The 70,723-nt window shown below is 35.8% G+C and overlaps 6 protein-coding genes, 4 long non-coding RNA genes and 1 pseudogene across 11 annotated transcripts; 5 read left to right on the top strand and 6 right to left on the bottom strand.

The window, feature by feature from the left end:
• Positions 1–7,952: 7,952 nt before the first annotated feature.
• LOC107880677 (uncharacterized) lies at positions 7,953–9,833 on the top strand. Its single transcript, XR_016122842.1, has 2 exons — positions 7,953–8,158; positions 8,763–9,833. It is a non-coding gene; the product is annotated as an uncharacterized LOC107880677 (long non-coding RNA).
• Positions 9,834–9,873: 40 nt separating this feature from the next.
• LOC103328376 (beta-glucosidase 12-like) lies at positions 9,874–12,549 on the bottom strand. Its single transcript, XM_008230770.2, has 10 exons — positions 12,474–12,549; positions 12,155–12,232; positions 11,978–12,065; positions 11,630–11,885; positions 11,399–11,514; positions 11,076–11,293; positions 10,964–10,995; positions 10,751–10,853; positions 10,535–10,643; positions 9,874–10,410 (listed from the first exon to the last, which is right to left on the bottom strand). The coding sequence occupies exons 1-10, from the start codon at positions 12,532–12,534 to the stop codon at positions 10,239–10,241; spliced, it is 1,233 nt and encodes a 410-aa protein (XP_008228992.2). The 5' UTR covers positions 12,535–12,549; the 3' UTR covers positions 9,874–10,238.
• Positions 12,550–22,668: 10,119 nt separating this feature from the next.
• Positions 22,669–22,910, top strand: LOC148921602 (uncharacterized). Its single transcript, XR_016123557.1, has 2 exons — positions 22,669–22,772; positions 22,848–22,910. It is a non-coding gene; the product is annotated as an uncharacterized LOC148921602 (long non-coding RNA).
• A 250-nt stretch (positions 22,911–23,160) lies between these two features.
• Positions 23,161–24,493, top strand: LOC148921603 (uncharacterized). The gene is made up of 2 exons (XM_089044064.1): positions 23,161–24,069; positions 24,236–24,493. Exons 1-2 carry the CDS (start codon positions 23,161–23,163, stop codon positions 24,470–24,472), a joined length of 1,146 nt encoding a protein of 381 aa, XP_088900190.1. The 3' UTR covers positions 24,473–24,493.
• Positions 24,494–24,774: 281 nt separating this feature from the next.
• LOC148921604 (uncharacterized) lies at positions 24,775–25,359 on the top strand. Its single transcript, XR_016123155.1, has 3 exons — positions 24,775–24,822; positions 24,920–25,150; positions 25,298–25,359. It is a non-coding gene; the product is annotated as an uncharacterized LOC148921604 (long non-coding RNA).
• A 1,320-nt stretch (positions 25,360–26,679) lies between these two features.
• LOC103336093 (uncharacterized) lies at positions 26,680–29,090 on the bottom strand. The gene is made up of 2 exons (XM_008239132.2): positions 28,200–29,090; positions 26,680–27,915 (listed from the first exon to the last, which is right to left on the bottom strand). The coding sequence occupies exons 1-2, from the start codon at positions 28,612–28,614 to the stop codon at positions 26,864–26,866; spliced, it is 1,467 nt and encodes a 488-aa protein (XP_008237354.2). The 5' UTR covers positions 28,615–29,090; the 3' UTR covers positions 26,680–26,863.
• A 1,494-nt stretch (positions 29,091–30,584) lies between these two features.
• Positions 30,585–38,347, bottom strand: LOC148921605 (uncharacterized). Its single transcript, XM_089049385.1, has 7 exons — positions 38,021–38,347; positions 37,248–37,922; positions 36,719–37,141; positions 32,670–32,804; positions 31,900–32,571; positions 31,476–31,587; positions 30,585–30,718 (listed from the first exon to the last, which is right to left on the bottom strand). The coding sequence occupies exons 1-7, from the start codon at positions 38,330–38,332 to the stop codon at positions 30,585–30,587; spliced, it is 2,463 nt and encodes an 820-aa protein (XP_088905511.1). The 5' UTR covers positions 38,333–38,347.
• A 60-nt stretch (positions 38,348–38,407) lies between these two features.
• Positions 38,408–46,681, bottom strand: LOC148921606 (disease resistance protein At4g27190-like; annotated as a pseudogene). The gene is made up of 4 exons (XR_016125654.1): positions 46,597–46,681; positions 44,805–46,499; positions 38,926–39,885; positions 38,408–38,425 (listed from the first exon to the last, which is right to left on the bottom strand). The product of XR_016125654.1 is annotated as a disease resistance protein At4g27190-like (transcript).
• A 1,803-nt stretch (positions 46,682–48,484) lies between these two features.
• On the top strand, positions 48,485–49,375 carry LOC148921607 (uncharacterized). The gene has a single exon (XM_089049393.1). It carries the CDS (start codon positions 48,485–48,487, stop codon positions 49,373–49,375), a length of 891 nt encoding a protein of 296 aa, XP_088905519.1.
• A 5,448-nt stretch (positions 49,376–54,823) lies between these two features.
• LOC148921608 (uncharacterized) lies at positions 54,824–56,276 on the bottom strand. The gene is made up of 2 exons (XR_016123372.1): positions 55,739–56,276; positions 54,824–55,147 (listed from the first exon to the last, which is right to left on the bottom strand). It is a non-coding gene; the product is annotated as an uncharacterized LOC148921608 (long non-coding RNA).
• Positions 56,277–63,660: 7,384 nt separating this feature from the next.
• LOC148921609 (beta-glucosidase 12-like) lies at positions 63,661–67,070 on the bottom strand. The gene is made up of 13 exons (XM_089043828.1): positions 66,822–67,070; positions 66,617–66,686; positions 66,457–66,515; positions 66,259–66,334; positions 65,882–65,959; positions 65,664–65,751; positions 65,318–65,573; positions 65,086–65,201; positions 64,760–64,977; positions 64,646–64,677; positions 64,436–64,538; positions 64,216–64,324; positions 63,661–64,095 (listed from the first exon to the last, which is right to left on the bottom strand). The coding sequence occupies exons 1-13, from the start codon at positions 67,053–67,055 to the stop codon at positions 63,924–63,926; spliced, it is 1,611 nt and encodes a 536-aa protein (XP_088899954.1). The 5' UTR covers positions 67,056–67,070; the 3' UTR covers positions 63,661–63,923.
• Positions 67,071–70,723: the final 3,653 nt, after the last annotated feature.

The following is a 70,723-nucleotide window of genomic DNA, read 5'->3' on the forward strand; positions in this document are numbered from 1 at the left end:
CTAAGCACATGACTGAGCATTGCACAAAAGAAGCAACTATTGGAAGTTCCGGGTTCTTTGTTGAGTTATTTTCATTTCGAATAAAGCGATGTAATCTCATGAACATCAATAAAAGTTTAGTTTCTCATTCTAGAATGTCAAAAAAACGAAAAAAGAGTTTCCCATAAGCAGCGTCTTTCGGTAGAAGTAGCTAGTAAAGAAGCATCCTCAAAGAGACGCAGGATACGCTAGGAATTTTCTTAAAATAAGGTCTTCCATGCTTCATGAGGGAGGTATCCAAGTTTCTATCCGTTTCTTAAGGGAGGTTGGATAGTCATACAGTTGGCCATAAAAAGCGTCCCAAGGAGACGCAGCATGCAAAGAAGTATCCTCGGGAGACCTGGGTGGGCAAAAGTTTCCCAAAAAGATGTCTTCATGCTTCATAAGGGAGATATCCAAGTTTCTATACGTTTTCTAAGAGAGGCCAGGATAGTCATACAATTACCTATAAGGAGCATCCTAAGGGAGAGTCAAGGCGACGACAAGAAGCGTCCCTGAAGAAGCAACCCTCAAAGAAGCGTCCTCAGGGAAACGCAGGATGCGCCATGAATTTTCTAAAAGGAGGTCTCCATGCTTCTTGAGGGAGGTATCTAGATTTCTATCTATTTCCTAAGGGGGCAGGATAGCCATATAGTTTCCCATAAGGAGTATCCTAAGAAAGACATAAGACGACGACCAAAGCATCCTTCAGGAGATGTAGAATAGGCCCGGAGTCTCTCAAAGGGGACCCTAGCTTTTATCAATATCCTAAGGGAAAGGCACAGCCAAGACACTAACCGGTTACTCAAGCAGTTTCACAAGGCAATATGCAAATTGAAGTTAAAAAAAATAACTCAAATTTCCATAGTAAAGTGACCAACTGGTCAAGTTCAATAACAAAAAGAAGATGATCAACCAAGACCAATTATTCTAAATAGACAAAAAGCATATTACGAAAGTTGAAAAGAAATAAAGGAGTCTGCATATACTCTGAGAACGTCGATAGGAGATCCTTGATTTGCAACCTCTTCGACATCCACCTGATCAGTCATGCTCTTAGCAACTCCACCTGCTTGATCTGTAACGTTTGCCACCACCTCATCAGCTGCATCATTCCTCTGCTCCATCCTCTTCAGTCAGGATAGAGCATCTGGATGTCTTCATCTCCAATGGTATAGAAGGGATCATTTCCATTTGTGGAGTCCAAGTAGCCCAGCTTGTACGCATCCATGGTAGCTTCGAACTTGGATTCTTCAGAAACTTATGATAAGCGCAAAATTTAGCCAAAAACTTGTCATAATTGAGAGAGATGTCGACATTCTTGTGCTTAAGATGAAAGTAAGCATCTTTTCGACTAGCCAAGTCAAAGCTGAAAAGCTAAGCTTAGAATCTTTCTTAGCAAGGGAACTATTCAGCTCAGATATCATCACCCGTATGTCAGAAGTCTTCTTCTCATAACGAGTCTACTCGACAGAAAGCTTGCTAATTAGTCCGGCATTCTTCTTCTCTAACTCACTGAATTGAACAAAAGAGAGGGCAACAACAGACGAGTTCCAAGACTACCTTTCAATTTAGACATGCAAAATAAATCATCATCCAACCCTAACAATACTATCCCGCGAAGGGAAAATGAAGGCAACACATCATCCACCACAACATGAAGCGAACCAACACTTACCCTTACCTAGCTGCACAAACCCTAGCAAATGCAAATTATTAGAGGTCCATCAAAAGATCCATGTCTTTGGCCTTCATCCTTGCTGCATGCGCGAGGCTATGATGAGTCATTCCCTCTCCACCCATATTCAGCACCTACCATACACCAGCTACATCAATTTCGATCCATGTCTGGTGAGATGACCGAAGCATAATCTCATAACATCTCGAAGCCGTTGTTGAAACATTCAACCATTTCATGGGTATATTCTTCAGATTTTGTGAATTGTTGGACATCATATTTCTTTGTCTCTTCCAATTTTAACTTGAGGGACTCAAAGTCCAGCATATGCTTTATTCAACTTGTTGGCCAAGTTTCCCATCACTTGGCCACTTGGCCATGAATATTATATTTGCTCTTCCACCAATCTGTTGCCTTAGACAAATATTGGAGATCGTGCTTCACATCAAAGATTTTGTCAAACGGATCATTGCTCTCAACCTTACTTCCAGATGAAATGGGATCATGATTGGGAGTCAAAGGTGGAGATGGGAATGGACACATGCCACGCACCGTATCCCGTAATCGACATGGTCGCTTGGAGGGCGTCGTCCGACATCTTTAAGTATTAGTGGGGATAATTCACAGCTCCAGTCTGCAAAAAATAAAACGTTAGATTCAGTATGCAGTTTTTACTTCTGAAAACTAGTAAACAACAATATGGTCAACTTTATTGGAGAATGTTTACCTTTGAGTAAGTTAAGAATAATTACATTTCCCAAACCTAATGTTAAGAAGGTGCCTATGCTTTTGATTATATATAGCAACTTGTCTAATTTATATTCTATTGAAGCAGTTAGTTACATCTCTATATCTTGACGAAATTGGGTATGTAGTTAGTGCATTAATTTGATGGGATTGCACTGTACATCATTTACTCATTGGCTGTAATTTAGACCATTAGAATAATAACAATAAAATTGGATTAGAAATAAAAAAACAAAACCTTACTGGCGAATTGGAAATTGTGGATTTTATGCAAAAAAATGGAGTATGTAACTAAGCAATTTTTGGAAATTTGAAAAAAAAAATACAAAACGAAATTGCAAAATTGGAAAATCGGAAAAATACCATACTAGGAAATTGCCAAATTCTGAATTTACTCAAATTAGACAAAGATTGAAAATGACAAAATCGGAAGAACAACGAAAAAACGGAAACGTTATATGCCAGAAAAACACATACAAATCACTGCAAATAAAATTGGAAATTTGAGAAAATATGAAAATTGCCACATAGGAAAATTGGAAAATTGGAAACCAATTGAAATGGCAAAAATGGGAAATAGGAAAATTACCGTACTTGGCAAATTGAATTAGTTGGTACATTTGTCAAATTAGGCTAATTCTTTAAATACAAAAATGGGAAAACTAGGAAATTGGGAAATTCCAAAATTACAAATATAGGAAAATATGAAAATTTGGGAAAATATGAAAATTGCCACATAGGAAATTGGAACATAGGAAAAAGGAAATTAGGCAAATATGAAATTGGAAAATTGGAAACGAGTTGACATTGTGGAAATGGGAAATAGGAAAATTACCGTACCGGACAATTTGAATAAGTTGGTTAATTTGGCAAATAGGCAAATTCTTTAAATACAAAAATGGGAAAAGTAGGAAATTAAGAAATTCCAATTACAAATATAGGAAAATAGTCATACATGCAATTGGATAGTAACTCCCGCCCAATAACTCTTGCCATATACTCCCACCAGTGAATCCCTGCAAATTACTCACTCATTTACTCCAGCTCATTAATATCTTCCTATATTAAACTTCAACCCAGCTGTATGAAGAGAAAACTTTCAATTAACTCCTGCTTGCAACCATTACCTTCCCCACTCATTTCACTCACATCGCATTAAGTCCCAGTTTTCCCCAATTAAGTCATACACCAACCCCCAATAAATACCCAAAATTATGGACCCTAACCTCACACCAAACCCAATGCTTTCAATTACTGAAAGGAGGGGAGACTGAAACACCAGCCAAGTCAGCAAATTCACTGACTGCAGACTTAGTCCATGGATTGTAGCAATGTCGAGACAATACCATGTTTTGGAAAAATATCCATGCAAACATAGTTTCAAATTTTTTGGAGGGCCAAGCTAGGTGGGGTGTCATAAAAAAGCGCACAATTCGCTCTTGTTATCATGCCCACATGCATCTCCTACATATAAAGGGTATGAAAGCAAAATTGAAAGCGCCTCTGCCACTGCAGTTATGGTATTCAAGGAATCTAACGAAATGGCCTAGTTGAAGCAAAAACAAGTGGAAATCGGATTCGAACTATTTTGCAAGTTTGCAAAAATAATGGATCCATAAGGAAACTAGGACAACATCATTGTGGGCGGGGTCCAAATGTGTCAACAGTAAGAAACTTTTGACACATTAATATGACTTTGGAGACTGTGAAATGTAGTGGAAATAGCCTGTAAAATGGAACTATGAGGTGGCCTCTTTTGTATTAGGTAACTATGGGGCGGGCACTTGTTGTATTATGTAAGTTTCGAAATTGGATTTGATGGAATTATGATGCCTCTTTTTGTATTTGTGCGTATACAGTTTCCTTTATCTCTGTCCAGTTCAAACGATTATAGTGTCAATAACTCCACAATAACCATGCGTATAATGGCAATATGATATCAATAAGAGCACAATACAGTTACAATAGGATCCTATTGCAGTAGGTACTGCATCAGACTCTACCATTTGATTGACTTATACATCCCTTAAAAGACATATGGCCTACATTACACACCTTCAATATGGACTCTATATATACAATTCATGCCTTGCACCACCATCATATCCCCCCTATATTACAATCAATGACACCGACAATATGAAACAACACCGGCAGATTTGAAACACCGGTCTAAAATGTTTTTCAAGATATCCAGGACATTGAAGGCTTTAGCAAATAAGTATGGGCTGGCGATGGTTGTCACCAACCAAGTAGTGGATTTTATTGGGCCAAATCATGGAATCAATGAGGTGAGGTTGGGAAACTTGGAGTGCTTGCATACATCAGGCAGACGGGTGAGTCCAACTTTGGGACTAGCTTGGGCATATTGCATCAATTCAAGGGTGTTTTTGGCAAGACATGAGGAATTTGTTGGGCTTAACTGTTGTAATGCTCCTTCAACAACTATATACAGTCAAACACATAGGACATTTCACTTGTATTTGCCCCACATTTGCCCCATGCATCGTCTGAATATGTAATCACAAAAGACGGTGTAGTAGGAGTATCACGGTAACTGCGTCATAATTGCATTGTAAGGACTTTAATGTTGTGGAACCATTTTGAGTTACATTCCAGGCCCTTTAATTTTCATACTTACAGAGTTTACATTGCAATAGCAATACTAGTATATTAAAAGTACAATATAATAACAATCTTAAGACAATAAAATTACAATACGATAGCGATACTGTCAATATAAATAGGGAACACAGCATGTTGTATAGCAATGCAACCCAAATTATGCAAATTTAACAGAATTCACATTCCACATAACACCAAACTCACCACAAATAAAATTAAAATTGACAGTACCTAACAAACCAACATAAATCATATTGTCTAAGATACATTACGTAATGGAATATTGTTTTTATAAGGTGATTTTATTGTGGCCTGTGGAACCGCACCTTGAGCACTTTCTTGTAATTGTGCTCTCTCCTCGCAAGGGAATTCTTTGCTTCTTCCTATCTGCCTGGCATGACCTTTGTCATTGAAGAAACATTATTTGAGACAAATGGGTGAATAGAACCAGTACAATGTGGTGTAAATGATGGAGAAGTATATTTGGATAAATGGTATTTGCAAAATGATTTTGGAATATGAAAATTACAGTTGGGCAAATTTTCTCCAGTAAGGGAGCCTTATTGACTAAGTTACGGTTGACAGCATTGAGAGGCCACTTTAAATTTAAGGTGCAATTCTCTTGCACTAAGAGGTTGCTTGTTTGAGCATCGAGAATTAGAGAATACAACTTCATGATTGTGAGGCGTACAGATATCCATAAATGTGGTTTGTGGTTGGTAAATGATAACCATCGTCAAGCAACCGCAACACTTGTAGCTATTTCATTGAAAAGAAAGTTGAATGATTCTCGGATAATATACACACCGAGTGACATAATGAGAGATGTGAAACACAACTTTGGTTTGATCATTAATTATTCCAAAGCTTGGAAAGCGAGGGAGTTAGCTCTAATGTCCATTAGAGGATTAGCCGAGGAGGCATATTATATCATTCTAGTCTATTGCTATGAATTGGAGCATATGAATCCCGGACACAAAGACACACATTCATACTAATGAGAACAACCCTTTTGTGTATTTTTTTTATGGCAGTTGGCACACGTATTAGAGGGTTTCATTCTTCCATGTATCCAGTGATAGCCGTGGATGCCACTCATTTAAAATCTAAGTACAAGGGTGTTATGTTTGTAGCAAATGCATTTGATGGTAATCAAAATATATATCATCTTGCTTTTGGGATTGGGAATTTGGAGACGGATGCATCATGACATTGGTTTTTCTCTAAACTTCATGAAGTCATTGGTGAGTGTCCCAATCTTATTATCATTTCTGACTGCAATGTTAGCATAGATAATGTGTTGCTCAATATCTTGAACAGGCAGGGTAGCACAAGTGGTCTAGAGCTCACATAGATGGATGCCGCTATAATGTAATAACAACAAATATTGTAGAGTCAATAAACTCAGTCCTTAGGTTTGCAAGGATGTTGCCAGTGGTTCATTTGACAAGGGGAAATTATTAATCTCCTTGTGAAATGGTTCACCGAACGTCGTGAGTTGGCTTTGAAATGCACAATAACATTATGCCCCAATTTTGGTGAGAAGAAGTTGAGGAATAGGTTTGATGATGCTGTAAGGATGAATGTCGTTAACTAAATAACGTACAGTATAATGTTGTGAACGGTGATATGGATGGCCTCGTACATTTGACGACCAACAGTTGTAGTTGTAGGAAGTTTCAGCTTGAGTAGCTACCTTGCAAGCATGTAGTTGCACTTTGCCGCTTCTTGAAACTAAATGTATACTCCAAAGCTTCTCGGTATTATACTTGAAATACCTGGTTGGATGCTTATTCAGATAGCATCTACCAGGTACAGCCTCGGGGAATGTGGGTTATTCCTTAAGATGTCCAAAGTCGAGTTAGTGGATTCAGATTCTCCTCCTAAACGTATTATTGGCAATTGGGTTGATGTGTCCAAGTAGCCCAAAATAGGAGGGGCAGAGTGAACTGACACTTCATTTGTTTCAGTACCATCATCACCACCATACATCTCCTCCACCTTGCTAAAATATATTATGTCCCAACATCACCTCCCACATCAGCGACATTTGTATTATTCCGAGTTACTTCATTGCTTTCAACAATGACAACTAAAGAACGATCCATCCGACTACTATCTCTCGTAATGTGTATACTATTAACTACATCATTTGTCAGTGTTTTATCTTCTATACTCACGAGTAAGGGAGTTAGTTTTGAAGGTGTTACTTCACAATTGTACTTCATAAAAAAATTGACATCATCATTTCCTCAATCTTTATGCGCTTCCACTCATTTGAGGCCACCAAAACTGAGAACTTTAAGCAAACCTAGTTTTCCCTATTGTTTGTATTACCAATCTGATGCACATGATCCAACAGTTCAGCAAATGTGATGATCCGTGGTACTATTAAGCCTTTTGAGTCACCCCCTTCGTATTTGCACATCTTCTTTGATGTTACCCATTTTTCATTGTAGCAAACCAGAATAACAATTGTCTCTAATTCTGACCATGACAAAACAACATTTTATTAACACATTTGAAGCCACGACTAAATTACTGCAATACAACCACAATAACCAGGCAATACTAAATTGCATTACTGATACTAAATAATTAGATAACTTCCAATTTGATTTATTTTATTTTATTTTTGTTATGATGATCTTTTATAAAATTCTAATAAATAGGCAGTTTGGGTCATTATTTAAATTCGTTTGTGCTTCAGCGCTCGTGAACTCAAGCTCTAAATCATGGGCCGAAGAAAAATTATGCCACTAGCCTCTAAACACGTGTACTACTACATTTCAAATTTCCGTCATGACAGCATAATGATCAAAGTACGCTACAATTTACGCGAATAAGTGAAAATTCCACTACTACAAAAATGGAAAATTATTGAGATTGTGTTGAGGTGTTTGGGTGTGGGGGAACAATGTCCAACAAGAATGAGAACCATCAGACGGCTCGCTCTCGGTGCTGCTGAAGCGTAAATTGGCCAATGATAAGATTGAGATACCTGAGAATGTGCACGGTCGGGCGAGTCAGAGCAAGAAGGGGGAGGATTGAGTTGTGGGAGATGGAGTTTCTACGTTTTCAAAATTTGGGGTATTTTCTCTCTCCCTCTCTGTTTCTTCAGTTTTTTAATCTTTTTTACCTGGTCTGCCGTTTATATCGAAGAATGTGTAGAATTGGCTAAGAAGTTTATATTTGATGTTAATCAAAAAAGGGAAAATACTGTCACCCAATAGTTTGCTTAAGTTTGTTGATCAGAATGGCAGAGCGTGCTTATGAGTTTATTACAAAGATGCCAATTCGTCCAACAATTCCCATTTGGGGGGTACTTCAAGGGCTTGCAAAATGTATAGGAAGACAGAATTGGGGAGGGTGGTAGCTGATAAGTTATTTGAACTTGATCCTAAAGACTCTGGCAACCACGTAGTTCTTTCCAATATGTTTGCAGCTGCTGGCAGGTATGAAAAATGCTTACCAAATGCATACTTTTTTTATGGTAGATTCATCATTTTCAATTCCATTAGCATCTGTATGTTGCATAAGCAATTTATACCCAGAATCATAAGAGGCTAGAAGCTATGGTTTTGAAGCTATGATGTAGGAGCCATAGAGGCATTGTTTTGCTTTCATATCGGGGTCCTTTGCCCCCCATATATTTGAACAAACTGATTTATGTTTGACAATGAATGTATTGCAGGTGGGAAGAGGCCACTCTTGTGAGAAAGGAGATGAAAGATGTCGGGACATATGTAGCAAATTTATGATGCTTAATCACTTAGCATAAGTTCTATTTCATCTTTCCAATCAAGTTTTTGGCAGCAACCATTGATTCAGGAGTAGCTTTCTCTTTGTCAAAGTGATTTTTGATGTTCATCCTTTGATTTCCTTTTATTTATCAGAGAAGGGTCTTTCTTTATTCATTGATCTTCTTGTTTTGTGCAGTTCTTCCACTACCCAGGTAATTATTCTAGGCTTTGTTTGTTATAGGTTTTTTTTATTTTTTCTTCAGTTTCTTTCTAAACTTATATGGTTTAATTTGTTTTTTCGTTTTCGATGGGCATCTGCAGTGCTTGGTTTATAAGCTTTTTTTTAAAATGTTAATAACTAATTGTAATATTATATGCTTTGAGCATTTTTGGGTTGTATGGAGGAAGGCAACGTTTGTGGCTTTGGCTAAAGTGAAGCTTTAGTCACTCCTTGTCTGCTGCTGTGTTGAAGTTGTAAGAAAGACCATGGCAGGGACACGATCTTCAGTTTGTAAGAGAACAAGACTATAGAGGTCTTAAGTGCACTACTGTGTAGGAAGAAAAGCTAAGGAGAATAATAGTCTCCTCCTATATTGAGTGAAGGAACAAAACAGAGAGTTCAAGAAATGGCTCCAGTGTTTTTTTTTTTTCCCCTTAAGCTTTCTCCTTCTTTATTATGCTTTGAGTGCTCTAGTTAGATAAAAAAACTCTTAACACTTTTGCTATGGTTATTTTTTTTATATATTTTTTCCTGAATTAATTGTTTATTGTCATGTAAATGGTGAACTGTAGGATTGGTAGAGCTGTACTATAATGGCATCCATGGTGTGGACATTGAAGGTCCAGCAGAAGTTCGCATCGAATGGGCAACATTTATGAGCCATATGTAGTTCCTTTATTTATAAGTATAGGTTAATGCTATGGATATGGTATTTTGTATGGACACAGTAGGAATCAAGATTGGTAAACTATGTAATTACTGTTGAATATTCAAGTTTTATGAAAGAAACAATTTTTGAGTATATATGTATGATGTGGGTAATAGCAGATTTGGACTTGAATTTATTGCTTACAAACTATATTGTGGTTGTTTTTCTAGTTAAAATCTAAAATGCAAAATCACTACGTTAGTTTTACGGATTATGTATGACGGTTTTTTCACAACAACTAATAGGTGACGGTTCTTTAAACAACCGCCGTCTTTATCCATAAATGACGATAGTTTTTTATAAACCTTCGTCTTACCTATAAATAACGACGGTTTTAAAAAAAACTGTCATCTTTACATCAGAACAACGACGGTTTTATTAAACACGGTCATCTTTACAGATAAACAACGACGGTGAAAAGCTGTCGTAGTTTGATACTCCAAAAGATGACGGTCGATTTAACGATGATTTTCAAAGCATCACAACGACGGTAAATTCTCAATACTTCTTAAGGAAACTTTTGAACCATTGTGCCGAGAGTTTTGGGTGCCTTTTCAACTTGTCATTGTAATCTATATAAGTGATACCAAATCGAACATTGTATCCAGAACTCCATTCAAAGTTGTCTAGCAATGACCACGGAAAATATCCCTTCACTTTGACACCATTTCTAAAAAGAAATAAGAAAACAAGAAAAAGTTAAACGTTTTGATTTTAATCAAATGAATCAATAACTCAAATATAGGAAGGCTAGACTGTATATGTACTTAATTAATTTGTTAATGAACACTTACTCAATTGCACTTTGAACATAATAGAGATGATGATTGTAGTAGTCAACTCTTTGGGTATCATTAAGGGCTTCCACAAGTGATAATTTGGGATCATTGGACTCATCCACACCTACAATATAATGTATTATTATGTAGTCTTTTTTGCACGTACGCATGTTTTACACCAAATATATGTGAAACATGATTATGCAATTATTTAAGGCTAGAAATAATTACCATTCTCAGTAACATAAATGAGTGGATCATGATACTTATTCTTTGTGTACAGTAAAAGATCTTGAATTCCTCTTGGATAAATATTTAGCCAGTCCGAAGCACCCTGCACCCCCATTTGAAGATATTGATGAGATTGTTAGGATTTACATTTGTATGTGGAAAACAATCAGTCGTCCAAATTATAAGCAATTAATTTAGTGCTTTGATGTGTACCTTTGGACCAATAGGGACCCCGTGACGCTCAGCTGCCACAACACATGAATTTCAAAATCTAATTAGTATATGAAATTTAATTGCTTGAAGTAAGTTCTTAATTTATACTCACATGAAAGATTAACTCGAGCATCTGTTACGTAGCTTGCATGTACAGAGTTATTTTGAGGTGCATCACTTGCATAGTAACCAGCATAATAATTTAGTCCAAGAAAATCAAATGACCCAATCAACAACTTGGATTGTTGTTTTGTGAATTTTGCTAATCGACTTCCAACAAATGATCGCATGCTTTGTGGATAGTCACCACTTGTCAATGGCTCCGCAAACCTACAAGAACGTGAAAATTTCAAATATTAACTTGATAGTTTCTAATGTACTATTGGCTAGTAAGTAGTAAATATTATATTTGTAAGTAAATTAATATGCACTTGCCATCCAAGCATAAAATCCAAAGCTCGTAATGCAGCATTTTTATTTTTTACTTCTTCAGACAGGGGTACAAACCAATGTGACACTAGTGTTATCCCTATCACTCCTTTTTGAGATGCCTACACAAGAACATTAAGTTTGGTTGATTTAGAATCACAAAAATTTAAAGTAGTCGCTCTAGTGTTGCCAATTAGAATCCAATATTATGACAAAACAATAACTAATTAATTGTACCTGATATTTATTCTTGTACAATTTTACCGCAGTTACATGCGCAAGGAGTAGGTGGTGTGTTACCAAGTATGGTTCAGTAGATGAATCTCCGCCGGTGCAGTTTAGTTGCTGCCAAGCGGAGCATCGTCCAGGTGCAAATGACCCGATTCCATAACCATAGTTACTAAAGGTATATGGTTCATTCAACGTGGTCCAATGCTTTACTCTATCACCGAATTCCTTGTAACAAAGTTCTACATAGTCTTGAAAATGATGGCTGTACATACACAATTGAAAATGTATATGTTATAATTCTATTTATTTACTAAATTATCAATATTATTCAAAGGATAAAATTTATTCACTTACATAATACGAGGGCTTAAAAAACCACCGTATTCTTCTTCTAAAGTTTGGGGAAGATCCCAATGGAAGAGTGTCGCAAATGGCATCAAACCTATAAATAGCGCATTAAAATGTTCCGATTATGAGTGCATGTAATTGTTATTGTATTGATGATTGATCATGGAAGGTGGGATGACTCACCATTGCGTAGGAGCTCATTGATGAGATTGTTGTAGTAGTTGATTCCTTCCTTATTCACGCCTCCACTTAACTTTCCATCTAATAATTAAAACAAAATCAGAAAATACAAAAAAGAAGTGAATCTTTATACATAAATTAAAGTTAAAAAAAAGTTGGAATATATGTTTCAATTATTTCAATTAAATCTTTTAATTGAAAACAAAATTTTTGTTTATATTGTACAATAGACAACAGGAACACATTATTTAAGTTAAAACAATGAAGGCAGAAATATTGAAGATTGGTCACAAATCAAATGTGAGGATGCAGGTGAACTTACTTGGTAACAATCTGGACCATGAAATAGAGAACCTATACGCATCCCACCCCATATTCTTCATAATCCCCACATCTTCCTACAATACGTAACAATAAATAAAACAAGTCATAAGGAAAGAAAGAAAAAGGCTAAAAATTAAGGATGTCATATTCAATGTCATGTGTTTTTTTCGAGCTTCAAAATTTCGTATGTCCACATTGGGCTCTTCTTAAAAAAAAGGTCTTGAGAATAAAATTATGTGATTGGTGTACCTTATAACGGTGATATTGATCCACAGCGATATCTCCATTGCTTCTATTAGTAATCTTTTCTGCAATTAATCACAAAAAATCTCATTTAGAGCATAAAGTTCACTGAAATCATAGAATTTGATCTAAAATTGATGATTTGATTGGACAAACCAGGATACTTGTGGGTGTAGATATCCCATATGCTTGGTCCTCTACCATACTCTTTTGCAGCACCTTCATACTGAAATATACACACACAAGAGAACACAATGAAGATGTAAATATTCTTGCATTGATCCACGGTCTGAATTTGAAAGAAAACCAAAACACAAATCATGCATTGAAGGGTAAATTAAGGGCCAGAAGGACTTACTTGGTAAGATGCAGAACCTACACCAAATATGAACCCCTCTGGAAAACTGCTCCTATTGAGAGAAGCAGTGTCATAATTAGTGGGTGTAGCTCCGATATCAGCTTTGCTATTTGTCAATGCAAAGCCAGTTAGTAGCAGAACGCATAAGAGAAAAGATCCTAATTGCGTAGCCATAACTGCAGGTTTGTTTTGTTGGCAATCTTGATAAGTATAAGGTTGCTCTGGCCGGCATTTTGCATGGCCCTTATATAGAAGAGGAAGTACGTTCTGCGCATGAGAAATGGTAAGCAATTCTGCCCTTGAGAAATAGTCAGCAATTAAATTAATGTTTTGTAAACACAAGTGGGATTAAGAGGTTGCAAAGGGAAGTTTCATATTTCATGAAGTATGAAACACGCAATGGTGTAAGTAGCCGCTAAGTCTGATCAGTTCTCCTGACCAAATGGGTCAAATTATGAAAAGAATTTGACAGACACTTGATTTGTTGACAATGTTAATTTATAGATTGTTAAATTTTTTGTGCATAATATGTGATTCTTAATTCTACCTCCGAATGCCATCTAGAATGGTGGGGTTTTCGAACATTGAAACACTATGTACTGAAGCTTTAGGCACTTACTTTGGGTTGATTCATTGTTTCACTTCCTCTAGCTCAATTGTACCTAAAAAACGGACATATACCACCAAAAAAAAATTAGTGACAATATTATACATAAACCATATGTATCTCTAACATATCAAAGGGATTATATTAACCAACTACGACAAAGCGTTTGTTAACACACCACTGCAGGCATGTTAATACAGGCAAAAATTCCATTTGGTAAAAAATTTATTAAAAAAACTCTTATATGTATATATAAAGCAAAGGAAAATACTTGCGACCTTCCCTGGAGTAAGAACTCCTACTTTCTTGTCAATCACAATTTGATATGTGTGTAGAGATTTTTCTTTTTGTGGTTTTCATGAATTATTTTAGCATATGTATCAAATTATGATTTGCATGAAGTAGGAATGAAGGAGGGAATCAGTGTCCTAAAGCAAAATGCCTTGGTGGTTAAATTTTCAAATAACACAAAATTATTGTTATTTAAAAAATTCAGAAAGGAAAAATAGATAAAACAATAGTCAATATTAAAATTAAAATAATGTTTTTGAAAAAAAAAAATTATAGGAGTCGAAGTCCAACAGAAATTTTCTCTAGATAGTGATAAAATTAAAAAAAAAAAAAAAAGAAGAAACAGCAGCCCAGATCCAACATAAATTTTCTATAGATATAAATAAAGAGCTCTAATAGGAGCCCAAGTCGTACATGCGTACACAGAGTAACCTTCCTGGAAGGATCCCCTGCTTGCGTACACGAGGGCAAATCGTAAACTATTATATTAAAACGTCTAATTATGAGGAAATCAATAGACGAACACAGTTTTGTCAAACAGACAGTTCGATAGTTCAAGAAATTTAATTGGTACAATGCATGCAGAGTGAGATCTACAGTCGAATTAAAACATGAAAATTTGACAGTCGAATAATTGGTACAATGCAGAGTGAGATCTACAGGAATCTCCCTCAAATAAGCTTATTTGAGAGACTCATCTAAACAAACACTACAGGCTTGATCATATACAAACCTTCAGCTTCTTGGAGGAAGTCGTTGGCCTTCAAGAAATCTACACTCGATCCTATTCAAACAAGAACCTTTTCCTTGGCTTGTAATTCGTGTCCAGCACGAAGAAGTTTTCAAAAGAAAGTTCAAACACCAACCTTTCAATTCCTATCTTTCTCAAAGATTAATTTTCAAATTTTCTTTCCCAATAAGGGTTTCCATTTTTCTTTTCCATGTATTTAAGGAGAAGATCATTATCACGTAACGGATGGTAAAAAAAGGAAAAGAGAAAGAAGAAAAAACGTCAGCGAAAAAACGGAAAAGGACAAAAACGCCTTGATGGAACTGAAAGAAAAGGTAAGCAAGATATTTATCTTATTTGAAACGATCTTGAGGTAATCTTGAAAGAAAAGAAAATTGCTCTGAGAATTGTATGTGGAATTCATAAATTTGACGATAAATATGAGGATAAATTAAATTACATTCGCTCTAAAGACGATTGTTTTAGTTCATTTGAGGAGCCCCTTCATGTTATTCAGGATGCCCTGTTTTGTGATTCCATAAATTGGTCCTGTAATTTTCCAGTTCACTAATAAAGTTTTCCTCGTACTGTATGTACGTCGAGGTTCCCTTAAAAAAAAAAAAAAAAAACCCTTTACTCTATTGCCTTGTGATGGAAACAACAAACATTAATTTTCCGGTTCATTAATAAAGTTTTCCTCGTACTGTATGTACGTCGAGGTTCCCTTAAAAGGAAAAAAAAAACCCTTTACTCTATTGCTTTGTGATGGAAACAACAAACATTAATTTTCCGGTTCATTAATAAAGTTTTCCTCATACTGTATGTACGTCGAGGTTCCCTTAAAAGAAAAAAAAAGGAAAAAAAAACCCTTTACTCTATTGCCTTGTGATGGAAACAACAAACATTACTTTTTGTTTTTGTTTTTTTGTTTTTGGTTTGGAGAGAAGACGATATAGTATTTTATTGGAAAATCAGTAATCGGGCTATTTCGTCGGAGATTTAGCGAGTTTCTCTACACCGATGGGCTCGGTTGTTGGTCGTTATATTTGGATTGGGAACGATCTTGAGGTCCTTATAATTTTTCACGTGATAATTGCTGATTCAGTGTACAAGAATTCTCAAAAAAGAATGTACATTGCAAATTATCTGTTGAAAACGTCAAAAGAGTAGCAAAAAAAAAAAAAAAAGGCCATGAATGAAATGCTACTTCTTTATGTAAAGATGAGTTTTCCATGTACGCTAGCTAGCTATATAGACTCGTTCAAGCACTGGCATCTGAAAATTATCATCAATTCTTCACGCTAGCTCTTCTTTCCTCCAAATTTCAAGAACTTACTTTTTGAATTCAATTTTTTGTTGTTGTTGTTATCTCCTGGAAGTTTATATTTTTAGTTGTATAGTTTATTTGAACTGCTTATTGAAGAAGATAGTTCGGACAAAAAAATAATAATATAAAAGGCTAGGTGTGCACGTCTCTATGCAGGCTTCTACCTACATATTACCATTCTAATTAATAACCTTTGCTCGTTCAACAAAGGTCACAAGTACCTGCTACGTCGTTAGATGTGCTTCTAATTACGAGCTACGCTAGATGATACATAAAAACAGAAAAAAAAAACAAGAAAAGAACGGTTAACTATGTATTAGTACCCAAATTTAGGGGTCGTTAAGTGATGACTTGACAGCTTCGACGTGATTTTTTTTTTTAAAAATGTCATGGATAATTCTATTTTTCAATCCCATTCTTGGGACAAGTGTTGAAATATGGTGTACTACGAAAAGGAACAAAATTCAAAATCAGAAAATTGGGGTTCAAATACAGAAAATCAAGTTTGAGCATCAATATGACGTTAGAAAAAGAAGGAAGGCATATCGTTGAGATTTTCTGATTGATTGAGAAAGTTTGAAGCAATTATAGATTCGCTATATTTAATTTAATGTTTTATTTTATATTTTTAGAATAATTTATCTACAAGGATATTATTTTCCTAATATGATTTTACTTAGGAATATTTTTGGAAACTTTTGTTATTTACTTTTTGTTTTCCAATTAACTTTCCTAGTAAAATCTAGGCTTTTCTCTTGTATAAAAGGAATGCGTTGGGGCATCTTGAAAAATTCAGTTTATTACCAATCAAATACTTTTGAGTTTTACTCAATTTTCTGGTGGATTCCAATTTGTTGGTGGATTTCGACATTCTGACTTTAGGGTTATCGTTCGATCTCCCTATCCCTTTATATCTCGATGCAGTTGGTCAGTTGGTATCAGGTGTCTCCAATGGCTCTAGGTTTTGCATGACTCGAGGTGTCTCCAATGGCTCGTATAGAGGAAGAAGATAGGACCTATGAAGACGGGGAACCAATCACTCTCAATGAATTTGATGTTGCAGTTGTTCCATACTTCATGGGGATTGACTGCACTGAAGGCTTTCTCCAATGGGTTGCAGATGTAGAGGAAATATTTAATTCAATAATGATCCCAGAAGAGTAGATAGTGAAAATTGTTGTGTCCAATTTAGAAGACAATATCGCTTCTTGGTGGGATCAGATGCGAAAACCGAGAAAAAAAAAAGGTAATCCTATCAGTTCTTGGCATTGGATGAAGAGACTTTTTGTGAAAAAATTCTTTCATTTTGAGTATGATATATATTTGTTAAGGAATGGTTACAAGATTGCTCTACCCAATATCATGGTGAGTCAAGAAAAGATGGAGGAAGATGTCAAAGAAAAAAAAACTTTGATGGATGTTGAATTAATTGATGACATAGTAACCCACAAGATGGATGAAAAGATTAAAGAAAAACAAGAGATTATGCCAATTGAAACTCCTATTGTTGTTGAAGATTTCCCAAAAGATGAAGAACAACAATTGGATTCCTCTGATATTAAAGGTATGGATAAATATGAAGTTGGAGAGGAAAATAATTCATACAAGGATTTGATTCTCAACTCGCATATTCTAATCTTGTTTATGGAATTAATTATATGATTATTGTTGGAATTTTAAAAGGTTTTAAAAATTTAACCGTTTTATTTATTTAATTATTTAGGCTTTTTTATTTTATTAATTGTTGGGGTTATAAATATTTAATATTCAGGCTTTATTTCTAGTTGGTGAATGCCTTAATTTTTTGGTTGGTGAACTTTTATGGTTGGTGAAGGTTACATGTTTCGGATGCCTATAAATGGCCACTCCTCCTTCACATTTGATACACACACAAGACACACAATACACCATCAGAATATCACATACACATTCTAATTCTTTCGTTTTCTACTTTTATATATATATATTAACTACTTTATATTATTATTTTGGGCAATGGTTATGTGACTTGGATACCTATATCCGTCTATGAACGTGCTCATAGTGGATTTTGAGTTTGTGTACAAGGGATTGTATCTTGGAGTCTTGTACACCGTCCCTACCTGCACATAGGGAGGCTACAAAGGCTTTAGGACAGCGTCTTTAACGTGCTTCACCGTACCAAACTCACTTTCTTACTTTCTATTTATTTTCCTTTTACTTACCTATTATTTTGTTTTCTTCAATTTCATTATATCTTCAAAACTTTCCAATTTGTTTATATGTTATTTATAATATAAATTTTTGTATTTGGCTTTACGGAAAGAGGAAAACTATATTTTTTAATAACAATCTAAAGCCTTTGTAAGTTAAAGTTGTTTTCTTCCTGTATTGCTAGCTTTAATCAATTTACAGTGAAACATCCAATGTTGAATGATTGAAGTGTTTCAAAATCTTTGGTCTATTTTTTTTAATTGAAATTTGAAAGCAAGTATATATATATATATATACAGTCCTGATCTCTTGGACCACAGGAGTCCAAGAGATTGTGGTCACCCACCATTGTATATTAATTTAATGGTTCAAAAAAGTTTCTTAAAAGAAGTGCAAGAGTGAGTAAAGATTTTATTACAAATCTTTTGCTGAAGCAATCAAAGTATTCAATAATATTTTACCGTGTTATTTATATATATATATATAATATCAGTTTTATTTTATTTTATGTATTTAGTGGTTTTACTATTATATTTATTATGCATATTAAGATGACATTGAATTGGCATTAGAGTACCAGCCGTTAGACTAGCCTTATGTGATGTCAAACTTGAAAATTGTAAGCATGCAGTTATTATTTTATTTTGATTGATTCGTTTTGTTTGTAACGGAAAATATAATTTGAATTTAGTGGTTTTGGACGGTAGCTCCTTTTGGTTACAAAATTAGTTAATTGCTACTAACTTCTTTTGGAAGCTTTTGCTACTAACTTCTTTTGGAAGCTTTTGCAGGTTTAATTTCAAATCTTTAATGTTAATTTTTTGGCGTTTAAAGCTTTTAATTTTGGCAGTAAAATTATTGATATTGTTAGAGCATCTACAATGGGCTTCCTAAACCACCTCCTTAGACAAATTTTAGGAAGGAATGATAAAAATGCAACTCCAACCACGCTCCCTATCGACCTCCTAAAATAGGGAGTCCTCTAGGAGCTCCTAAATCTGAGGAGAGAGAAAAGACTCTTAGTGGCTCTCTATAATTTAATGCTGCTTTATTTAATGAGTATTTCAAATCTTTATTTAATGCTAACCATTTTTTATTTTATTTTTTTAATAAAGATGGACCAATCAAAAAAGAGTTATAGCATTTATGACTCTCCAAATTATGGAGTATGGTTGGAGTTGAAATTTTTTAGAGAGCTCCTAAAATAGTTTTCTTATATTCTTAGCCAAATTTTAGCTAAGAAATAGAGAATGTCATTGTGGATGCTCTTAGGTGATTATTGCCTTTAATGTTCTGAACATTTATGCAATTTAATTACTTCTTTGTTTTAATGCCTTGGATTCATTTTAAAGTTACCAACGCCTATATATTTCGATTGTGCAATCCTACATATTAGTTACTTGAGTTAATCTTGATACAAATATATATATATATTGAGTGAACTAATGTTCTTTTGATTATAAAGTCTTGACAGCTGCCACATTGAGTAAATTGCCATGAAGTGTACATTGTGAAATCCTCCTGAGAAAACTGAAATGAAATAATAAATTATATCACTGTAAGTGGCATTAATTTTGAGTTTTGGTGTAAGGCTTTCAAACCCTAAATTTTGTGAGGCATTTTTTGTTTTTTTCTCTTTTGAGGCTTTCGATGGTTTCACTGTTATATTTACAATGACTATCAAGATGATTGTGAGTACATATCTTATGAATTTAAAAATAAATAAATAAAATTTTGGTACAGTCTTCACATATTTTGAGAATTCCCTTAATTTGTGGGGGTTGAGTTTTTCCTTAATTATGTGGGTAATTGTTGGAATTTTTGTGGGTATTTCAAACACAAAATTAATCTCAATACTTATTTTATGCTGAATTTAATTTTCCAGATTTTGAGTGATTTGATTACCTCTTTAAAACTGAAGTTATTTTGTACATTTATTTTATAAGTTTTCATATCTCCTTTTATCCAGATTTATTAGTTTCATTAAAACACCAAAAATGGGGGCTGAAATTATAAAAAAACTCAACACCCAAAACACTTTATAAACACACTCAAAACCCATCATTACATACACTCAAAATCCATTTATAAACACACCCAAAAAAATATAAAATTGTTGATTTTGAGGTTGATTTTGGGTGTGTTTCTATGTTTAAATAGTGTTTGAGTTTTTTTTTATAAATACATGTCTAGGATTGAGTTTATTTATAAGTTTGTATATTTTAATTAGCACTCAAATGTTTACGTTATTTGCATTTTGATAATTATTAATATTTTTATTTTAAAAAGTGTGGACCAATTTGTGGAAGTGGAATTTTCCAGAGTGAGATCTACAGTCGAATTAAAACATGAAAATTTGACAGTCGAATAATTGGTACAATGCAGAGTGAGATCTACAGGAATCTCCCTCAAATAAGCTTATTTGAGAGACTCATCTAAACAAACATTACAGGCTCGATCATATACAAACCTTCAGCTTCTTGGAGGAAGTCGATGGCCTTCAAGAAATCTACACTTGATCCTATTCAAACAAGAACCTTTTTCTTGGCTTGTAATTCGTGTCCAACACAAAGAAGTTTTCGAAAGAAAGTTCAAACACCAACCTTTCAATTCCTATCTTTCTCACGGATTAATTTTCAAATTTTCTTTCCCAATAAGGGGTTCCATTTTCTTTTGGGAGCTTTAGTTTTAAACCATAATATAGTTTACTAATTTAGTAGAAAGAAATACAATTTAGTCTAATTAGCAAAAGGCAAAAAACCAAAATGTAACAAAAATACCATTACAAAATATGAAAATTACAACATATGCCATTTTCAGTATTTAGTTTTAAACCAAAACTGAAAAACGACATCAAACCAAAACTGAACCAAAACGACATCAACCGAAACCAAAATTGAATCACAACCCATTCGCGCGACGTTTCAACTTCACCTCCAGAAACCTCCAGACCACAACGATCATCGAAGACCACCAACGATCATCGAAGACTACCAACCCATTCGTGCGACCATCATCGAAGACCACCAACGATCGAAGCCGATTCTTCATTCTCTCTTTCAGCAGTTCCAACCTATTCTCCCAAAATCTAAAGCGGCGACCAGCGACGAGCGACGACTAATCGACAACCGACGACGATTGAAGGGTTTAGCACTCTCTTGGGGAAAAAATCGTAAGAAAATGACCCCTAACACAAATTTGCCTTCGATTTTAGGGTTCTGAAATTTTACTTACTGTTCATTCTTCATTCTGCAATGTAGTTTATGTTTTGGGTTTAGTTTTGGTTTGAAAACCTCTAAAAACCGAAAAATCACAAAAGAAAGAAAAAGAGCATCAAAACTGTTTTCTGCACTGAACAAAACAGAAACTGCATTGTAGTTTCTGCTAAATTATTTATACTTCTTTCCATTTCACGCCATGTTGTTCTGTAGTTTCTGTTATGTTTTGTAGTTCTTGTTTTGGCTATGCTGATCTTTCAATTTCATGTCAAGTTGATGCATATTTCTGGTATATTCTGTTTTTTGCATTTTAGTGAAAGACAAACTGCATTGCAGTGAACCACAAACTGCATTGCAGTTTCTTTGCTTCTTGAATGTTGCTCATTTCACGCCATGTTGTTTTGTAGTTTCTGTTATGTTTTGTAGTTCTTGTTTTGCTATGCTGTTCTTGTTTTTAGTTCTTGCTATGCTGATCTTTCAATTTCATGTCAAGTTGATGCATATTTCCTGGTATATTCTGTTTTTTCCATTTTAGTAAAGACAAACCGCATTGCAGTTCTGTGCTTCTTGAATGTTGCTCATTTCACGCCATGTTCTTCTGTAGTTTCTGTTATGTTTTGTAGTTCTTGTTTTGGCTATGCTGATCTTTCAATTTCATGTCAAGTTGATGCATATTTCCTGGTATATTTTGTTTTTTACATTGCAGTGAAAGACAAACCTGCATTCTGTGCTTCTTGAATGTTGCTCATTTCACGCCATGTTGTTCTGTAGTTTCTGTTATGTTTTGTAGTTCTTGTTTTGGCTATGCTGATCTTTCAATTTCATGTCAAGTTGATGCATATTTTCTGGTGTATTCTGTTTTTTGCATTTTAGTGAAAGACAAACTGCATTGATGAACCTAAAGCGCATTGCGCTTCTGTGCTTCTTGAATGTTGCTCATTTCACGCCATGTTCTTCTGTAGTTTCTGTTATGTTTTGTAGTTCTTGTTTTGGCTATGCTGATCTTTCAATTTCATGTCAAGTTGATGCATATTTTCTGGTGTATTCTGTTTTTTGCATTTTAGTGAAAGACAAACTGCATTGCATGAACCACAAACCGCATTGCAGTTTCTGTGCTTCTTGAATGTTGCTTATTTCATGCCATGTTCTTCTGTAGTTTCTGTTTTATGATATATCTTGTTTTTGAACTGTGCAGTTTCTACTGTGTGAGAGGACAAACATAATACAACCAATCCTGGGCAAGGAGAAAGAAACTCCTGCCATTCTTAAATGGAGTCTTGTGGAACTCCATACAAGATTCAACCAAATAAAGGACTTGAATGACATCGAGGTATGCAATTTATCGCATGTTCTACTTTAATGTATCTTGAATGTGAATCCATGCTAAATCATTCTCATTGTACAGGGTATTTTCAAAACTCCTAAAAAGCGAAAAACTACCAGGGAAGAGGAAGACACTGTTGACAAGGTAATTAAAATCTGCATACAGTGCATTGCAGTTTGTGTTTTCTACATTGCAGTTTGTATTTTATCCAATGCAGTTTTTGAATCATTCAATCTCATTATACAGGGTAATTTGAAAGCATATAAAAGGAGAAAAACTACCAGAGAAGAGGGAGACCCTCTTGACAAGGTATAAGAATATCTAAACAGAGAATTATGCATTGCGGTTTCCATTTCCTCCAATGCAGTGCCGTTTCTAATTAGTTTCGTTCAATATGCAGAGAAAAGAAAAAGAAGATAAAGGACAACAAAGAGAAGCAGAGGAAGCAGAAGACCAAGGAAAACCTGATAATGCTGATCAAACTCCAGAATTAAAAGAGGATGGAAAGAAGAAAATGTTTGAGAATGAAGCTGGAAATGAACCTCTTGCAATTCAAGACCTCTTGGTGAAGTCCATGACAGACCAAATCAACTATCGCCAACGTCAAGATCCTACCTTCATTTGCCCAGAAAGATTACAACTGTGGAAGGATGAAATAAATGAAGACAGTGAGAAGAAAATGAAGGAATTGTGGGATATATTTATCCAAGGAGAAAAGAGATCAAAGGAGTTGGAAGCGAAGTTGGCAACATACGTAGAGAAATTAGATAATGAAGAATATGTGACTGCCACCATGACAGTGGAATCTACAGTTCAGCTTCAGGAAATACAAAATCTAAAAAGGAGGATTGCAGAATTGGAAGGCAAGGAAACTCGTATTGACATGGAGAAGATTGCCAAGAAAAAGGAGATTGAAGAAAAGTACAAGGTAGAAATTCAAAGCTTGTTCTCAGACCCAACAGTCTTTGAAATGGAGATGGATCTGCCTACAACACAACCAACACAACCAGTTGAAGAGCAAGAAGAAGAAGAGGAAGAGAAAGAAGAAGACAAGAAAGAAGAAGAGAAGCAACAAGAAGAGAAAGAAGAAGACAAGAAGCAAGATGCTCCAACACCTGATGTTCCTTCAAGAGTACTAAGGCTGAAGAATAGAGAAAGAAAGAGGTTTCAAGCATCTTGCTATGTGTACGAAAAAAATAAGAAACCAAAAAAGAAGGCAAAAAAGGATGATGAAGAACTACCACAATTCAAGCTTATCTCTTCCGAGGAGCAATCAACACAAGAGGATCCTCAAAATCAGAAGGTGGTATGCAATTACTGCAGTTCAAGCTGCTGCTTTTTCTGTTTTCTGCATTGCAGCAAATAGAAACTGCAATGCAGTGTGTTATCTGCTTTACAGAAACGGAAACTGCATTGCAGTTTCTGTTTTATCAAATGGAGTTTCTAATTAGTTTCCTTTCAATCTGCAGTTAACACAAGAGGCATCTCAGCCCGATGCCACAAATCCAATTCCTGATCCCCCAAAAGGAACGAGCCTTCATGATTCAATACCTGTAGGTATGCAAGAATCAAATGATGAAGATGAAAGGAAAAAAAAGCCAACAAAGAAAAAACTAGGATGGGGTCAAAAGAGGGTTTGGCAGAAAATTCCAAAGGAGGACAGGGACAGAATTCAAGAATACTACTTAAGTACTCAACCTATGTAATATCTCTATTCCAAAAGAACAACTCTTTCATCTTTTAATTACAATAAACTAAAACTAATCTTGTGAATTTCATGTATTCGAATCCGCAGTGATAACTTTTGGGCAGGACTCGATAATGAGAAAGTGACAAACCATGATATCAAAGATATTCTATGGGACTGGAACTGTCACAAAAGCGTAAGTATAAAATACTAATTCTATAACACACACTGCACTGCATTTTTTATTTGTGCTACCTATATTACCCGTTAATAATTCCATTTTTCTCCAATCAATGTGAAACAGGTTATTGAGGTATATTGAGGCCCATGCAGACAGATAGTCCACAGTACATGTCTACATGGACTTGGGTAAGAATTATTTTGAAAATTCAAAGTTGTTTAAACAGACACGGCACTGCAGTTTTCGAAAAATATATACTAACAAATTGCCATTCAATGATGGCAGGCTTACATGCAAACCTTTCTAGAACCAAATTGGCATAGGGCCCTGTATGAACACTTACTTGAAAAACTCGGGAAATGCAATGTTCTCTTCTTCCCGATCATTTCAAGTTCTGAGTTCCACTTTACACTTCTCACATTTCACAAAATTGAACGAAAGTGGAGACACTACAATCCACTTAGATCGTTGGGATCTAGAAAAGAAGAAAAGTGTATTGACATTGCTCAAAATTTTGTAAGTGGAATGAAACTGTCTTAATTTCTCAGCACAAACACAAACAGTTTCAGTATTATACGTCTGCTTAATTAAAGACCAAAACTATAATATGCAATGCACTTGATTACCATTTCTTTTTCTCTTTTTTTCTTCTTCTTTAAACAGGTTAATATTGTGGAAGGGTGGCTTAGAAACTAAAACAATACCAAAACTTGTGAAGCAAAAAGAAGGGCCCCCTACACCTGCACAAGTTGATTTGTCCCCAAATGAAGAACTCACTCTAAATTGGATTCTGCAAAATTCATATCAGTTTCCATTTGAGGATGACACAGAATGTGCTCAACAAAATTCATCTTCGTAAGAATTGTGTCTACTCAACCATTCATTACAATTTGAAATCATTCAAAACCAAAAGCTAATCTCGTATTCATTTGCAGGTTGGATTGCGGCATGTTCGTCATGTTCTACATGGATAAAATAGCACAAGGACAGCCCATTCCAAAAAGTGTGGACAAGAATTTCATGAATGAATATCGAGCACAATATGTCACAAAACTCCTACACCACAAACACTGTGTAATTAATCGTCTCTAGTGATTTGCCTTTCGTTAACTCAAGACAATATGTATCTTAATTCTTGTGGATGTTTGTAAATATTTCTAGTTATGGTATATAAGAACATATTTCCTATACATATAAACTGTAATATAATCTTGGAACAGGATGCAACAAAACGAAAGGGAAACAACAAACTGCACTGAATTTTCTGGTCAAATCTGCAACAAATTAAAACATGCAGTTTCTGGTCTTGAACAATTATTCGAAATTGAATTATCGAACAAGAAAGCTAGCTGGTCAAAATATACTTGCTGCTCAAAAGGTAAAGGCATAATCAAAGTACTAAAACTAATACCAAAACACATTTAAGTAGGTCAGCAGTTGTAACATTCCAATATACTTGCAAAAATTATTCTGAAATTGAATTATCGGACAAGAAAGCTGCAGTTTCGGTCTCGAACAAAGCGTCAAAATCTGCCGCTCGAAAGGTAAAGGCATAATCAAAGTACTAAAATTAATATCAAAACACATTTAAGTAGGTCAACAGTTGTAACATTCCAATATATTGCAAAAATTATTCAAATTGAATTATCGAACAAGAAAGCGCAATTTCTGGTCAAAATCTGCACTGCTGCTCAAAAGGTAAAGGCATAATCAAAGTACTAAAACTAATATCAAAACACATTTAAGTAGGTCAGCAGTTGTAACATTCCAATATACTTGCAAAAATTATTCTGAAATTGAATTATCGAACAAGAAACTGCGCTGCAGTCAAAATCTGCATTCTTTGCTCAAAAGGTAAAGGCATAATCAAAGTACTAAAACTAATATCAAATCACAACATAGACTAGCAAAAAGTATTATGAAATTGAATTATGGGACAAGTTCTGTTCAAAATTTGCAACAAATAAAAGCGCTGATTTCGCAACAAAATTTGCTCAAATCTTAAAACAATCATTCAATGGCAGTCAAAAATGAATATCCACTCATGAAACAATTGTATAATTTTCATTAACTTCAAAAAAGAATCATAATATCCAATTAGAAGCTGTGTAGCCAATTAAAAGCAACTAAAACTGCACTGCAGGTTTTGCAAAAAGTGCAATGCAGAAACTGACTATACATTCACTAAACCATATCTAACGTAAGCAATCGTCAACTGAGAAGGAATGTTCATATCACAGCCTTGCAAGTCTTCCTATTATGCCCAGTAACACTACACCGACTGCATTTCAATGGCCTTTTAAATTCACCAAAAGCTTTGATCCTCTTTGTTGGTGGTCTTCCGGCTGGCCTCTTTGTAATTGGCGGAAGCACAACTCCAGCTGCAAAACTGTTGCTGCCCAAGCCTTTCCCAATATCTGGAATAGGAAAAATAGGACTCTCATAGGCTTTTCGAAAGAAGTCAGTCCTATAGTAACACTCCACGTAATCATAAATTGAATCTTTCTTTGCTAGAATTGCAGCTACCGCATGCGTGCAAGGAAAACCGTCAATTTGCCAAAGACGGCAAGAACAAGTCCTTTGCTCAAGATCAACCATCACAGAATAATCAGCAAATACTTCAAAAACAGTGAAACTAGAACGACGAACTACCCAAGTCCTACCGGCCTCCGCATTTTCCCACAGTCTAGTTTCCATCTCCGGACACAAAATTGTTGTCCACTTCTCCGCTTCAATTCGTCGTTGAGAATTCAATACCATCAATTTCTGTCGAATCCCTTCTATCAAAGGTAGCACCGGCAAATCTCGAAACACACCAACCCAATTATTAAATGACTCCGCTAAACTATTTGCCATCTCCCCATACCGCATTCCTTTGAAATATGCGTTCGCATAGTGATCTCTAGACAAATCAGATATAAATGTCTTCACTTTCGAACTCCCAACAATCACCAACTCCTCCATTGCTACCGTAAACTCTTCCTCTATAACAGTATATGCGCACCTACTAAATAAATTGATAACACGGTCTTGGAGCAATTTCCCATAACCTGACTTCGGGTACTTCGATATCAAATTCTGTTTGAGGTGATAGTAACAGTAAGAATGAGGCCATCCAGGAAACACAAACCCCATTGCATTTAACAAACCTTGATTGCGATCCGAAAAAAAGGTCACCACTCTCCCCATCGGTAGCAAAATAGAAGCCAAATGTTGAAGAAACCAAGTCCAATTCTCCTCCGTCTCAGAATCAACAACTCCAAAAGCTAGAGGATAAAACCCTGCAAAACAAAACCAAAAGCACAAGTATAAGCAAAAAAGGGAAATTGCAGTGCAGTTTTTGAAAACAAATCTGCTCAAATTTGAAAGGAAACCAAAAGGCAAATCCATGATCCAAGTACTAAAACTAAGTTTAAAACACATTTAAGTTCATGAGCAGTTGCAACATTCCCACAGACATACAAAAATTACTAAGAAAATCGAATTATGAAACAAGAAACTGCAATGCAGTTTCTGCTAAAAAATTGCAACAAATGGAATCTGCAATACATTACAGTAACCATACCTTGATTTCCAATCTTTCCGGAAGCACAGAGAAGCTGCCCCTTGTACTTGCTCTTCAAAAACGTAGCATCAACGAACAACAAGGGTATGCAATATTGAAATCCAGCAATGCAACCGCCAAACGACACAAAAAACCGTCTAAAGCGATTAATTCCAGCTTCACATTCAAGAGTGCAGAGAGAACCAGGGTTAGTTTCCTTTACGGCGTCCGCATACCACACTAACTCGTTGAAGGACTTCGACTCATCACCGTGAACGTTCAATTTAGCTAACTCTTTGCCAAACCATGCATGGTAGTATGAAATGTCTATACCATAATAATCTTTGAACTCGTGTATAATCTCAACTGGCTTCAGCTCTGGTTTTGCACGAATTCTGTCCACAATGAGGGAGGACACCACACGAGACTTCATCATCTTACTCTTTGATTCCCGTATCCGACCCACACATGTATGCACATTATTTAATGTCCGAATTACAAAACAGCCAGTAGCTTCACAACGAGAAGCATAAACACGCCAGCTACAACCCTCCAATTTCTTATTCGAACAAATAGCAACCACCCGCTTCTTGTCATTGCCGGCATATAAAAAATTAAATCCTACTTCAAGAGCGTACTTGCACAATTTCAAACGGAACTCCTCTGCACCACCGTCAAACTTCTGCCCTACATGATGTATGTACGTCTCCCACTCATTCGACAACAAAGGCTTAGCACTTGCTCTCTTCGACCTGCCCAAAAATTCATTTCTGTCTTCGACAGTACTAGAACACGACGACTCGCCCTTTTCACATGCTATCAACTCCTTATTTGCACAAAAATCACCACTATATTCACTGCTCCCGCATAAATCCTTCACTAAAATATCAACACTCTTCTCATTTGATACAAACAAAAATGACCTCATTCATGTCCAAATCGCTATCCGTTTCTAGAAAACAACTCGGATAACTGGGCAGCGAATATCGTAACGTAAAACAACCCAACTGCAAACCCTTAAACCTTAGACACAAAGTCTTCAAAATATCAACCATGGATGACTCTGATGAAACTGAAAACATAATGGTTTCCGACTTATATGTGCACTTGGCAATGACACACACCTCCATTAGCCTTGAAAATGCAAACAAAACAACAAACAAAAACAGAAAACAATTTAAATCAGTAAATAATGTACATGAGCAGTTGTAAAATTCCAATAGACTTCCAAATATTAGTCAAATCGAATTATGAAACAAGAAAAAAGTTTCTCCAAAGTACTAAAACTAATATCAAAACACATTTAAGTAGGTCAGCAGTTGTAACATTCCAATATACTTGCAAAAATTATTGTGAATTATCGAACAAGCTGCGTCTCGAACAAGCTGCGTTTAGTCAAAATCTGCTTCTGCTCAAAAGGTAAAGGCATAATCAAAGTACTAAAGCTAATATCAAATCACATTTAAGTAGGTCAGCAGTTGTAACATTCCAATATACTTGCAAAAATTATTCTAAAATTGAATTATCGAACAAGAAAATGCAGACAGATGTAGTTTATGACAGAAAATCAAAACAATTCGAATAGAAACCAAAAGGAAACCACGATAAAAGTACTAAAACTAAATTCCATAAACATACAAGTCGACATAAACGAAAATAGGTTCTAAAGTACTCATACCTCAAAACTTAGGTGCCACAAGATCGGGTTGCAAAATCGAGCCACAAAAGAGCTCGAAATACCGAACTAAAGAGAACATAAATCACCCAAATCATTCGGCATGAAAATCGAACGAAACGTAGCAGAAAAGAAGACAGAAAAACGAAGAAAATAAAAGCAAAACCTACAGAAAATTGAGCTCCAATGGCAGAACCCAGCTCTGAAACGAAGAAGAAAACGAACGAAAGAGAAGAACTCGCGCGTCGTTTAAACGTTGAGAGGCAAAAGCGTCATTTAATTTGTAGGTTTACAGATGGGCCAGGCTTTTTAAGAGAAAAGGGTAGAATTGTCTTTTTATTTGACATTTTTAAGCTGGCCCAACGAATCTGGGCCAGCCTTGGGCCTAATCTAAAATAGCTATTTTTTATTAAGTATTAAAACCCAAACTAAAATACCTAATATCTCACTTCCTAATTAGTAAACTTAATTATGTCTAATACCTAATTTTCCTAAGAAAATAAGTGAAGAGGAATTTTGCTACAGGAGCAAGAGAATTCTGTACCTTGTCAACTAACAAAAAAGGTTGTTTGATTGGTGTACCCAAATCAAGTCTTTCTTGGAATCTTGAATATTCGGAAGCAAAAATCTCCACTTTACCACATTCAAAGAAATCTCAATGATTTGAGTAACGGCCACTTGGAAACATGTAGCCCCGAATAGAAACTCCTTAATTGGGGCATAAGTTGCAATTACACAAGTGTTACTGTAGAGAATACAAACTTAGGTGTCGTTTCTAGTCCGTCCTTGGCAACAATTTCTTCCAATATTCCACAATTCTCCATGTACAGCTCACTTAGCTGCTGAAGACCTTTGGCCAATGAGGCTGGAAAGATATTTTTCAAACTGTCACACAAATCCATGACAACTAAATCCAAATTTGGGCACCCAAAAGTTTTCAACTGAGTGGTTGATGATGTGTTGTATGCTTCTTTAATGCCAAGTACTACTCCCATGTCAAAAACTACTTGTAGTGATTTGCATTGCTTTATCACTAATGTGTCTAGAGCATTCAATCTTCCCATCATACTTGGCATAAAGATATTTATTAGACCCTAGCATCTCAAAACTTCAACCTTTTTGAGCTTTCAAAAAGAGTCTAGGGCAAGTTGGCGGTGCCATATAGTCCTCAACTTAGGTAAGTCACAGATGATGAAGCTCTTCAAGCTAGGAAATCCTACCTGTACACATATTCATCTCATATACTTTTTTTCACTAATGGAGGACACATTAATTGGAAATAAATGCGTAAAGAAAGGGAAAGCAATTTATAATTCACGTTTTCATAAAAAAGAAAGTGTGGTATAACAGTCTCAAGATTCTCCTTGGAGTTCCTATCGTCATTTTCTTTGTCCATTGTAGTAATTTCATTCTTACCATCAAAGGTGAATGTCCCCAGTCTAGGACAATCCTTAATATGCAATGTCTCCAAAATGAAAATTCAATATAACTTCCGAAGCATAATCTAGTAAGGCTTGGAAGATGTTGCAGGTCAAGATATTTTAGATTGCAAAACATGTTATTTGTATTTTCCTCACTGCTACCAATTTTTGTTACGATCTCTTCCATGATTTGACAGCTACCTATCTCAAGATGTGTGAGTTGGACAAGACTTATAGCCATGCAACATGAAAACAAGAATCTTAATCCATCACATTGATGCAAGATCAAGTGTGTTATGTTGGGCATCAGAACCTGTGCATAGTACACAATTCACGTTTAATTAAGAAATGACAATTTACACGCTGATCAGTTATATAGATTCCAAAATAAGTAGACAAAAAGAAAAGGTCTACTATGTCCTTGTACTTCCATTAATAGAGAAAACGTGGAATAAAAATGTATTTGAAAAAAGAAAAGTTGACCTCAAAGTTTATTAATCTATTAATCAAAAAATCATTTTAATAAAAGAAAAATCTCTAATTCTTTATAATAATAAAAATTGTAAACAAAATACATGAAGAGGAATTTAACTACAGGAGCAAATAGTGCAAAAGAATTATGTACCTTGTCAACTAACAAAAAAGGTTGTTTGATTGGTGTGTAGACAAGGCCCGAATCAAGTCTTGGATATTCGTAAGCAAGAATCTCCACTTGGAAACATTCTACGAATACCAATGTTTTGAGTGATGGCCATTTGGAAACATGCAGCCTCGGATAGAAACTCCTCAGTTGGGGCAAATGTTGCAATTGCACAAGTGTTACTTTAGAGAACACAAACTCAGGTGTCGTTTCTAGTCCGTCCTTGGCAACAATTTCTTCCAATATTCCACAATTCTCCACGTACAGTTCGCTTAGCTGCTGAAGACCTATGGCCAGTGAGGCTGGAAAGATATTTTTCAAACTGTCACACAAATCCATGACAACTAAATTCAGAGTTGGGCACCCAAAAGTTTTCAACTGAGTGGTTGATGATGTGCTGCATGCTTCTTTAACGCCAAGTACTACTCCCATGTCAAAAACTACTTGTAGTGATTTGCATTGCTTTATCACTAATGTGCCTAGAGCATTCAATCTTCCCATCATACTTGGCGTAAAGATATTAATTAGATTGTGGCATCTCAAAACTTCAACTTTTTTGAGCTTTCGAAAAGAGTCTGGGGCAAGTTGGCGGTGCCATATAGTCCCTAACTTAGGTATGTCACGGATGATCAAGCTCTCCAAGCTAGGAAATTCTACCTATACACATATTCATCTCATATACCTTTTTTCACTAATGGAGGACACATTAATTGAAAATAAATGCATAAAGAAAGGGAAAGAAATTTATAATTCACCTTTTCATCAAAAAGAAAGCATGGTATTACAGTCTCAAGATTCTCCTTGGAGTTCCTATTGTCATTTTCTTTGCCCATTGTAGTAATTTCACTCTTATAAGATACTCTAGTGGAAGTGCTACCGATAACACATTTCTATTGAAGATCATATTTCACTATAAATAGACTTTCGAGAATGGATCATGCTTTCATCATCATTCATGAATTTTGTACACTAAATAAAAGCTAATACACTAGTAAAAAATAACCCTTGTGCGACCAAATTTTGCGCGACGAAGCGACCAAATTTTGCGCGACGAAAAACTATTCGTCGCTCAAAGTCACTTTTCTCGACGAAACTCAAAACTACGTCGCTCAAAACCTTGCGCGACCACCTTGCGCGACGAAAAATAATTCGTCGCGCAAAGTTTCTTTGCTCAACAAACTTTTGCGTAACGACAATACATCGTCGCTCAAAGTCTTGAACGACCAAATTTTGCGCTATGAAAAATAATTTGTGGCGCAAAGTGACTTTGTGCAACAAACTTTTGCTCGACGACAATAAACTTCGTTGCGCAAAGTCCTTATAAAAATAAATAAAATAAAATAAATAATTTAAATCTTTGCATGGTGTAATCCAAACATTTCGTCGCCTAAACCAATTTATTTTTATTTCTTATTTTGTATGCATAACACTTAAGAAATAAAACGGTATATATATTTTTATTAAGTAGCTTTAAATTTTTTATTTTAGATCGGATAAGATTTTTGTTAGAAAAATATATTATTGTTGTTCGGATTGGGTTTTTGTTAGAAAATACATTTTATAAATTGACACTCGAATAGGTTCATTGTATTCAAGGAGTGTAGTTGTAAAAGATCATCAAAATTGGAGTTAAAATAATCGTTAAAATGTGATTTTTCATTTATAACTGTCGAAAAGTTTTGTCATATTACTTGATCTCTGAATGTTTATTTTTTCCGATTTTTGGCGTATATGATCTTGAAGTATAAACAAACAAATTTGATGGTTGGATCGTTGAAACTAGTTTTGTTGAATGCGCATCCCATCAAAACAATATATTCCCTAACAATTAAGAGTTTATTTATATTTTCGTTAAATATAACATAAGATTTTGTGGTATCCACTAGTGTAAATATTTTAAATTAAAGGTCAAATTCAGTCATTGTATTCATATAGGGTCAAGGAGTGTAGCTGTAAAAAATCATCAAAATTGGAGTTAAAATAACCGTTATATTGTGATTTTTCATCTATAACCGTCGAACTTTTTTGTCCCGTTACTTGATATCTGAATGTTTATTTTTTCCGATTTTTGGCATATATGATCTCGAAGTATAAACAAAAAAGTTTGATGGTTGGATCGTTGAAACTAATTTCTTAGAATGTGTATGCCATCAAAACAATTTATTTACTAATAATTAAGAGTTTATTTATATTTTCGTTAAACATAACATAAGATTTTGTGGTATCCACTAGTGTAAATATTTTAAATTGAAGATCAAATTCAATCATTGTATTCATATAGGGTCAAAGAGTGTAGCGGTAAAAAATAATCAAAATCGGAGTTAAAATAACAGTTAAATCATGATTTTTCATTTATAACCGTCGAAATTTTTTGTCCTGTTACTTGATCTCTGAATGTTTATTTTTTCCAATTTTTGGCGTATATGATCTCGAAGTATAAACAAGCAAGTTTGACGGTTGGATTGTTGAAACTAGTTTCTTAGAATGCGTATGCCATCAAAACAATATATTCACTAACGATTAAGAGTTTATTTATACTTTCGTTAAATAGAACATAAGATTTTGTGGTATACATTAGTGTAAATATTATAAATTGAAGATCAAATTCAGTCACTGTACTCTTATAGGGTCAAGGAGTGTAGCTGTAAAAAAATCATCAAAATCGGAGTTAAAATAACCGTTAAATGATTTTTCATTTATAACCATCGAAAAGTTTTGTCCCGTTACTAGATCTATGAATGTTTGTTTTTTGCGATTTTTGGGGTATACGATCTTGAAGCATATAGAAACAAGTCTAATGGTTGGATCGTTGAATGGTGTGTGTGTGTGTATACATATATATATTTATTTATTAAGTAGCTTTAAATTTATTTATTTTGTGCTTATAACACTTAAGAAATTGAATAGTATATACATTTATTAAGTAGCTTTAACCTTATTTATATTTTAAATCATAAAATAAAATTATTTTATTTTTATTATTCATAACAATTATTTTTATAAATATTGTGCTACGAACTAATTTTTCGTCTCTCAAAAGTTTGAGCGACTAACAGTTGTTGCGTAAAACTTTAAAAATTTGGGTGGGTACCAAAAATGGGACGCGGGAATTTTTGTATATAATTTTTTTAGACTTTGCGTGACCAATATGTATTTTTTGTAGTGCAAAAATTTAAATATTTGGGCTGGTACCAAAAATGGGATGGAATTTGTATTTAAACTTTGCGAGGCCAATATACTAATATTTGTCACGCATAAAGCGTTCGACCAATATTCCAATATTCGTCATGCAAAACTTTGCACGACCAATATATTTCATCGCACAAAACTTTGCGCGACCAATATTCCAATATTTTTCGTCGCGCAAAGTGATACGGTTCCTCCACCATTTTCTCAATGTCATTCTCTACTCTTACCTCTCCTCTCTCTTTCCCTCTCCTCAAATCCCACCATTTCTCTCACACTCTCTCCTCTCACTTAATCTCTCATCATCTCTTTCTTCATTGTCTCTCACTCTCACTCACTCATCTCTCTTTTCACTATCTCTCACTCTCACTCACTCTCTCATCTCTCTATCACTATCTTCTTTAATTCTCTCACACTCACTCTCAATCTTGCCAAAATGTATATTCTCTCCAAATTTTTAATTTTTTTCATTAATATGTGTTTTTGGAATTAGTTTTGAGTTTGTGTGGGGTTTGGGGTTGAGTAAAGGGGAGGGATTGGAGTTTGGGTTGGATTTCTGGTATAACAATTTTAGGGGAGATTACCCTTTTTTTTTTTTGTGGTGTTATTTGACCTTTTTTGTGTGTGTAGGGAATCATCGAGACTTTGACGGCTAAAGTTGAGGATTAGGAAGCTATCAAAACATATCCTCCGCCACTACCACCACAATACGCTTGTATTAGGATTTTATTATTGTACTTTGTTAATTTATGTGTACATTTTGTATATAATTTATAAATAAACCCAATCCTAGACATGTATTTATAGAAAAACCCAAGTACTATTTATAGAAACACACCCAAAATCAACCCCAAAGTCAACTTTTTGGGTATGTTTATAAATGGATTTTGAGTGTGTGTAATGATGGGTTTTGGGTGTGTTTATATGTTTAAATAGTGGTTGGGTTTTTTTATAATTTAAGCCTCCATTTTGGGTGTTTTAGTGAAACTCCCTATTATATATATATATATATTGGATAATTTGATCACTATTTTTCATATGTAATTTTATTTTGAATATTTCAATTTAAATTAAAGTAATTAAAAAAAATCATGCAATTAAATTAAATTTAAAAAGTAAAAATTTGAAAAATTAATTTAATTTAATTAATATTACAGAAATAATAAAACAAAAAGTCAAAAACCAAAATATTTCGTCGCACAACATTAGTATTCGTGGCACAAAACTCTAAAAATTTGGTGGTACCAAAAATGGGACGCAGGAATTTTTTTAATTTAATTTTTTAAGACTTTGCGCTACCAATGTTTTTCGTCGCGCAAAGTCACTTTGAGCGACCAATATTTTTTCGTCGCGCAAAGTCTGTCTTCATGATCTTTGCGCGATAAATTCTGCGCAATGAAGTTTTTGTCACGCTGAAATTTGTGCGACTACAATGTATTTTGCGCGACGAAATTCTCTTCGTCGCGCAAAGTGTAAAATGTAGTAGTGATAAATTAATATACCGTTTAAATGAATTGTAACTTGGATATAATTTCAATCATAGTAAGAAACAATATGCATGAAAGAATAACGAGAAATAAATGCTGAGAGAAAAACGATAAATAAAGGCACAACTTACCTTTTCGTCGAAAAGAAAGTATTGTGCATCAGTCCCAATATTCTCCATGGAGTCCCTAATCTCTGCAGTTGCTTTGTTGATTGTGATATTTGTACTCATGGGATCAAAGATGAATGTCTCCAATTTAGAACAATCCACTAGATACAATATCTCCAAGGAATGAAAATTAATAGAACGCCGTGCTGAGCAGAATTTGGTGAGGTTCAGAAGATATAGTAGCTTTAGATCTTGTAGCTGACTAAACATGTAATATGTATCTTCCTCACTGGATTCGTTTGTTGGTACTATCTCTTCCATGATTTTACACCTGGATATCGTAAGATTTTTGAGTTGTACAAGACTTCTAGCCATGGAAGATGAAAACAAGAATCTCAAACCACCACATCCATCCACGATCAAGCTTGTTAATTTGGGCATCAAAACCTGCACACCAGAATTCATGTTTAGTAAATAACAGCTTAATTACATTTTTAGTAGTTGAATCTCATACAAAATAAAAATATATAAAATTGTGCAAGAGAATTCTTACCTTCTCAACTAAAAAGAGAGGATATTTAATTGGTGTACACTGAAGGCCCAATTCAAGCTTTTTCTGAAACCTTGAAATTTCGGAAGCAAAAATCTCCACATTATCACATGCAGTCATCGCCAGTTCTTTGAGTAACGGCCACTCAGAAACATGCATACCCGGATAGAACATCCTAAGTTGGGGAAGATTTTCAAACTTCACAACTGTCACTTTTGGAAACACAAACTTAGGCTTTGCTTCTTCTAATCCTTTTTCCTTCACATTAATCTCCATCAACCCACAATTCTCAACACTCAACTTCGTTAGTTGTTCAAGACCTTTGGCCACAGAGGCTGAGAATATATTTATCAACCTCTTGCACGCATCTATCTCTACAAAATCAAGATTTGGGCACTCACAAGTTTTCAACTGAGTGGTTGACGTGTCATATGCTTCAAATACTCCTCCGAGTTCAAATACCACTTGTAGTGACTGGCACTGCCATATCTCTAATGTGTATAGAGCATTCAATCTTCCCATTATACTTGGCGCAAAGATGTTAATTAGACTGTGGCATCTCAAAACTTCAACTTTTCTGAGCTTGCAAAAGGAGTTTGTGGCAAGTTGGTTGTGCCATATTGTCATCAGTGCAGGTAGGTCATAGATGATCAAGCTCTCCAAGGTAGGAAATCCTACCTGTATATATATTCATCTCATAAACCTTTTTTCACTAATGGCGGACATATTAATTGGAAATAAATGTATAAAGAAAGGGAAAGAAATTTATAATTAACCTTTTCATCCAAAAGAAATTGTGGTATAACAGTCTTAAGATCCTTGGATTTCCTATCGTCATTTTCTTTGCCCATTGTAGTAATTTCACTCTTACCATCAAAGATGAATGTCCCTAGTCTAGGACAATCCTCAATATGCAATTTCTCCAATAATGAAAATTCAATATAACTTCCGGAGCAGAATCTAGTGAGGCTTGAAAGGTGTTGCAGCTTTTGATATTTTAGATTGCACAACATGTTATTGGTATGCTCTTGATTGTTTTCACTTGTTGATATTATCTCTTCCATCATTTGGCATTTCGATATCTCCATATGTTCGAGTTGGACAAGACTTCTAGCCATGGAAAATGAAAACAAGAATCTTAAACCATCACATTGATGCTTTGTTCAGTTGGGCATCATAACCTGTGTATGGTACACAATTCACAATTAATTAGGAAATGAGAATTTACATGCTTATCAGTTGTATAGATTCCAAAATAAGTGGACAAAAAGTAAAGGTCTAATATGACAGAACTAGTAACTTATTAGGCTACTATGTCCTTGTACTTCCATTAACAAAGAAGACGAGGAATAAAAATGTATCTGAAAAAGAAAAGTTGGCTTCAAAGTTTATTAGTCTATTAATTTAAAATATAAAATATTCTAATTGAAGTCCTACCAATAACACATTTTTAATGAAGATCATGCTTTCGTCATAATATGAATCATTGAATATTGTACACTAATTAAAAACTAATACCTTTTCTTTCTCAATCAAAAACTAATAAATTAATATAATTAATATACCGTTTAAATGAATTGTAACTTGGATATAATTTCAATCCTAGTAAGAATATGCATCTTTTTTTAATTTAAGTGGATGATATATAGAAATGCCGGGCAAATGAAACCGCAAAACGTACCTCCCCATTCATGAAAAGTTTCGTGGGTCCACCAATTTCATTCTCCAAAATGATTTCTTCGGCCTCTGTACTTACAACTGACGTGCTCCCCTTGGAGGACAAACCAATAAGCTTTGGCAGATTCCACAAAGTCAAAGATCGTAACTTTTGAAAAGGCTGAGCAATGAGTTGGCCACAACATACAGTTTCCAAATTAACAAGGTTGTAAAGAGATAGTGACTCCAAGATGGGGAAGGCATGACTCGAGTAAATGACCGCTGTGACTTCATCATTGTTTTGGACATGGAGATTCTTCAGTTGTTTACCACTGTCACTTGCTAATATATAGGAAATAATATTTGCAGCCTCCATCCCATCCAAGTCCAAATCTTCACATCTCTTTAGCAGCAATTTCATACCTTGGCCGAATTGACTGTTCGTAGTGAGCTTGAGTTTTAACATGTTAGAGGACGTTTCATAATTATCAGGATGTAGCCAACAATCACCAATAAGTATGGTGTATCTTTCTAACCTTGTATCCGAGAACATGTTTGCTGGAAGAAGCTTAGCATCTGGAATATGTATATGTAATGCAGTTAGTTGACGCAATTGTTTCAGCTCTGACACGTTCGCATTACTTCTTCCCTCATTTAAGCCTCCTTCCCATTCCTTAAAGCTTCCCATTCTCAAGTCTTCTAACCTTGTCAAGCTTGATATAACGTCAGGTGGGATCCGTACAAGTTCGGATCAATAACTCAAATCCAACAATTGTAGACGAGTCAATTGTCCTATTTCTTTGGGCAACTCTTTCACCTTAGATTTTAAAAGGCTAAGAATTTTCAAGTTTGTTAGCTGTCCAACTAGAGCTATGTCCCCCAACACGCACTGATCTAAACACAAAGTTTGAAGATTTGTTAGGGATTGAAGAGATGGAGGCAGTGACGGAATTCGCAGTCTGGTTACATCCAACACTTTGAGTTCCTTCTGTTGAAATATAATCCTTCTGCCTGATTTCTTAGAGCTGAAGTCATTTTCTATTTTCTGTTCTGTCTATTTTAAATGATGTAATGAGAATCATTAGATCATAGTCTAGGTGGATTCTCTAGCTTAGATTTGGTATGACACGTGTAAGCACCTAATAGGGTGACAGTTGTAATTCTGTTAGAAGAGAATCACATTTCTCTCTCTGTCAGACACACTATGTAAGCTGCAGATTGTAAGAATTCAATAGAACAGTGCCTTCCTCATTTCTCTTCATTCTCTCTAGCTAAAATCTCCAAAAATACATCTCTTCCTAATCTGAAAATACATATACAAACTAAGAATTTTAACATGGCCTCAGAGCCAGGTTCGATTGTTTGTTGGGCGTGAATCTGTGAAGATCGAGCTGGTGTTTGGCTGGGCTGACGTTGAGCTCACTCAAAATTTCACGAAGCTTTTCTAGCTGCGTCTGATGTCTAACATGGCAGGATCAAGCTCTTCTGAGCTTCGTACACCAGTTTTCAATGGAGAAAACTATGAGTTTTGGAGCATTCGAATGAAGACCATTCTGAAATCTCATGGACTCTGGGATTTGGTTGAAAATGGTTTTGATGCTTCAGATCCAAAGAAAAAAAAAGGAAAGGAAGAAGGATCTAAAGCTGCTGAAGAAGAGAAGTCTATAACGGCTGAGATTTTGATGAAAGATGCTCGTGCACTTGGACTGATCCAAGGTGCAGTCTCAGACCAAATTTTTCCCAGAATAGTGAATGAAGAAACCTCAAAAGGTGCATGGGATATTCTGAAGCAGGAGTTTAGAGGCGATAAACAGGTACGAAGTGTGAAGCTACAAGGCTTACGTAGAGAGTTTGAATACACTCGTATGAAGGATAGTGAGTCATTCTCTAGTTATGTTGCTAAACTATTTGATCTAATTAATCAAATGAAAAGTTATGGTGAAGAGTTACCTAGAGAAAGAGTTGTGCAGAAATTACTTATTAGCTTGCCTAGATCTTATGACTCTATATGTTCTGTGATTGAGCATTCAAAGGATCTTGACACTCTTGAAATTCAAGAAGTGGTTGCGTCTCTCAAGAACTTTGAGCTCAGGTTGGATAGGCACACTGAAAATTCCACAGAAAAGGCTTTTACTAGCCTGAACATAGAGAGTAAAAGCTCTAAGAATGGAAGTTCTTCTGGAGGTAACAAGTCTCAGAGGAACTGGAAGGGAAATGGGAAGAATTGGAATAACAAGTCCAATTCTAATCCCAAACCAAATGCATCAAATGATGGAACTAAAACACCTTGCAAGCACTGTGAAAAACTGCACTATGGCAAGTGCTGGTTTGAAGGAAAACCAAAATGCAGAGGATGTGGAAAGTTTGGTCACATGGTTAGAAATTGCCATGAAAATCAACCTGTGCAGAAGGTGAATTATGCCAATCAGGCTGAAGTAACTGGAACATTGTTTTATGCATGCAATGCCGTGACAGATGTGAAATTGAACAATTCTTGGTATGTGGACAGTGGTTGCAGTAACCACATGACTGGAGATGAAAGGCTATTGATAGATATTCGAAGGGATGTAACTTCCAAGGTGAAAATGGGGACTGGAGAGACAGTTCAAGTTGTAGGAAAAGGCACACTTGTGATAGAAACCAAGACAGGCAGAAAACACATTCAAGAAGTGATGTTGGTGCCTGGTTTAGAAGAGAACTTGCTCAGTGTTGGTCAGATGATGGAACATGGGTATTGTTTAGTATTTGGAAAGGGAATGGTGACAATTTTTGATGATTGGTCACTGCAAAATCCTATAGCTAAGGTTCCAATGACTATCAATAGGTGTTTCTCTCTCACAATGGTACCTGCTACTCAGTTGGTGCTGAGAGCAAGTGTGACTCACAGTTTGCAGACTTGGCATAAAAGGCTGGGCCATCTTAATGATCAAAGCATCAGGATGCTGGCAAATCAAGACATGGTTCATGGACTGCCTAGTCTGGAGAAGGATTTTGCAGTTTGTGAAGGCTGCAAGCTGGGAAAGCAGCATAGAGACTCATTTCCTGCAGAATCTACTTGGAGAGCTCAGTTTCCACTTGAATTAGTCCACACTGACATCTGTGGTCCTATGCAGATTGCATCAATGTCAGAAAACAGATATTTCATGTTATTCATTGATGACTATACAAGAATGGCTTGGGTTTATTTTCTCAGAAATAAATCTAATGCTTTTGAATGTTTCAAGAAGTTCAAAGCAATGACAGAATTGCAGAGTGGACACAAGGTGAAATCACTTAGAAGTGACAGAGGTGGAGAATTCATGTCAAATGAATTTCTTGCATACTGCAGTGAGGCTGGAATACAAAGGCAGCTGACTGTAGCATATTCCCCTCAACAAAATGGAGTTGTTGAGAGGAAGAACAGGACTGTAATTGAGATGGCAAAGTCTATGCTACATGAAAAGAGACTTCCATATGAGTTTTGGGCAGAAGCTGTTCATACAGCAGTCTATCTTCTCAACAGGTGTCCTTCTAAGTCTCTTAAGAAAATGACACCATTTGAGGCCTTCACAGGAAGAAAGCCAGGTATTGCACACTTGAAAGTGTTTGGATGCCTATGTCATGTGCTTATTCCTTCTGTTTTGAGACACAAGTTGGAAGAAAACAGTCACAAATGCATTTTTGTGGGCTATGGATTGTGTGAAAAAGGCTATAGACTGTATGATCCTAAGGCTAGAAAGATTATCTTGTCTAGGGATGTCTATTTTGATGAAGAAGCCTCATGGACATGGGAGAATCCTAGCAATGCAGATGTGAGAATGCCTATGCCAGATGGAAATCAAGGTACTGCAGAAACTGAACAGAAGGTATTAGATGAACAATCTCAGTTTTTGGATACTCAAATGCAGATGGAAGAAGAAATTGCACCTCAAGGGGAAGAAATGCTTGATGAGACTCAAAGGGTTGATCACACACCTCACAAGTGGAGGAGTATTAATGACATCATGACACAATGCAACATGTGCATTGTAGAACCTGACAGCTTTGAAGAAGCAGATTTGGATGAATCATGGAGAAGTGCAATGGAGGCTGAATTCGAGATGATTAAGAAGAACAATACATGGAAATTAGTTGACAGGCCATTTGACAAACCAGATGGTGGTGTTAAGTGGGTCTACAAGGTCAAACTGAACCTAGATGGTACTGTGCAGAAGAATAAAGCTAGGCTTGTGGCTAAAGGCTATTCACAGAAGCCTGGAATCGACTATAATGAGACATTTGCCCCTGTGGCAAGACTTGACACCATCAGAACCTTGATAGCCCTTGCAGCACAAAAGGAATGGAACCTATTTCAACTGGATGTGAAGTCTGCCTTTCTCAATGGCATTCTAAAGGAGGAAGTTTATGTTGAACAACCTCAAGGATATGTTCAAGAGAGCAAGGAAACCAAGGTGTACAGGTTGAACAAGGCTCTATATGGACTGAAACAAGCCCCAAGGGCCTGGTATGATGAAATAGATGCCTATTTCAACACTGCAGGTTTTAAGAAGAGCTTAAGTGAAGCTACTCTCTATATCAAAACAAGTGACACCTCAGGTATTATCATTGTCTCACTCTATGTAGATGACATTATATATACTGGAAGCTGTCCTAAAATGCTTGAAGAGTTTAAACAAGATATGATGCAACACTATGAGATGACAGACTTGGGTATGTTGCACCATTTTCTTGGCATGGGAGTGGAACAAACTGATAAGCATATTTTCATTCATCAAAAGAAATATGCCATGAAAATTCTTGAGAAGTTTGGAATGAGAGACTGCAAGTCAGTGGCAATTCCATTAGTGGTGAATGAGAAATTGTGTAGAGAAGATGGAAGTGAAGCAGCAGATGAAAATGAATTCAGACAGATTGTAGGGAGTCTGCTTTATCTGACTGCCACAAGACCAGATGTCATGTTTGCATCTAGCTTGCTTGCTAGGTTTATGCACAATCCCTCAAAGAAACACATGGGAACTGCTAAAAGGGTGCTGAGATACATACAAGGAACATTAGATTTTGGAATTGAGTTTGCAAAGGGGAAAACAGCTACTCTAATTGGGATATTGTGACAGTGAGTGGGCTGGGAGTGAGGATGATATGAGGAGCACCTCAGGATATGCCTTCACACTAGGCTCAGGCATGTTCTCTTGGGCTTCCATCAAGCAAAACACAGTTGCTTTATCTACAGCCGAAGCTGAGTATGTGAGCGCTGCAGAAGCAACTTCACAAGCTAAGTGGCTCAGATTTGTGCTTGAAGATTTTGGTGAAGAACAGGTAGAAGGGACTCCAATTCTATGTGACAACACCTCTGCAATTGCAATGGCAAGGAATCCAGTTCATCACCAAAAGACAAGACACATCAGCAGGAAATTTCATTTTATAAGGGAAGCCATTCAAGCAAAAGAAATCGAACTGGTGTACTGCAAGACAGAAGATCAGATAGCAGACATTTTGACTAAGGCTCTGCCTAAGGATCGGTTTGTGAGGTTGAGAAGCTTGCTTGGAGTGAAATCAGCTAAAGGATTAGAAGGGAGTGTTGAAATATAATCCTTCGCCTGATTTCTTAGAGCTGAAGTCATTTTCTATTTTCTGTTCTGTCTATTTTAAATGATGTAATGAGAACCATTAGATCATAGTCTAGGTGGATTCTCTAGCTTAGATTTGATATGACACGTGTAAGCACCTAATAGGGTGACAGTTGTAATTCTGTTAGAAGAGAATCACATTTCTCTCTCTGTCAGACACACTATGTAAGCTGCAGATTGTAAGAATTCAATAGAACAGTGCCTTCCTCATTTCTCTTCATTCTCTCTAGCTAAAATCTCCAGAAAATACATCTCTTCCTAATCTGAAAATACATATACAAACTAAGAATTTTAACACCTTCATCCCTTCAAAATAGTTGCCTGGGATTTCCAAGGAGTCATCAATATTATGATTTTCCAAATGAAAAAGTCTCAATTCTGGGCATACCCAAGGTACTTCAGGAAGTCTGGGGATCTTGCAAGATTTTAAGGAGATCGCAGTGCATTTTTTAAGGGAATTTCTATCTGGCCATTCTTTCAGCTCATCTCCATATGCTTTTGCAATGACGTGATTATCTTTAGATGCAATCACCATAACAACATCTCGTACAAGCTCATGCATTCTAATATATCCATCATCATCAATGTCTAGCAACAGACAATAATCGTTAATAAGTTTTTTAGCTAGTGAATCAATTTATCCCGTGCCTCTTCCACTGTATCAACATTTTTCACCAAACTCAAACCCATAGCATATTTCAACAAGTCACTGAAATTAATTGTACAGCCACCCCCTGCAATAATTCCACAAAGCAAGAACAATGGCTTAAGCTCGTCGCCATCCAATCGATTGTAACTCCATTCTAAAGCCAAGTAGGCTGATTTTGCCAATCCATGTTCGTCAAAACTTTTGAAGTCCCTCATGGCAACTCTCCATTCCTCTAAAGTAGTGGCTGATCTTAGAGACCTTGCAACTGCAACAATTGAAACTGGCAAAGCCCCACATTTTTTGTCTATTTCAGTTGCTACTTCATGTATACGGTCATCTTTAACAATGTCACCTGCCATCTTCTCAAATAAACTCCAATTTTCTTCCATGCCTAAAACTTGAAGCTGAAACTCTTTTTCCATATTCATCTCAAAGACTTGGTCTCTAGACGTCAACAATATTTTACAAGTCGCCATTGGGCGAAGTCCCAAAGCCTCCAAATCAATTGCTTCCCAGATATCATCTAAAATTACAAAAATGTTCTTGTCTTTTATTCTATTCCATAGATGCTTTGCTCTCGCTTCTATATCATGAGTTTCATCAACATCCATACCTAACTTTTCAACAATATTTTTTTGAATTGTTTCCTTTTTTTCTAAGTCCGGATACTTTTTCACTTCCAAGACTATAACCACCTCATCAAATAAGTTCTCTTTCGTAGCTTGTCTATAAACTTCTTGGGCGAGTGTGGTCTTCCCAACACCACTCAATCCGTACACCCCAATCATGTTGGTATCAGGATTTTTCAGTCCCTCCATGATTTCCTTCACCATTGAAATCCTTGATTCAAAGGCCATGTAGCTTTGAGAGGGCGTGACACATATCTCTTCTAAGGGAGGATTGTAAGAAACAGTGGTAAACTTTTATTTTTTGTCATAGTGGAGTTCAATCTTTTCTGTCAATTTTGCTGATTTCCGGCTAAGCTGATGATAGGAAACCAGATTAGGACATACTCCACAGAAACACTTTGTCTTTGCATGGTCTTCATCTTCCAATAATTTCTTTGCCTCTTGAATCATCTCATTCGCTTCTGTTAGCCATTTTTGGACGTCAGTACGAACTTTTTTACCTTTTCTTTCGTCTTCATCAACCATATGCTTCATACTGTCTTTGGCAGCATCTAAGTTCTCCCATTTGCTCCTTAGATTTTCAAAGTTCTTTTTGTAGTGAATTTGATAACCGATTTGCCGCCCAACTGGTTCAATTGTGTACTCAATTATTTTAGAAATAATTCCGATGAGAATCTCCATGGTTTCGTTTTGCTTTGGAATGAGACTCTTGTATCTGTTGAATAAACGAACCCAAAAACAAGAAAATGAAAAAGAGTAAAAGAAAAAATATTAAACCAATTGAAATTAAGGAAGGAAACTAAAGGGCATACCTTAGCTTGTGAGACTAAGCTTAAATAGAACACAGAGTATCAGTATGCAACACTTCTTTTTCATTAAGCTTCTTCTGGAAACAACTGTAAAGTGAAAGTGTAATGAAGATAAGTGAAACAAAATGCATGACTCTCAAATCTCAAATCAAAAAGAATAGTTCGGCCACAAATTTCGAAAGGAAAAAATTAGTTGGATTTACTTCTGAAATATTTATTAATTAGGTTCAAATAAAGCTACTCATAACAAAAAGACTTAAGTGCTACATTGTGCCTTAAAACATTGGTCAATTCCCACGAAACCCCTTTAAAGTTAAAGTGATCACTTTGCCTCATTGACTGATGTTTTGTGTCTCACTTTACCCCTCATCCTCAAGTTTGTTAAAAAATCCGTTAAAAATGATGACGTGGCACCAATGAGATCCATTGTTTTGCTAAACTATGTGTGAAGAAAAAAACAGTAAAAATGGTATTTTAAAAATCTTAATTTAAATATTAAAAATATAAATAATACTTTAAAACCAAAAATCCCCAATTCCCCTCCTCCAACACCATTATTGTTAAAATGTAAACTGCCTAGCTAATTTCTGATTAGTTAGTAATCACTTAGTCAGTTTCTATTTAGTCCTTTTAAGTCATCTGTTAGCTAAACACCTTGAGTTCATATGCCAAGTGTAAGGGTTAGGATAGTCTTTCTTATTTCAGCATGTCTAAAGCTTTGTAATGCCATGTGTCATATTCACATTGGCTTAAAACCTTCAATGGTTAGATTGTATTTGCTGATGTAAGATCACATTTTTTGGGTGTGAATGAATATCCTCTGCTGCAACGGTTTTGCAGAGGTAGAGTTGTCATTATCATTTTCTTTTCTTGTTGAAGCTCTCACTCTCAATTCTTGCTCTCTGGCTCCCTTAACAATCCAAATCTCAACATGGTATCAGAGCCAAGGCCCGTACAAGCTAACAATGCTTGTCACCAAAAAAAAAAAAAAAAAAAAAAAAAAAAAGAAACAAGTCGGACTCTTAAAAAATGCCAACGAAGCTAAGAGCCGACCTCTGAGTTCCATTAAAAAACAAGTGGGCCCAACAAGAGCCGACCTCTGAGTTTCAATTGTCGATATGTGGATCTTCACGTGTGATTACATGTGAGGGGGAGTGTTGGAATCCCACATCGGTGGAGTGAAAGAAAACAAATGGGTTTAAATAGAATTACCACACTCTAACTAATACCGAGGCCTTTTGTGATAAAACCTCACACCTGACGGATTGGGCGGGTGGCAAAGTGGGGACGATATCGGTGTTGTTAGAGTGGGACTAACAGGAAGATCAAATTTTAAACATGGTATCGTGTGAAGGTTGGATCTGGATAGTGGCGTTGAAGTGTGTGGGCTGAGCTTGGAAATCGGACGAAATTTCGACTCGGTTCATTGATTCTGTCTCGGATGGTCGGGTCAGGTGGGAGTGATCTCTCAATATTCAATGGGGGAAAACTATGAGTTTTGGAAGATTCAAATGAGAACGATTTTCAAATCTCATGGAATCTGGGATTTAATGGAAAAGGGGCTTCAAATTCCAGATTCAAAGGGAAGAAAGTGAATGATGCAGGGTCATCGGATTCGAGAAGGAAGCTCTGTTAATGAAGGATGCTAAGGCACTTGGGATTATCCAAGGGGCTGTCTTAGAAGACATTTTCCCTAGGATTTCTAATGAAGAAACCTCAAAGGGTGCTTGAGATATTTTGCATCAGGAATTTCATGGTGATAAGCAGGTCAGATCCATCAAATTACAGTGGTCTGCGTCGTGATTTTGAGTACACAAGGATGAGGGATGATGAGACCTTGTCTGCAGGTACCTCACTCGCCTGCTTGAGCTTGTGAATCAGATGAAGGGATATGGGAAGACCTATCAAAGGAAGGTTAGTTCAAAAACTCCTTATACATCTGACTAAGGAATTTGATCCTGTCTGTTATGTAATTGAACAAACCAAGGATATTGAAACGATTGAGGTGCAAGAGGTGATTGCTGCATTGAGGGGTTTTGCTCAGCGTCTTGATAGACATGTTGAAAGCACCACTGAGAAAGCTTTCAGCAGCATGAGCATAAATCAAAAAGGATCTCAGCCAAATTTTGGTTTTGGTAATAATAAATCAAAGAAAAGCTGGAAATCGAAGGGTAAGAAATGGGATTCAAAACCTCAAAGTAATGTCCATCAAGGAGGAAAGCATGAACAAGGGGAAAAATCATATCAAGCAAAAGGGAAATGCAAGCACTGTGATAAGCTCCATTATGGTGAATGCTGGTTTAAAGGAAAGCCAAAGTGCTATGGGTGCAATCATTTTGGACATCTCATTAAAGACTGTGAATCAAATAAGACTGAGAGACTTGCAAACTTGGCCAGTAAGGTAACAGAACCTGCAACCATGTTTTATGCTTGTCATTCTGCCATTATTGGAAGAAATGTGAATGTTTGGTATGTAGATAGTGCGTGTAGTAACCATATAACTGCCCATGAGTCTTTGCTTATTGATATAGATAGAAAAGTGAACTGTAAAGTTAAGATGGGTACTGGTGATTTGGTACAATCAATAGGCAAAGGTACATTGGCTATAGATGTGCAAGGGGTTACTAGGTACATTAGAGAAGTTATGATTGTACCTGGTTTGGATGAGAATATGTTGAGCGTAGGACAGATGATAGAACATGGGCATTGGTTGGTGTTTGGTGATAATGAGGTTGACATTTATGAAGATAAGCAGTTGAAAGAGTTGATTGCAAGAGTCTAAATGAAAGGGAACATATATTTTCCCTTAGATCTCAAATATGTCAATCCTCCTATGGCAAATAGAGCAACATTTGGTGAATCAGCTTGGCTGTGGCACAGAAGATTTGGGCATCTAAACTACATTAGTATGAAGCTCTTACAAGAGAAAGACATGGTTCAGGGTCTACCTAAGCTACAAGAATCGGAGAAGATTTGCTCGGGTTGTGCTATAGGCAAGAGTCACAGGAGTTCTTTTGACAAGGAAAAGACTTGGAGAGCATCACAACCCTTAAAGCTAATACATTCTGACATTTGTGGACCAATGCAGACTATCACTCCTGCAGGCAACAGATTCTTTCTCACTTTTATAGATGATTACACTAGGACGTGTTGGGTTTTCTTTCTGCAACATAAGTCACAAGTTCTGAATGTTTTCAAGAGGTTTAAGTCCATGGTTTTGCTTCAAAGTGGTTACAAAATCAAGAAGCTGAGAAGTGACCGAGGTGGTGAATACACATCACTAGAGTTTCTCAAGTTTTGTGATGATGTGGGGATGGAAAGGCAACTAACAGTAGCTTACTCTCTGCAACAAAATGGTGTTGCAGAGAGAAAGAACCGAACTATAGTTGAAATGGCTAGGACAATGATGGCTGAGAAGAGAATTCCTTTGAAATTTTGGGCAGAAGCTGTCAATACAGCTTTATACCTGCAAAATAGAAGTCCGTCAAGTGCTCTGGATAATACAACTCCATTCGAGAAGTTCAGTGGGAGAAAACCAGGTGTCAAACACTTGAGAATATTTGGTTCATTATGCTATATCCATATTCCTTCTCAGAAAAGGCACAAACTAGAGGAAACAAGTGAGAAGGGAGTATTTGTGGAATATGGAGTCTGTGAAAAAGGATATAGAGTACTCAACTTGAGAACTCAAAAGATTGAGCTGTCTAGGAGTGTTATTTTTGATGAAGAAGCAATGTGGAATTGGGAAACAAATGAGGCAGTGCAAATTCCTATGTCTTGGAGTGATGAAGCAAACTCTAATGTATCTGGTTCAGACTCAGAACCCAATCATCTACAACAACAGTTTATGCAATCTCCTTTGAGAACACAAACTGGTATTGATCTTCATGCTACTCAAGAATTAGTTTTGCTTAATTCTCCAGTTTCAAATCTTGAAACTTATGATAACACCCCAAAGAAATGGAAGAGTTTGAGTGAGGTCTATGCTCAATGTAAAATGAGCATTATTGAACCAGAAAGTTACAATGAAGCAGCCAAAGATGAAGCTTGGAACAAGGCTATGACTGAAGAGATATCAATGATAGAGAAGAATTCCACTTGGGAATTGGTTGACAGACCAAGCAGCAAACCGATTGTGGGAGTGAAGTGGATATATAAAACAAAACTAAACCTCGATGGCTCCATTCAAAAACACAAGGCAAGACTTGTAGCCAAGGGTTACACACAAAAACCAGGGATTGATTTCAATGAAACCTTTGCTCCAGTGACAAGGTTAGATACTATTAGAACTCTCATTGCACTAACTGCATAGAAATGCTGGAAATTGTGGCAACTGGATGTCAAATCAGCTTTCTTAAATGGTGTTCTTGAAGAGGAAGTCTATGTGGATCAACCTGAAGGCTTTGTGATTAAAGGAGCTGAGGATAAGGTGTATAGATTAAGAAAAGCTCTCTATGGACTAAAGCAGGCTCCAAGGGCCTGGTATAGTGAAATCGACACTTACTTATATCAGTGTGGTTTTCACAGAAGTCTAAGTGAAACAACTCTTTATGTGAGAACCAAGGAAGGTGTGGGAACATTAATCGTGTCAATCTATGTAGATGACATAGTGTATACTGGAAGTAGTGATGAAATGGTGAAAGAATTCAAGGCTGAGATGATGTGCAAGTATGAAATGTCTGACTTGGGTTTACTCCACCATTTTCTTGGTATGGGAGTAACACGAACTGAAGGGAGCATCTTCATCCATCAAAAGAAGTATGCTCTCACACTCTTGGATAAGTTTGGACTCAAAGACTGCAAATCAGTGAGCACTCCATTAGTTGCCATTGATAAATTGCAAAGAGAGGATGGAAGTGAAGCAGCGGATGAGAGTTTGTACAGAAAAATTGTAGGAAGCTTGCTATATCTAACAGCAACCAGACCAGATATCATGTTCTCAGCTAGTCTACTTGCAAGATTCATGCACAATCCTTCTAAGATGCACTATGGGGCAGCCAAAAGAGTTCTAAGGTACATACAAGGCACAATTGATTATGGAATTGAGTATGTGACTGGAAAGTCTGCACTTTTAGTAGGATATTGTGATAGTGACTGGAGTGGATCTGAGGAAGATATGAAAAGCACTTCCGGATATGCATTTTCATTTGGAAGTGGTGCATTTTCGTGGGCATCAGTCAAACAACACAGTGTTGCTCTTTCAACAGCGGAGCAGAGTATGTGAGTGCGGCAGAAGCTACATCACAAGCCATTTGGCTCAGGTTTGTTCTTGAAGATTTTGGGGAGGAACAGACTACTGCAACAACTGTGTTTTGTGACAACACTTCAGCCATAGCAATGGCTAAAAATCCTGTATTTCATCAAAGAAGCAAGCAAATTAAAAGGAAGTTCCATTTTATTAGAGAGGCAATTCAAGGAGGAGTGATTGAATTGCTCTACTGCAAAGGAGAGGAACAAATTGCTGACATTTTCACCAAGGCTCTTCCCAAAGACAGGTTCAGCTATTTGAGGAGTATGCTTGGAGTGAAATCAGCTAGCACTTTAGAAGGGAGTGTTAAAATGTAAACTGCCTAGCTAATTTCTGATTAGTTAGTAATCACTTAGTCAGTTTCTATTTAGTCCTTTTAAGTCATCTGTTAGCTAAACACCTTGAGCTCATATGCCAAGTGTAAGGGTTAGGATAGTCTTCTTATTTCAGCATGTCTAAAGGTTTGTAATGCCATGTGTCATATTCACATTGGCTTAAAACCTTCAACGGTTAGATTGTATTTGCTGATGTAAGATCACATTTTTTGGGTGTGAATGAATATCCTCTGCTGCAACGGTTTTGCAGAGGTAGAGTTGTCATTATCATTTTCTTTTCTTGTTGAAGCTCTCACTCTCAATTCTTGCTCTCTAGCTCCCTTAACAATCCAAATCTCAACAATTATCCCTTCCTAATAGCCATCACCACAACTACAAACAACCCCTAACTGCTCTCTCTCTCTCTCTCTCTCTCTCTCTCTCTCTCCATCTGGAGCTGGAAGGAAGCGTTCCATTGATGTGAATTGAACAAATTATTTTGGAGGGGAGGGGTTCAGTATCGGCGGCTTGAACTGGTTGGTGGAATAGAATAAAAGCACTCGCTCCATAAAAAACAAGTTGAGCGTGTAGTGATCCGTGACCGTGAGTCCTTCATGTATTTGTATTTACTAATTCCAGAATCATGCACTGTCTGTTGCGATGGGAAGTGAGAGTGACCGTATATTTCATCACAACTAATCTAAGAAAAAGGAAAAAAGAACATAGGAAATGAAGATCCAAGTACGATGATTTCACGAAATCAAAACAATTCAAGAAACAGAAACATGGGTTGGGTTGGAGAAAATAAAGGAATAGCTGGAAATCATTGGAATGGGAGGTTTCGGAAAGAATTTAATATCAAAACTTGGATGAATATTATGTTTCGGAACATCTGGAAATCATTGGAATGGGAGGTCCTTTGCAAAATTAGTTGAATTAAAGTTATCAAAGAATTGAGGGTTCATATAAAGCTCCCATAACAAAAATAAGAAAAGAAAAGAGCAGAGGAAATGAAAACAAAGAAGGAAACAAGAAGGCGCACCTTATACCTTTTGCGCTTTTGCTAATGAATTTGGCCAGTTGCTCTTCAAATTCCTTTGCTTAGAGCATTTCCTAGCAAGCAGGCTGGGGGGCTGGGAAAATTGGGTTTCCAGCAACACAAAGCTGCCAGGCGAGGTGTGGGCCCCAGCAAAAAATTTGTGCTGGCTAGCCGTGGGAGGTCCAGCCGAGCAGCTAAACTGCGTTTTGGGCTGGCGTCACGCGACGCGGTTTAAATTTTTAACGACGTGCGATGACCCGCCAACGGGTTTATGCCATGTGCCGCGCTGTCCGATCAACTTTAGACAAATCCAACGCTTCTCATTTTTCGCGAATAAAAAATGAAAAAAAAATCGGAAGTCGCACCCAACGGCTCTCTTCCACGTGGCGATGCTCTGGCGCTCCGATGAAGTTCTTCCAATCCAACAGCGGTGTTCAATCGGCCAAAAATTAATGAAAAAAAGAAAAAAATCGGAAAAAATTTGAAAAAATACCCAAAAAAATATTGATGTTTTTTCCTATAAATACCAACAAATACTCTTCACTTTTAACACCACCTCTTCATACATTTTCTTCTCATTCTACCATTATTCACTTTGTAGTCAAATTTGAATTTTGAAATGTATCTGAAATTTGAAACCGAAAATCTTATCCGATATGAATAGTATTGACACGTAGGAACCCAAAAATCTTATCCAAAAATATTATCCAAATTAATTGTTTAAATAAACAAAGTTGTGAAAAAAAACAAAAAAATGAATAGTAATTGCCATGGCAAGGGGCTAACTGCTGGAAACACACATTTTCTGGGGGGAGCTAGGGCAGCCACTATTCACATGAATAGTAACTGCCCTAGGGCTCCCCTTGCCATGGCAAGGGGCTAACTGGTGGAAGTGCTCTTATAGAAAACCAGGAAATTTAAATGCTATCCCCTCCAAAGGCAATACTGTTTTTTTTTTTCTTCTTTTGATTGGCTTTATAATTTAAGAAGTAAAAGAAAGTAAACTAAGGCAAAAGAAGGTTGCTGCAATGAATTGAAACTGAAAGTGCGTAGGAGAATTTTGATCAAAGAGGGTGGATGGCAATTACGAAGACAATGAAACGAAGCGTCAAACTCTCTCACTCAATTATTGTTTTCAAGCAATCCCAAACTCTTTATAATTAAATATCTGAAGGTTCACATCCTTCACCTATTCTCCGGACATTTGATACTAATCTGTCTATATTAGCCCTTGTTTTTGGGTTAAATAAATGGCTGTATTAGTTGACGTCAATTGTAAAATGGAACTTAATTAGTTGATGGCGCAGGCATCATCTAAACCGGATCCTATCTCAACTTAATACTAATATAACATTAGCATAGTCTTTGATGACGACCAAGAACCAGAATTAGAATTTAACTAATCTTATTGAGCTGATGTTACATGGTAGGTATAGTAAGTAGTAGAATTAAAAAGGACAAAAACATAAAAATAAATTGGATAATGTCACATGTGTTGTCATACATAAAAGAAAGAAGCCATAACGTTTGTACATTATAAACCAAGGATTTAGCTCTTACTAGCAATGTTGCCCCAGCGATGCTGCGGGTTTTGAAATTACGTGAAATGTGTATAAAGTAGTAAAAATATGCAGGGAAAATGGTAATATTTATATAAACATGGAGATGTAAAAAGTGGCATCATGCTTAGTTTAGCAAGCTTAAGTCACAAAAAATAAACTAATAACATGTTTTATGTGCTACTTGTTATGTGAAAATATTGGACATATTTTCATAGATCAAGCTGTTATAAAAACATGAAACTATGGGCAACCTTTAGTTGCTCATTGTTCAAAAGAGTTTGGGCAGGTGTTTATATATATGGTATTGGATGGTGGAAGGGGATCTAGGTCTTGCTAGCTCTGCTGTACAGGTGGCTTGCATTCTTTCTCCTCCTTTGTAGAGGTTTTGACTCTGTTGGCATAAATTTGGAAAATGGCAGGTGTTAGTTTGGGCAGGTGTTAGAGGTTTTACACTCATTATAAAGCTATTGACAAAATACTCATTGATTGTGTGCAGTCTTTCCTAGTTAATGCTTCTGGGGCTTTCAGAAGTCCAAAAGTACCTTTTTACACTCCATCAATAGCATGGATCAAAATTTTCTTCCCTCCCTCCCCTCCTGTCCATACTGTCATATTTCGATAAACAAATTTCATGATACTTAGACTACTAACTGACGTATGTCCTCTTTATAGCTTCAAAGCTGAAACAAAATAACTAACTTGATCGGTAATATCTTACAACATAGACTATAGCTTATCACCACCGCTTCAGCCACCCTAACTTCATAATCAAGTGCTTGAAATTAATCAAATTTGAAACATTCAACGGATTGAACCAAAAACTCCAACAACACATTCACAAAACCCACTAACCAAATTCCAACCCAAACCAAATAAGTCCCTCAAAAAAAAAAATTTAAACTTCATAACTGGGTTTCCACAGAAGCATAAACAAAACAAAAACAAAATACATAAAAATCAAAAACCGAAAAGATAAGAGTACCCATTTGCGAGGAGGAGGGCTCCAGTCCATGCCCAGAGGGAGAGGTGAAGTGCCGTCGTGGCGGTACTTGGGAGGACTACGACTGCGCCGGATGCTGCTTTTATTGCCATAATTGCCCCTGGCATCAGTAGCATCGTCGTCGTTATGATGAGGGGTAGTTTCGGGCTCAGAATATAAAGGAGTGCGGCGACGGGAGAAGGAATCGGAGAAGCTTAAGTCGTTGAAGTCCATGAGAGAGAGGTCGTACGCGTACAGATTCATTTTCGATTCGGTGATTGTGTTTGTGCTTGTATGTTTACTCTGTTTGTTTGTAGATTGTGACTGGGTTTGCTATGGCTGGAGCCATGGCCCTCACAGGCATATCTACTTTGGGGTGGATTTTCCAGGAGCTTGGAGGCACATGTCTTTTGGGATTTGGTGGTGTAGCTGAGAGATTGAAGGAACAGTTTTCGATTCGAAATGGTGCCTTCTCTGAGCAAAAGAACATTTGGGAACGGAGGAGAAGCGAAAGGAAAGGGGCAAGAAGGGGAAAAAACTAGCCAAGGTCAATACGGTCATTTTACTGTGTGCTGAATAGGACAAAAAAGAACAAAGAACATAAGCGGGGGCAAAACCGTCACTTCACTATTCCTAAGCTACAGTCTATGAACAGTGATTTCGTGAAATATATATATAATTATGCCCCTATCTCGAATCAATTGTATTTTCTTTTGGACTTGAAATTATTTTAAAAAGACTTGAATTTTTCAAAGTAAATTTAGGTTTTAGCCAAAAAAAAAATTTACTTTTGGAAAAAGCCAAATTTTTTCAAAAAAGACAGAAAAACCTCTCAACTTTCAAATCAAAGACATATAAATGTAAAGATTCCTTAAAAATCCAAAAATAATAAACAAAAAAATTTATCAAGTGACCTCTGAACCACCTCCTATTATTTAAATTGAGTCACATAGTCTTTGTTGTTGTTTTTTTCTTTTTCTATTTTGGTAATTGACGATGCAAGTCTCTCCCTATTAATCTTTTAATAGTTGTTTAACATCCAAGTGAAGAAAAGTAAGATTATTTAAAAATCACTCTAAAAGTAATTTTGCTTCAGACATAAATTTAACTCTAGGTTTTATTTATTTTTACCAAGGAAAGGGAGATAAATTTAACTCTAGTTTAATAACTATGATTTTTTAAGGGTAAGTTTAACTAAACAGGCTTCGGTGTCAGAGGGAGAATACAGTATGTCACTCAATAAGTCCCTTTATGGACTTAAACAGGTTTCCAGGAACTAGTTTTCAAAATTTTATGTTGTTATTCAACATGCATGCTTTCATCAGTCAAAAGCCGATTACTCATTCTTCACCAAGGTTCGAGATTATTCCTTTACTACAGTTCTTTTTTATGTGGATGACATACTTTTTACAGGGAATAATTTGCAAGAAATGGAGCGTCTCAAATTTGTTCTCCTCAAGCATTTTCGCATCAAGAACCTTGGTGATTTAAAATACTTATTGGGTATTGGTTCTCTCGTTCTAAGAAATATATTTTCATGTCTAAAAGAAAATATGCATTGCATATTACAGGATGCAGGTCTCTTAGGCAACACCACATTTCTCGTTCATCCACAAAAGCATAGTATTGAGCCATGGCTAACGCTTGTTTGGAACTCACTTGGCTACGATACATACTGCATGATTTGAGAGTCCCTTAGGCTAATCCGGCTCCATTATATTGTGAGCAAAACAAACATATTGAGATAGATTGTCACATTGTTCTAGAAAAGCTGCTTGCCAAACTAATCTCTCCTTCATATGTTCCTTCCCATCCTTAGTTAGCAGACATACTTACAATACTTTTGGGATAACTACACTAGATTAAGGGCTCATTTGGGAGTGTTTCTTCCCGAAGCACTTATTGAAATTGGTACTTAGGTGAAGAGGGGTAAATTTAAATGATATTCAAACAAGACACAACAAACTTCACACACTTTAGACTTTGACCAAATACTCTTATGACTAGTCAACTATCATACATGAATTACCACAACCAAAAACATACACAAACCATACCAAAATGTACCTGCAAGCCTAGAGAATTACTAGTGACAACCTAGGCACTCAGAAGGACCCGTCAATCTAGGCATGCCCTGTGCTAGCAACAACTATGGTGAAAGTGTGTGAAGACATCATAATCAAGTAAATACCAAACAGCAGAAAATGATGACTAGTCAACTGCAAGAACACAAACCCAGAAATACATGAACATCATGCGATGACTAGTCAACAGTCAAGAACACAAATCCGAAAAATTACAGAGATGCAATCCAAAAATTGTTCACCTAGAAACCCACCATTGGGAAATACTGGGGGTCATCAACCGACCAGACAATCTACTAAGTAAAAAGATTCTTACAAAGAAATATTAGCAAGCTCAACAAATCCTAGGTCTATTTAGGAAGATGAGCTATACCTCCTTTGTGCAATCTTCTTTTCCAGCTTAGCAAAAACTAGCAACTTAGTTCTTCATGGCAATGATAGCTCCTTCTTCAGCTCTTTCATCCCATGGCACCAGCTATCTAGCTCCAACTCAAACAAAAATGAAATTTGGATTCAAAGGGAAAATGATCAATTTCTTCAAGAAACCATACTCTTGAAAAAATCAATCTTGAATCTGACCTAAACATATATGAGAGAGTGTTTGATCTAGCAAGATGAGGTTTTCATATTTCAAATGCAGTTTTCAAAAAGAAACAATTTGGAAAACTCAAAGATGAAAAATACAAAGGTTACTCTTGAGGAGGAAGAAGAGAAAGTTTGCAATGAAACTTTCCAAAACTTTCCTCCAAAAGTGACTACAGCCAAATGAGGAATGCACTTATTTTTACACAAAAAATTCCTAGGTTATAATCGTACAAGGTAGTAGAGAATTTTGCAGAATAGGACAAAAACAAATGGGTAGGATCCAGCTGGAAAGAGTGAGCTGGAAATCCTAACAATGCAAAAGTTGACTAGTCATACGAAGGAAAGATGACTAGTCATAATCTTCAGGAATTTAGTTAATGCAATGCAAAACTTACCTTTGTCCAACACATTGTTGTCCATCATAATGTAGCCAGATAAGAACACCTAGAGATGTAATTCTTAATCTAAACTAGTTCTTAATCTAAACTAGAGCTTGAGAAAATACAATGAATATCCTATTACAAAATTGTCAAGGGAAGCCAAAAGAAAATTACAAAATGCATACACTTACAATCTCCCGCTTTTGGCTTTGCTTGACAACACACTTTCTAAATACACTCAACCTATAACCAACCCATAGAGATGATGAATATAGGTACCTACAAGAACAACCAATCTCCCAGGCACAAAACAAGCATATTATATCACATAAATTTGAAACAATATGCAATATGGGGCTGAGAGTGTTCTCCCCCTTGTTGATAAGGAAAGTGCAAAAAGGTAATAAGATAACAGCATCACACAAGGCACATAGCACGATTTGATTAAAGCAAAAGTCATTTGTTCAAAACAATACAAAAACAACTCCCCTAAGTATCATATAACATAAAGGAATTAACATTTGACGTACTTATCCAACAAACTTTCCATAAATAGCCAACAAACACAAAAGTGCCTCAGGCTAAAGAGAATAAGAAATGGAGCACAAGTTGCAAAGAATCATACCTAACGAAATTAAAATCAAGTGGTTGAATTTAATTTCAATGTGTACACATTACACATAAAGAAACTCCCCTAAAAAGACAGAGTTTAAGCAACATATTTATCAAAACAAAGCAGAGAACCAAGATTTCAAAATTGAAGGCATCAATCATTGTCAAATTTGAAGAAGGCACCAAGCAAGATGAACACTAAATTTTTGCTCAAGATTGAGGACATGTGAGAAAGAACACAAGACATAAGTCTCTAGGTTTTCCAAAAACACAACATAGCTTTCCAAAAAGCCCAAGAAGAAGAGAGTGGGCTAGTGAAAAGAACTAGTCATGCATGTCTAAATTTGAGGTGGCATCAAAAGACCAACAACCCCATAGACACAACCAAGAACAAAAGAGAGCAAATCAACTCAGAGAAAGCTTAGGAAGGCAACATTGATGTATGAAAATGATAAAAACGACCATAAAAAATATTGCCAAAACACATGCATCTCAAAGATACTCCCCCAACAAAATAAATTAGCCAACAATCTAAAACTCTTATAGCATAGCAAACTCGTAAGGATTTCAATAATTATGTTAGGCTAAATCATTAAATGTGGGAACACAACTTATTAAGATGACTGGTCATAGACCAAAGTGGCGTCATCCAAACACTTATACATAACCAATGGTCTTGGTTCTTAGAGAGTGAAAATTAATTTCACCAAAAGGCACAAGATCCCTATTAAGCATATACAACATGACTTGACGGCCAAAGATATAGCTAAGGAATAAGAGACAAGACTAGAGATCCACGTTCATAAATGAAAATAGAACATGATGACTAGTCAACCACAATCACCATATGCATATAGTGACTAGTCAAGCAGAGCAGTAATCATAATAAGCAGCATGTTTAGTATCGACCTTATAGAAGATGAAGGACTTTGCTAATACATAGAGAAGAACTAGCAAACATATCAAGTGATCAATGATGTTCAGCAATCATTATCTAGGCCAAATTTTCAAGCACATGAATTAAAAAAGAAAACGAATTGAAAGCCTATGCAAGTAACATTTACAACCAACTTTGAGAGATAGAATATGAATTGCATTTCATGCTCAGAGACAAGGCATATTTTAGAATATGGAGGTTCAGAGCCAAGGGACACAAGGAATGATATCTTATCTCTCTTGGAGAGACATGTATACAATGAAAATTTATGACATGATCAGGGTATAGGCTCAAAGTTCAAGTATCATCACTCTCTATTGACAAAATATTTGATGATTTATTTTGATTCACTTGCACATCCCAGACATAAGTGCTTGAATGGCCCAATTTTACGGATCTTTGCTCTAGATGCTTTAATCATATCACCTTATACCTTCCTAGAGCCGTGACTACACTGGTCACACTTCCCTTCATTTTTTAATTATTGAATAGATTGGCTAAGATAGGATGACAATGACAGTCTAAAGTGGATCATAGATACTTGGCTCACCAAGAGGATAAGATAGCTCGAATTAAGTCTCATCTAATAGGCAAATAAGGGGGATTATGCACAAATTAGACAAAGCACAAAATTATTCAAACTTCACACCATCAGAGAGGAGAGAGATAAGTGTTAGACAGTTGCATATCAAATAAATAAATATATATATTTTTTGACTTGACTAGTCAACTACATATAAGATGACTAGTCAACAGTTTTGAAATGTGCTGAAGACAAGGAATAGACATGCTAATCAATCAATTAAGCAAAGGCCAATGGACTGTCTGAGTGTGACATGTTTCTTAAAGTCCAAGACCTTGGTGAGTATATCTGCAAGCTGTTCCTCAGAGGGAACAAACTCTAATGTTAAAATGTCGTCTTCAAAAAGATCTCTAATAAAATGATGCCTAATGTCTATATGCTTTGTTCTGGAGTGTTGAACTAGATTTTTGGGAAAATCAATTGCACTCATGTTATCACAGTAGATTAGGAAGTGGAATGCCCTATAATTCTACACTCTATAGGCTCAGCTTGAAGTGGAATACCCAAGAAATATTCTCTTCTCACTTTTAGAGTCAAACTTAGCAAGGTGCTCCTTATTTCTTAAGATATAACATGTGCTATCAAAGACCCTAAACTAAGACACATTAGGCTTCTTCCCTTTCCAAAGCTCATGGGGTGTTTGCTTGGTACCAGACCTTAAAAACACATGTTTGAGATATAACAAACTGTATTTATAGCTTCAGCCCAAAAATGTTTAACAAGGCTTTTTGCTATTAAGCATTATCCAAGCCATCTCAACAAGAACTCTATTCTTTCTCTCCATAACACCATTTTTGCTGAGGTGAAATGGGTGCAGAGAACTCATTTTTTAATCCCCATCTTCTCACAAAATTTCTGAAACTGAGAATTCTCATACTCAGAACCATGATCTGTTTTAATTTTAACAAGAGGCAGATGAGTAGTCATCTTCTCTTTTTGTAAAAGATGGCATACATATTTAAACCTTTGAAAGGTTTCTAGTTTTTCACGCAAGAATGAGATCCATATAAACTCAAAGAAGTCATCTACAAAGACCAGGATGTATTCCTTGCCACTAAGTGAAAAAGTTTGGACAAGGTCAACATGATAAATGTGAACAAGTTCAAAAGAACATGAAATTTTGTTGATCACCCAAGATTCAAAGCACTATGAGAGAGATGATTGAAAGACATACCTGCAATGACCACATTTTAAAAAATTAAAATAAATGAAACCTAATAAAACAAAAGAACAAGGTGCATATGCATGACAATGTATCTAGACAACGTGAAGCACACACAAACAAGAGAATAGTCTAGATACATAAGACAAAGAAACTAGTCACCAACATGAGGAAAAACATGATCGTCCCTTCTCTAGCTCCCTCACAATCCAAACATGGATCTTGCGATAAGCCTTCCAAAGTCTATATGGTATACGGATAACAACCACCTTCCGGGTCCTAACCACATCAACTTGACTGGAGAAAGGAGGAATATTAATCATACAATCGGCAACAATTTACAATAAATAGTGATTCAAGAACAGTTCTTACACAGCTGAATTTATGTATAGATCCTTCATTTCACTTTTTAGGTCCGAGTTTGTTTCCAAATCAAAGATTGCCTGCACAGACAACAAACAACTCATGATTATATCTAAACATCATAGCAACCATTTCATCAACAGAAAGCGCAATCAAAAGCTGCATATCTTGCTTGTCCAACTAACTTTTCAAGTTCAGCATCCTTGTCAAAGTGACAGCATCGCTATGTGTGTGTGTGTGTGTGTGTGTGTGTGAGAGAGAGAGAGAGAGAGAGAGAGAGAGAGAGAGTCGCGAGAGGAGAGAGAAGTCAGAGAGAAGGAGCTGTCAAGCTTTTTATAATTTGACTTTGCAAAAATTACGGTTGTGCCGCTAAACTTATGTAGATCGTAACTTTTTCATTTCAACTCCGATTTGGGCCCACCACGTGTTTACGAACTCATGAGCTCGAGCACTACATAAAGGAACCAAGAAAATTCCCAACATGAGCCTTGAGTAAAAATTCAACTTTAAACTACCAAGGAACCCTAAGGTTAAAGTTGTCCTTTCACTTTAGAATTTTTAAAATTCAATTAAATTTCAGAACGGGATGTTACAGTTGATCACTTTTATATTCTATCTCTCAGCTTTATTTTGAGTGACTTATATGGACTTTGAAGATAAATATTTATAACTATTTTGATTTTGTGAGGTTATTCAGTCTTTGATTTTTGTAGAGAGGAAATCAACTCAGTTTTGGGTGGGCTGAGGGAATTTGTGTGTGGAGGGAGATGTTCCATCATAGAGAGAAAATTCAGAATGGGAAGAGGAAAGGGGGAATGGAAGCAGGGGCTTTGATGAGGGAAGGGGAGGAATGGATTTTAAGGCGGGCGAGGGATTGCTTGGAGTCACCGGTGGTGCATTTTATTCAAAAAAGAAGCTTACAGAGGATTTACATATTAGAAAGACTAAAATACCCTTGAGAAAGGATGAAAAATTGGATGACGTACGTTAAGGTCAGATGACAAATCATGAATTTTGAAACATTAAGGTGACATTTCTCTTAAAATTTTCTTTAAAGTAACAAATTGAAACTGATGTAGCCTCTAAATAATGAGCCGTGCTGTAGCCTCTAAACAATGGGCCACGAAATTTCAAATTTTTTTTTTGTTCATTATGGTATAATGGTCAAAGTGCAATGGAATTTAAACAAATGGATGAAAATTAGGACCAATCAGTCAAAGAACTACAAACATATGAGTTTCATAATTATGTTTATGTTGACAGTCGTCAAAGGACTAAAAATCAATGTCTAATTTTACACGAGGTTTAATGGAAATTTAATCTTATACAAGGACTAAAATTGAAATTATTGTATGTACACAAATTTGGAATTCAAATTTTGTATGTACATAAATTTTGAATCTCTAGAATTATTGTAAATACATAAAATTCACATTGTTGAATTAAATACAAATATTGAATGAAGTATATGATATGAAGTTTTCAATACGGCTTAAGGAAACTTTTGAACCAGTGCGCCGACAGTTTTGGGTGCCTTTTAAGCCTATCGTTGTAATCCACATAGGTAATACCAAATCGAACACTGTATCCCGAACTCCATTCAAAGTTGTCTAGCAACGTCCATGGAAAGAATCCCTTCACTTTGACACCATTGCTAAAAAGAAATTAAATATATTTATGTCAATAATATGAATCAATAACTCAAAATCTAAAGCTAGACCATATACATATGTGTGTTGATATATATTCTAAATGAATTTGTTAATATACTTACTCAATAGAACTTTGAACATAATGAAGGTGGCGATTGTAGTAGTCAATTCTATGGGTATCATTAAGGGCTTCGGCAAGTGATAATTTCGGATCATTGAACTCATCCACACCTACAATATAATACATTTTAAATTTAGAGACTTTGTACTACTTGTGTGTGTTTTACACCAAAAATATGTGAAACATTGATCATGCAATTACTTAAGGCTAGAAATAATTACCATTTTCAGTAATGTAAATGACTGGATTGTGATATTTCTTCTTTGTGTAGAGTAAAAGATCTTGAATTCCTTGTGGATAAACATTTAGCCATTCCGAAGCACCCTGCACCCAAATTTGAAGATATTTAGATTTTTAGGAGTCACATTTGTAAGTGCAAAACGATTAATGGTCAAAATCATAAAGGCATAATCTAGTAATTTGATGTGCACCTTTGAACCGATGGGGACCCCGTTACGCTCAGCTGCCACAACGTATATGAATATCAGAATCTAATTAGTCTATAAACTTAAATTGCATGAATTAAATTCTGAATTTTTACTCACATGAAAGATTAACTCCAGCATCTGTTGTGTAGCTTGCGTATACAGAGTTATTTTGAGGTGCATCACTTGCATAGTAACCAGCATAGTAATTTAGTCCAAGAAAATCAAATGAACCAATTAGCAACTCGGATTGTTCTTTCGTGAATTTTGGTAATCGGCTTCCGACAAGAGATCGCATGCTTTGAGGATAGTCACCACTTGTCAATGGCTCAACAAACCTACAAGAATGTAAAATTTTCAAGCATTAACTTGACATTATAATATACATTGCTTGCTAGTAAGTAGTAAATATTACATATTCATAAGTAAATTCAAAATACACTTACCATCCGAACATAAAATCCAAAGCTCGTAATGCAGCATTCTTATTTTCTTTTTCTTCTGATAGGGGCTCAAACCAATGTGACACTAGTGTTATCCCTATCACTCCATTTTGAGAGGCCTGCACAAGAACATTTAGTTTGTTTGTTTTAGAGTCACAAAAAAGTAAAGTAGTCGCTCTCTTGTTACAACTTAGAATCCAATATTATGAGAAACAAAAAAACTGATGAATTGTACCTGATATTTATTTTTGTACAATTTTACGGCAGCTGCATGTGCAAGGAGCAGGTGGTGTGTTACCAAATATGGTTCAGTAGATGAATCTCCCCCGGTGCAGTTTAGTTGCTGCCAAGTAGAGCATCGTCCCGGCGCATGAGACCCGATTGCATAACCAAAGTTACTAAAGGTATATGGCTCATTCAGTGTGCTCCAATGCTTTACTCGATCACCAAATTCCTTATAACAAAGTTCTACGTAATCTTGAAAATGATTGCTGTATATACACATTCAGAATGTAAATGTCATAATTGTATTTATTAATTGAATTATTAATACGATTAAGAGGACTAATTTCTTCACTTACACAATATGAGGGCTTAGGAAACCACCATATTCGTCTTCTAAAGTTTGGGGAAGATCCCAATGGAAGAGTGTCACAAATGGCGTTAGACCTATAAATGGCATGATCAATAAAAGCGAGTTATAAATTTGATAAAACGAGTTTTTTATTTAAATTTTTTTTATGAGTGCATGAAACTGTAATTTTATAAATTACTGATCATGTGAGGTGGGATGACTCACCATTGCGTAAGAGCTCATTGATGAGATTGTTGTAATATTTGATTCCTTCCTTGTTCACTCCTCCACTTAACTTTCCATCTAATGATTAAAACAAAACAAGGAAATAACGAAATAAGTGCACCGATACAATTTAAACTGAACTTTAAAAAAGTTGGACTATATGTCGAAACTTGAACTTCGACTTCTATTTAATTTATCTTTGAAAAAAAATAATATTTTTGCTTCAGTTATTTCAATTAATTATTTTAATTGAAACAAAAATCTTTTTTATATTATTCGGTAGACAACTTGGACACATTACTTAAGCTAAAATCAACATGAAGGCAGAAATATTGACGATTGGTGACAACCAAATGTGAGGATGTGGATGAACTTACTTGGTAATAATCTTGACCAAGAGATAGAGAATCTATAAGCATCCCACCCCATATTCTTCATAATCCCCACATCTTCCTACATTGCATAACAAAAAAAGATTTTATGAGAAAGAGCTAAACATTATGGGGAGCTTATCTTCAATATCCAGAGTTTTCTTCATGCTTCAAAATTTAATATGTGCACATTGGGTCATGAACCTTATAGCGGTGATATTGATCAACAGCGATATCTCCGTTACTGCTATCATTAATCTTTTCTGCAATAAATCATTGAAAATTTAATTAAATATTTAGAGCATAAGAGTAAATGTAATACCATTTTGTTATTTTAACTAATTCATGATTTGATTGGACAGACCTGGATATTTGTGGGTGAAGGTATCCCAAATGCTTGGTCCTCTACCACCTTCGTTTGCAGCACCTTCATACTGAAATACACAAGAGACACAATGAAGAAGATGTCAATATTCTTGCAAGGATCGATGCTTGATCTGAATTTGAAAGAATACCCTAACCAATCAGAACAGAAATTAAATTAAAGCCTAGAAGAAGGAAGGACTTACTTGGTAAGATCCAGAACCTACGCCAAATATGAACCCTTCTGGAAAACTGCTCCTATTGAGAGAAGCAGTGTCAAAATGCGTGGGTGGAGCTCTAATATCTGCTTTGCTATTTGTCAATGCAAAGCCAATTAGTAGCAGCACGCCTAAGAGAAAAGATCGTAATTGCATTGCCATAACTTGAGGTTTTTTTGTTGGTAATAATCTTGATAAGTATAAGTTGGCTCTGGCTGGCATGCTTCATGGCCTTTATATAGAGGAGGAAGTACGTGCTGCAAATGAGAACAAAACACAGATGGGCATTGAATGGGTTTGAGGGGGCAACTACGTAGAATGTCATGGTACAAAGGGAAATGAAAGCTTTCATATTTGAATGAGTTTTTGTGTGAGTAGAGCCGCTAAGTCTGATTTAGTCTCTTATAACCAATGGGTCAAACTGTGGAAACAAATTTGACACACAATTAAAACTCTACGTATGTACCCAATATACTTGAGCTTCAGGCACTTCCTTTGGGTTGATTTATTCTTTCACTTCCTTTGGCGTAATTGTACTTACAAAAAGGATATATCGTAATAAGGAATTAGTGGCGTATTTATAAATAAATAAATCTAGGTAGAAAAATATATTCAAAAGTTTGACCATTGTCAAGAATCAAAATTTTCAAAACTTTCAAATTTTCTACCCAAATAATTACATTAAATTGTCCTTCATGTCCAGCAATAATCTCATTTAAAAGGTCAAAACGATAGGAGAAAGAAAAAGAGATATTCTTGAGGTTATTTTGGAAGAGGATGAAAAAAGTTTGACAAGAAATATATAAGGATGAGTTTAGCAATTACGCTAGCCATAGACTTGTTCAAGCAGTAGAGTATGAAAATTATCATTAATTCTCCACGTTCTTCTTTGCTCTTCAAAATATCACTCTGTTTCAAGAAATAAATTATATTCACAGCCGAGTCATTAAAAAAAATGCCTTGAACGAAAGCTTATTATGGGAAGAAACATAGCGGTTGAGTTTGCTTCATTTTCATCCTCTGATTTCATATGGTTAATAAACTCTTCAATTATGGAATTCTTGGAGCGACACATGCTTGCTCCCATTCGTGTTTACTCCGATCCAATCTGATCCAAATAAGAAAGCATATCTATTGTCAAACTCATCTTTACATATCAATTCTCATAGCAATTTTCTTTCTGTTTACCCTAAAGATAAATATGCAGAAATGACTTTTTCTTCACCCTTCCTTTCCGTTGGTTTTAATGCTCTTTTTCTTCTTGTAATAAAGCCTTCCTTGAAGATGTTTCTTTTGCTAGACTTTTTCTTCTCGTAATAGCTGTACATTCCTTTTATAGAATACTGTACATGAAGGCAAATCGTTTTGAATAATTATCCAATAAGTCACTAATTTCTTGTATGATATATATCCTCTTTTGGGTACAGTTACGCTGGAAGAGAAACAATAAATCAACAAAAAGTAGCATTATATAATAATTGGGTACAAAGTGTTTAAATTTTTGAAAACCCATCCAAGTGTAGATGGCATTCTGATGTAGACTTCAAGTAAAATTAAGCCATCGGGTCGAGCCGATTAAAAAAGGTTTTGACTTGCAGACCAGTGGTCTCAGATTCGAATCCATGACATCTTAATAACGTGTGTATGTGTGTGTGTGTGTGCCTCAATCCTTGTAGTTTAGACTATGCGGCTTGTATTCAAGAAACTTAATAAAACTAAAAATTTTAATTTGTTGAACAAAAAAGAAATCACATATTATGCACAAATATTTTGGGTTTACAATGTCAACAAAACAAATGGTCCGTCAAATTCTTTTCAAAATTTGACGCATGTGGTTAATTAGGAATTAGCGGCTACCATTCCATGTTTGACTATTCATTGAAATATGAAACTTTCCCTTTGTACCCTTCTAATTGCATGCACGCATGGTTTACAAAGAAATTTATTTCATCATTGCTTACTATTCTCATGCGCAGCCGTACTTGCTCTATATAAAGGCCATGCAACATGCCAGCCAGAGCATAGTTGGTGACACATCACCTACTCCTTACTCATGCAGTTGTTGCAAAATTCTACAAGAATAAATATCTATGAGTAAGTAGTACGAAGATATAATAGGGTGGTGTGGAGTATTTTACCATTTTGTGGCTCTAAATCAACTAAACTTGATATTATTGTGCAAGCATCTCAAAGAGGAGTTATAGGGTAAACATTGGTATCACACTTGTTCGTGCCCCTTTCGGAAGTAATACAAAATAAAAATGCTGCGATACGATCTTTGGATTTCATGTTTGGATGGTAAGTATATTAGGAAGTTACTTATGAATTTAATATTTACCAGTTATTGGAGAGTAATACGCCAGATAATACCAAGTTAATGCTTGAAAAGTTCATGTGTTTTAAGGTTTGCGGAGCCATTGACCAGTGGCGACTATCCGCAAAGCATGCGATCACTTGTTGGAAGAAAATTACCAAAATTCACTAAAGAACAATCTTGCTAGGTCGCTAATTGGTTTATTTGACTTTCTTGGACTAAATTTCTATGTTGGTTACTATGCTAGCGATTCACCTCTCAAAATAACTCTGTATACGCAATCTACAAAACAGGTGTTGGCGTTAATCTTTCATGTGAGTACAAATTGAGAACTTAATTGAAGAAATTTAAGTTCCATAGACTAATTAGATTCTGATATTCTTATGTGTTGTGGCAATTGAGCGTAATGGGGTCCCCATTGGTCCAAAGGTACACATAAAATCACTAGATTAACCAGATGATCAATGGTTTTCGAAATACAAATTTAAATCCTAACAGTATCAATACCTTCAATTGGGGTACATGGTGCATCAGGCTAGATAAATATTTATCCAAGAGGAATTCAAGATCTTTTACTCTACACAAAGGAAAAGTATAATGATCCACTCAATTATGTTATGAGAATGGTAATTATTTATAGTATTGAATAATTGCATCATCAATGTTTCACATATATTTGATGTAAAACTCACATTACTGCTACAAGGCTAAATTTAAAACTGCATAACAATGGATTTTATTGTAGGTGTGGATAAGTTCAATGATCCCAAATTATCACTTATGGATGCCCTTAATGATACCCATAGAATTGACCACTACAATCGTCACCTCTATTATGTTCAAAGTGCAATTGAGTAAGTGCTTGTTAACAAATTAATTAAGGATATATATAGTCTAGCCTTCCCATATTTGAGCTAGTGATTCATGTGACTAACGGCAATACATTTAACTTTTTGCTTTTTCTTTTTAGGAATGGTGTCAAAGTGAAGGGGATACTTTCCATGGTCATTCCTAGAAACTTGGAATGGAATTCTAGATAATGTTCGGTTTGGTAACACATATGTGGATTACAATGATGGGATGAAAAGGCACCCAAAACTAATGTTTTTAGTTTTCTTTGACAAACTTGTAATATCATATGTAAACAATTAAGCTCAAAAAATTTAGGCTAGTTTAAGTCTACACTCAAGATGATTAAAGAAATTGAGCTCAAACTTATCATGGCTCGAATGGAATCAAGATTGCTAAAGGTAAAAATCATACATGCATTTAAATGATAGTTGGTATGAGTAGTCAACCCGGATGACAAGTCATATGTTGTGTAACATGTGTGCTGCCACCTGATTTTTATTCTCACGTGAGTCCAGTCTATTTCCAGTTGTAGGTTTTCTATCCTAACAATTTTTGTCCTATTATTGCACCAATCGTTGGCTGCCAGGTGCATTAAATTTTCACCTACTTGCTTTGGGTAAAAGCTTAGCTAAGAGGAGGCAACGACTACTTGATGAAGTATGAGTTTTCATTATGAGCTTTTGAAAAATGTTTTTCTAAATTCATCCTTTGTGAAGTCTGTGTT

Source organism: Prunus mume, linkage group LG1, assembly GCF_029339155.1.
Source record: "Prunus mume cultivar Tortuosa linkage group LG1, ASM2933915v1, whole genome shotgun sequence".
NCBI classification, from domain to species: domain Eukaryota; kingdom Viridiplantae; phylum Streptophyta; class Magnoliopsida; order Rosales; family Rosaceae; genus Prunus; species Prunus mume.

Excerpts from the sequence above, each read along its gene's own strand:
- LOC148921605 (XM_089049385.1), bottom strand. The coding sequence starts at position 38,332 with ATGGAGATATCGAAATGCCAAATGATGGAAGAGATAATATCAACAAGT. Across the intron at positions 31,588-31,899 it reads CTTTTTTGTTAGTTGACAAG|GTTCTGATGCCCAACATAAC; the intron begins GTACATAATTCT and ends TACTATGCACAG. Across the intron at positions 30,719-31,475 it reads ACTCACACATCTTGAGATAG|CCTCATTGGCCAAAGGTCTT; the intron begins GTAGCTGTCAAA and ends ATATCTTTCCAG.
- LOC148921609 (XM_089043828.1), bottom strand. The coding sequence starts at position 67,055 with ATGCCAGCCAGAGCCAACTTATACTTATCAAGATTATTACCAACAAAA. Across the intron at positions 65,574-65,663 it reads TTCCTAAGCCCTCATATTGT|CAATCATTTTCAAGATTACG; the intron begins GTAAGTGAAGAA and ends GTGTATATACAG. Across the intron at positions 65,202-65,317 it reads TGTACAAAAATAAATATCAG|GCCTCTCAAAATGGAGTGAT; the intron begins GTACAATTCATC and ends GTTCTTGTGCAG.
- LOC148921603 (XM_089044064.1), top strand. The coding sequence starts at position 23,161 with ATGCAGAGAAAAGAAAAAGAAGATAAAGGACAACAAAGAGAAGCAGAG. Across the intron at positions 24,070-24,235 it reads AGGATCCTCAAAATCAGAAG|TTAACACAAGAGGCATCTCA; the intron begins GTGGTATGCAAT and ends TTCAATCTGCAG.
- LOC148921607 (XM_089049393.1), top strand. The coding sequence starts at position 48,485 with ATGGGAAGACCTATCAAAGGAAGGTTAGTTCAAAAACTCCTTATACAT.
- LOC103336093 (XM_008239132.2), bottom strand. The coding sequence starts at position 28,614 with ATGATGAAGTCTCGTGTGGTGTCCTCCCTCATTGTGGACAGAATTCGT. Across the intron at positions 27,916-28,199 it reads CGGAAAGATTGGAAATCAAG|GGTTTTATCCTCTAGCTTTT; the intron begins GTATGGTTACTG and ends TTTGTTTTGCAG.
- LOC103328376 (XM_008230770.2), bottom strand. The coding sequence starts at position 12,534 with ATGAAGAATATGGGGTGGGATGCGTATAGGTTCTCTATTTCATGGTCC. Across the intron at positions 11,886-11,977 it reads TTTTTAAGCCCTCGTATTAT|CCATCATTTTCAAGACTATG; the intron begins GTAAGTGAATAA and ends GTGTATGTACAG. Across the intron at positions 10,644-10,750 it reads CATTTATGTTACTGAGAATG|GTGTGGATGAGTCCAATGAT; the intron begins GTAATTATTTCT and ends ATTATATTGTAG.